At 46.2% G+C, this 72,089-nt stretch overlaps 3 protein-coding genes and 1 pseudogene across 4 annotated transcripts; 3 read left to right on the forward strand and 1 right to left on the reverse strand.

Annotated features, from left to right (window-relative positions):
- The first annotated feature begins 477 nt into the window (after nt 1-477).
- Nucleotides 478-2,280, forward strand: LOC123154102 (BTB/POZ and MATH domain-containing protein 2-like). The gene is made up of 2 exons (XM_044572893.1): nt 478-606; nt 707-2,280. Exon 2 carries the CDS (start codon nt 714-716, stop codon nt 1,890-1,892), a length of 1,179 nt encoding a protein of 392 aa, XP_044428828.1. The 5' UTR covers nt 478-606; nt 707-713; the 3' UTR covers nt 1,893-2,280.
- A 1,688-nt stretch (nt 2,281-3,968) lies between these two features.
- On the forward strand, nt 3,969-7,028 carry LOC123154104 (BTB/POZ and MATH domain-containing protein 2-like; annotated as a pseudogene).
- Nucleotides 7,029-27,812: 20,784 nt separating this feature from the next.
- LOC123154107 (uncharacterized) lies at nt 27,813-30,968 on the forward strand. Of its 2 annotated transcripts, none has more exons than XM_044572898.1 (6): nt 27,813-29,196; nt 29,642-29,744; nt 29,830-29,895; nt 29,979-30,098; nt 30,202-30,600; nt 30,680-30,968. In XM_044572898.1, exons 1-6 carry the CDS (start codon nt 28,993-28,995, stop codon nt 30,727-30,729), a joined length of 942 nt encoding a protein of 313 aa, XP_044428833.1. In that variant the 5' UTR covers nt 27,813-28,992; the 3' UTR covers nt 30,730-30,968. The 2 variants fall into 2 exon arrangements, with proteins under 2 accessions (XP_044428833.1, XP_044428832.1); XM_044572897.1 differs by having other exon boundaries at nt 29,633-29,744; nt 30,680-30,966.
- A 146-nt stretch (nt 30,969-31,114) lies between these two features.
- On the reverse strand, nt 31,115-32,589 carry LOC123154108 (putative nuclease HARBI1). Its single transcript, XM_044572899.1, has 2 exons — nt 31,835-32,589; nt 31,115-31,730 (listed from the first exon to the last, which is right to left on the reverse strand). The coding sequence occupies exons 1-2, from the start codon at nt 32,303-32,305 to the stop codon at nt 31,347-31,349; spliced, it is 855 nt and encodes a 284-aa protein (XP_044428834.1). The 5' UTR covers nt 32,306-32,589; the 3' UTR covers nt 31,115-31,346.
- Between the last annotated feature and the right edge of the window lie 39,500 nt (nt 32,590-72,089).

Below are 72,089 nucleotides of genomic sequence, written 5' to 3' on the forward strand. Positions count from 1 at the left end.
AATTTGGTTCCTTCCAATAGACGACAGAAATTTTAGCCAGCTTGGCGAAAATCTGTAACTGAACTTGTGGTGTTTATGGAACAACTTGCAGCTGAAGCAGGGCATCACAGGAGGTTCTCAGGCAGAATGCAGGAACCCTGGAGCCTTTTTGCAAGAGGAAGCCTTTGCCAGCTTGTTAAGCTTTCTATATTTGTCGATGGCATTTTTGTTAGTTAATAAAAATATTAACAGTATAGTTTAATTAGCAATTTGGCAGCTTGACGTACCCAGTTGGGCAAGTCTTTCCTAGTGTATGGTGTGAGTCCGATTAGGACTTTGTGTGTTGCTTGCCATACGAGCTGTACAAGCTGGTGTCACATATAGATTCGGAGTAGGAGTAGGTTCAAATTAGTTGGTGTCCGTCTACGTCTAGGACATGATTCGGCCATGTTTATATACATAGCCAGACCATAGGCCGTGACAAACAAACGTCAGATTTTTGATCGAGAAATCAACAACGACCAGCCGGCTGCTAGTAAACTCTCTTTGTTTCCGAGGGTTTTTATACGAGAAGCGATGTCGGCGCGCAGCGAGGGGAGCGACACGCGAGGCCGCCGGAGTGACCAGGTTTGTCCTCCACCTCATTGTTCCCGACTCTGAAATTAACTCAACTAAGAGTGTCAGTGGTGACCTAGTAGAGATGGATTCCTTATGGGCTAGCATGTAGGTTCGTCATGTCATCATTCTCCGGTGTATCTATCGTCGATGGCTACGACAGGTGCTACTGCAAGACATCGGCCGTCGAAGCCGGCACGGACAGCGGCTACCATCTCCTTATGGTAAATGGCTACTCGCGTACCAAAAAAGAGAAGCCCACCGGCATGAGCATCACCAGCTCTCGTGTTTTTGTGGTAGGAGGACATGCTTGGTTACTAGAGTACTACCCTAATGGCAAGAACCCGAACTGCGCCGACTTCATCTCTCTCTGTGTCCAAGGTGATGGCAAAGTGAATGCTAGGATCAGCTTTTCTCTCGTTGACCAGGTTGAGAAGCAGATGCCAATGTACATTCGTGCAACTAATAGAGCTTGCAGGTTCGTCGACAGTCATGGTAATGTTCTCTGGGGCATCAATAAGTTTCTCAAAAGAGATGCCCTTGAGCGATCGGCGAATCTGAAAGGTGATTCTTTCACCATCCGGTGTGACATAATGGTTTGCAAGGATCCTAGTACCGAGGATCCCGGTGGCCATGACACCAAGGTGCTCCTGTCTGACATGGACCGGCATTTTAACATTCTCCTTCAGACCAAGGTGGGTGCTGATGTGACATTCGAGGTTAGTGGCGAGACATTCAGTGCACATCGTTGTGTGCTTGCAGCCCGGTCCAAAGTCTTCATGACACAACTCTTTGGCCCCATGAAGGAGGGCACTACTACGTCTGGCGTCATACATATCAAAGATATGGGAGCAAACGTGTTCAGGGCGTTGCTTAGATTCATCTACACAGACTCATGCCCTGAAATAGAGAAGGACTTCACGGAGGAGGCGGAAGAAATGTCTCAAGTACTAGAAGAAGGACAAGAAGATGAAACAATAGAGGATGAGATGTGGCTGCAATGGCTTCAAGACTTGTTTGTGGCGGCGGACAGGTACGATCTCCAACGACTCAAGTGCATATGTGAAATGCAATTGTCTGATAACATAGGTGTGAGGTCGGTGATGTCCACTCTTGCTCTAGCCGAGCAACACGACTGCCAGGGATTGAAGGAGGCATGTTTAAAGTTTATCCAAGTCCAGTCTTCCTCGTGCTTGCAAACAGTAACGGCCACTGATGGTTGGGATCATGTAGTTTCGACCTATCCCTCAGTTTTGAAGGAGCTCGTCGTCAAGCTTGGTTCAAACCAACAAAAGTAACACTCTGATCCCCTTATGCAGATACGGGACACACTAGAGAGGTCGTAGTCAATGTGTCTCGCTTTTGATTTGCTCGTCATGTATATAGTTCGCCTATTTGTTGAATCGGAGAAATCAAACGTGCATGGATATGGTCAAGCGTCAAAATGATATGCATTGCAGCAACGTGCAAGTTTCACACCTAGGCTTTTTATCCTCGTATATATTTCTCTGTGCATTGTCTCGTATATTGTTGCTCTGTGCCTGCCGTGTTATGTAACCTTTTTCTAGTGGCTACCAATTAGGAAGCACGAATGAATGCTGATGTTTTTGGGAAGGCGTCTTATGAGAATACTCATTCAGCGAAAATCTAAAAAATTCCGGTGTTCGCCTTCGGATCGACGAGGAATGACACTATGGGAGGTGGGATCCTAAACCAGTCACTTAAACGTAATTTTACAGATAATCCCCCTCTGCTTTACCCACGATCTGAAAAGCCATTGGCGGTTCCGCTTCGATTTCTTCGTCTTTGATTTGCTAAGCGGCGGAGACATGTCCAGCGCTGATCATGACGTGCCTTAGCTGGGTGGGACCCCTTGCCTTCCTCCACCAACGACATGCCGCAACAACCGACGGTGGAGCCGCCATCCCCCATGGCCATGCACCTGCTGGAGCAGTGGATGCCACGACGGTAGCCTGCAACAGCAAGCACCGGGGAGGCGGCCACAACCGGCTGTCCTCGTAACGGCGATGACACAGGAGCACCACATCGAAGCTCCGCTTGGCGGGGAGGCGCACACCAACGACATTGGTCGTGAACGACAACATCTCGGTGGTCGTACCTGCCCGATGTGATGCCAAAGCTTCCTCCGAACCTGAATGTTGCGATGCTTTGTGAACACACACTTATATTGAATTGACTTTGTCGCAACCTGAAAGTTCCGATGTATGTGAACACACAGCTGAACTGAATATGCCGTTTTGTTATGCAGCTTTTTTGCACATAATCTAGTAAAATTGTTGAAATTTGTAAAATTTTCATGAACGCAAAGTTTTGATATGCAGCTTTGCATGCACTGTAATGTGTAGAAGGAAAAACGATGTGTGTAGAGGACAGGAAATCTAAATACAAAGCTTGTTTGAGTGTGTAAAGGGGAAAAAATCTGAATACAAAACTTACATTTGAATGCACTTATGAGCCCTTTTCTTCCGTTTTGAATAGAACGAATCTGAAGACAAAGCTTCGATATACAAAAATCTACTTAACAAAACTATGAAGAGAAAGAAGAAGCTAAATACTTTATCTTCTCTGAACACAAAACTTACTTGAATGCACTTATGAGCTCCTTTTCCTATGTTATAAATAGAAAGCAAAATTCCGCAAAAAAGTGCTACTTACAGTTCCGCAAAAAAAAAAAACAAATTCAAATATAGCACGAAATTTTAATCGATGGTATTTTTGTTAATAGAAATATTAACAGTATAGTTTAATTAGCAATTTGGCAGCTTGACGTACCCAGTTGGGCTAGTCTTTCCTACTGTATGGCCTGAGTCCGATTAGGACTTTGCGTGTTCCTTGCCATACGAGTTGTACAAGCTGGTGTTACATACTGTATAAGATTCGGAGTAGGAGTAGGTTCGAATAAGTTGGTGTCCGTCTAGGACATGATTCGGCCATGTTTATATACATAGCCAGACCATAGGCCGTGACAAACAAACGTCAGATTTTGATCGAGAAATCAACGACGACCACCGGTGGCTAGTAAAGGGTTCTTACACTAGAAGAAGCGACGTCGGCGCGCAGCGAGAGGAGCGACACGCGCGGCCGCCGGAGTGACCAGGTTTGTCCTCCACCTCATCGTCCCCGACTCTGAAATTAACTTAATTAAGAGCGTCAATGGTGACCTTTTTTTTTAGAAAAGGAGGATGACCCCCGGCCTCTGCATCTGGAAGATGCATACGGCCACTTTATTGATTATTCCCGAGGACCTTACAAAGTGTTACAACAATAAGCCTGAATCCACCAACTAGGCAACATATGCCGCTACTTCTATCCATATGATGAAGGGGTGCTAGCTGGGCCCCTATCCAGACCACTCACCTAAACCTAACATCGAAAGCCGGAATCCCTAGCCTAGCCACATACCGGGTCTGGGGCATAAACCGGTCTGACGCACTCACAGGTGTCGTCTCCACCATCTTCCACTGGTCCATCTCCAAGCAGATTGAGGCGCCATCCTTGGCAGGCCCTCCGCCATCAACGCCACCATGACGCCGAATGACGACCACCACCTACGGTAGAACATCACCAAGCAGATGGAGCGCTACCACAGGACGAAGATCAGCGGTAGAATAGATAAATCGCCGCACGTATTGCCGCCGCCAAACACCTCACACGCACCACGAAGCGCCCACCGTGCTTCCGGGGACCCCAGGCGACGCCTTCAAGAAGGAGCGCGACGAAGGGACGACGCCGTCGCCCGCAAGGGGAACTAGAGCTTTCGCCCAAATGAAGAGCACAGTGAGAGACGGGATAGGACCTCGACAAGGCCTCCAAAAAGGGAACCGACGCCCACAAGGCGCCGCCATTGTCGTGGCCTCCGCCGATGGTGACCTAGTAGATGGATTAATTCCTTGCGGGCTAGCAGGTAGCTTCGTCATGTCATCATTCACCGGCGTATCCGTCCTCGAAGACAACGTGGGGTCCTATTGCAGAACATCGGCCGTCAAGGCCGGCACGGACAGCGGCTACCATCTCCTTATGGTCAATGGCTACTCGCGTACCAAAGAAGAGAAGCCCACCGGCAAGAGCATCAGCTCTGGCGCTTTTGTGGTAGGAGGATATGCTTGGTTACTAGAGTACTACCTCAATGGCAAGCACCCGAGCTGCGCCGACTTCATCTCTCTCTACCTATCCCTTGTCCACGACGATGGCAAAGTGGATAGCAAAGTGGACGCCACCTTCAGTTTTTGTCTTGTCGACCAGGTTGAGAAGCAGATGCCAATGTACATCCGTGCAACTAATAAAGCGACCAGGTTCGAGAGCGCTGGTGATTATTCCTGGGGCATCAATGAGTTTCTCCGAAGAGATGCCCTTGAACGATCGGCGAATCTGAAGGGCGATTCTTTCACCATCCGGTGTGACATAATGGTTTGCGAGGATTCCAATACCGAGGATCCCGGTGGCCACGACGCCAAGGTGCTCCTGTCTGACATGGACCAGCATTTTAACATTCTCCTAATCTCCTTCAGACCAAGGTGGGTGCCGATGTGACATTCGAGGTTAGTGGCGAGACGTTCACCGCACATCGTTGTGTGCTTGCAGCCCGGTCTAAAGTCTTCATGGCACAACTCTTTGGCCCCGTGAAGGAGGGCACTGCTACGCCCGGTGTCATACATATCGAAGACATGGGAGCAAACGTGTTCAGGACGTTGCTTAGCTTCATCTACACAGACTCATGCGCTGAGATAGACAACGACTACATGGAGGAAGAGCAAGAAATGTCACAAGTTCTGGAAGAAGGACAAGAAGATGAAACAACTAAGGATGATATTTGGCTGCAACGGCTTCAAGACTTGTTTGTGGCGGCGGACAGGTACGATCTCCAACGTCTCAAGTGCATGTGTGAAATGCAATTGTCTGATAACATAGGTGTGAGCTCGGTGATGTCCACTCTTGCTCTAGCCGAGCAACACCACTGCCAGGGATTGAAGGAGACATTTTTTTTTAGAAAAGGAGGATGACCCCCGGCCTCTGCATCTGGGAGATGCATACGGCCACTTTATTGATTATTCTCGAGGACCTTACAAAGTATTACAACAATATGCCTGAATCCGCCATCTTGACAACATATGCCACTACTCCTATCCAAATGATGCAGGGGTGCTACCTGGGCCACATACCCAGACTACTCACCTAATCCTATCATCCAAAGCCAGAAGCCCTATCCGAGCCACATACTGGGTCTGGGGCATAAACTGGTCTGACGCACTCACATGTGTCGTCGCCGCCATCTTCCACATGTCCGTCTTCAGAGCAGATATTGAGGCTTCTACCTTGTGAGGTCACTCCGTCATCGACGCCACCTTGACGCCAGACAACTATCTCCACCTGCGCGAGTCCATCACCGCGCATCGGGCGCCGAGTCTCCACCGCACCACGCCGCCGAGATCCGCCGTCATCAATGTGAAGGATGAAGCACCGCTCCACCAAAAAGGCTCCCGCTGGTCCCTCGATCCCGTGTACGCCTCCAAGAATGACGCCCCCAAGGAGGAAACGACACCAACGCGCCGCCGTCATCCGATCAACTGATCTAGGGTTTCCCCCGGAGGTAGCGGATAGAGGTCTAGAGCTTCTCCACGGCGATGCCTTCAAGAAGGTAATGACACAACAGGTGTCACCAACGCCGGCCATGGCATGAAGCCGAGCACAAGGTTTTCACCCGGATCCGCTCGAAGAACCTCCATCACGTAATGTGTGCACGGGTCGCCGCCGATCTGAGCCGCCGCACAACGAGCAAGCCGCACCGGCCAGATCAGATCTGTCCGGAGGGCACAACCCGCATGGTGCCGACCCAACCACCAGGCCCTCCATGCCGCCACCGCCGATCCGAGGTCAGATGGTGTGTCGCCGCAGACCCGGCCGCCGCCGCCGAACGCCGCCACGCAGCCCGAGGCCGAACCGGCTGCCGCACCCCACCATCGCCGCCCCTGGCCAAGGCAGCCGCCGCGCCGCCGCCGGAAGGCAGGCCCGCCGCGCCGCCAGGCCAGATCGGCCCTTGGCCGAGGCAGCCGCAACGCCGCCAGGCCAGATCGGCCGCGCCACCCATGCCGCGGGGCGCCGCACCACCCCCACGGCGCAGGCAAGAGGGAGGACCCCCGCCACCGCCGTCAGCCCCGGGCCATCGCCGGCGGCGTCCTTCGGCGGCGGTGGAGGGAGGGGAGGAAGGGAGGGGAGGGGACCGGCGGCGGCTAGGGATCGAGATCCCGCCCGAGTCGCCCCGATTGAAGGAGACATGCTTGAAGTTTATCCAAATCTAGTCTTCCTCGTGCATGCAAACAGTAACAACAACTGATGGCTGGGATTATGTTGTTTTGACCTATCCCTCGGTTTTGAAGGAGCTCTTCGTCAAGCTTGCTTCAAACCAACAAAAGTAACACTCTCCTATATGATACACATGTTCCACAGCTATACCTGGAATGATCCCCCCTTATGCAGATACAGGATACTCTAGAGAGAGGTCGTGGTCCATGTGTCTCGCTTTCAATTTCCTCGTCATGATATAGCTCGCATATTTTTTGAACCATAGAAATCAAACGTGCATGGATATAGTTGCCAAAAAAACGTGCATGCATTTGGTCAAGCTTCAAAATGATCTTCATGGCAGCAACGTGCAAGTTTCACACCTAGGCTTTTTGTCCTCATATATTTATCCGTGCATTGTCTCGTACATTGTTGCTTTATGCCTAACACGTCATGAAACCCTTTTCTGGTGGCTACCAATCAAGAAGAACGAATGCATGCTGGTGTTTTTGGAAAGGCGTTTTATGAACCTGAATTTAGATTAAGGGAAAAGAATGTGACGGCAATAGTGTGAATTTAATTTGTAGTCTGCAAATTGCAACAATATATAAAAAAGAAGTATTCGGTGAAAACACTTATTCAGTGAAAATCTAAAAACTTCCGTTGTTGGCCATCTGATCTACGGGGAATGACACATATGGGAGGTGCAATCCTAAACCAGCCACTTAAATGCAATTTTACAGATAATCCCCCTCTTCTTTACCCACGAATCTGAAAAACCATTGGCGGTTCAGCTTCGGTTTCTTTGTTTTAAATTTGCTAAGCGACAGAGACATGTCCAGAGTTGATCACGACGTGCCCTGAGCCGGGTGGGAGCCCTTGCCTTCCTCCACCAACGACATGCTGCTAAGATCGACAGTGGAGACACCATCCCCCATGGCACTGCACTTGCTGGAGCGGTAGACGCCCACAACGGTAGCCTGCAACGGCAAGCACCGGGTTGACGACCATAACCGGTGGTCCTTGTAATGGTGATGACACAGGAGCACCACGTCGAAAAGGGCCTGGTGTGATGGAGCTGTGCGGGCTGTGGGTTCTCCTTTCTGAACGAATTCGTGCAAGGGATCAATCCCCTAGTACCAAACGCCACATGTGTGGGCAGTTTTAATATTCGCCCACAACGGGTCATGTGGGCAGTCTTCTTGGTACGACCACACGACTTGTGTGGTTGGGTATCCATTTGTGCCATATGTGGCAGTTATCGGCGGCTAAAATTTTTACCTTATTGATTAATTATTAAGCAGAAGAGAATTGTCTAGTTAATTGATAGAAAACCCAGGAAAAATTGATACAAACGAAACCCACCACATATGGACTGCTCACAGAGCGTGAAGGCTTTGACATATCAAGATGCCATAGATGCACTATATAATCTTTATTCTTATACAGTACATTAGCACATAACCTTTTTTTCTCAGCAAGGAGTGGTTGGTCATACGATTAGAAAACATAAGAATCTTTGAAGGTGATACTCCTATATTTTAGGGACTGTCTATTTAACATTTGACTGATTTCTAATTGGATTACATTCAAATCTCCTGACAAATAAGCAGATGACACATGTATGTCCAAACACAGCCGACCATTGTATGTGCCGACCATTGTATGTCTGTAACACCAACAAAACGGGTGGGGCTACAAATTATGACCCGGTTGCTTAAACTACTCAATATCTTTTACATGAACTCGTCTCCTTTTGCTCACGTCAGGAACTCTCCTACTCCTTTTGCTCATCCTTTTGGTGTACAGACAACTTTTACATGAACTTGTCTGCCGAAAACATCAAAGAATCAAGTGAAAAAAATGGAATCATTAGGTTCTAAGGGACTGAAAGCAACGCTGAAATTTATTTAGATCAGGGTAAAAACAGTGAACCGACAGGAAATACAGAGTTAAAAAAGCATTGTAAATAGTACACATGAACATAAGGGTGTACAGTAAGTACACATGAAAATATGTGCTGCATTACAGTGTAATGTAGCTGCAATTTACATTGTCAGAAAACCAGGAAAATGGTGATAAAGCATGGATTATGATAAATGTGGGATATTACATTGTAAGGCAAATGAGGATATACAGTGAAAAAATCAGACGAATTCCACTGTAAGTACCTACAGTATATACAATGTAATAGTGGGGTATTTACAGAGTGTAACTCCCTAAAAAATCTTAGGTATTCCACTGTAATACTTCCAAGCTTTACAGTGACTATGCAGTAAATTACACTGTAAAACTAGGGGATATTACAGTGAAATGAAACTGAAAAGGCACACTGTAGGAATGACAACAATGAAGTTGGCACAAAGACAGCATTTCAGACACATCAGAGAAAAAATACTGAATAAATCAGTGGAAATTGCAGTGCAAACACCAAGGAATGACAACAGTGAATAATCACAGGAAATTACAGTGCGAACACCAAGGATTTACGGCGACTAAAGCTCTGGAATTACACTATACAATCTAAGGAATTACTCTGAAAGTAAAGTACAGTGAAGGTACACATGAATTTCCTAAGATGAGCAGAGGAAAACACAGTGAAGGTACACAATGAAGGTACTCTGGAATTACACAGGGGAGGAAATACTCTGATAATTACAATTAAATTGCAGAGGAAACCCACTGAAATTCCATGAGACGAGCAAACAAACAATAAGATACAAAAGAAAAATATATTAATTATGAGCTAAATAGAGAACTACAACACTGGAAAACTGCAGTGCAACTTTAAAGAGAAGAACAGACTAAAGCCACGTGAGAGATTAGTATAACAAGGGGAACTGGCCGCATTCCCTCTTCCAGCACATTATAATTTCCTCTTCAATGATTTCATTTTATTAAAAAAAAAAAGACAAGGGTCAATCCAAAGAAAGATCGTCAAAAACATAATCACCTACTTCCAGAAAAAAAACACAAACATGATTCATATAAAACTTGAATAGAGCTTTGTCAAGGCCTCCATCATCACCGGAAAGTTCCTGAAAAAATAAGTCAACATACCCAAATAAAACAAACTGAAAGAGAGAAGAAAGAAGAAAATAAAAACTAGAGAAGAAGACAGAAATAACTACAAATGACATAGCATGAACCATCGTCCGCGAAGTCATTAGGCACAAATGGATCATTCAAAGAAACTGCACTCTCAATAGATGATGCTAATGGAACATCTTGGTGACAGACTTTTGTAGCCTACCCTTTAGACTAAAAAGCAAAACAAATCATAAAAAAAGTGAGAAACATATCCGAGAGCTAGCTCTAAACACATGAATACGACACAGGAATGCAGCACAAAAATTGCAGAGAATGAAATAAAATTATAAGTAATGTAGATGAAATTTACAGTCAAAATATAATTAAAAAACTGGGGAATTACAGTGTAAATCTCAATCAAATTACGGAGTGACTCTTAGGCAAATTCCAATGTAAATATCGGTTAAATTACAGTGTAATATCTGGGACATATTACAGTGCAAATCTGGGGAATTACAGTGTAAAACTCGGTCAAATTACATAGTAAATCTGAGACAAATTCCAGTGTAGATCTCGGTCAAATTATAGTATAATGTCTGGGACATATTACGGTGCAACATCTAGGGGATTACAGTGTAAATCTCGGTCAAATTACAGAGTAAAAGTAGCTCAAAAACACACACAAAATTTAGGCATATTACAGTATAAAATCTAGGGGATTACAATGTATATCTTGGTCAAATTACAGAGTAGAAGAAGCTAAAATATACATAGTAAATCTGGGGCATATTACAGTATAAATCTAGGGGATTAACAATGTGAATCTCGGGCAAATTACAGTGTAAAAGAACCTCGAATTTACAGAGAAACTCTGGGGCACATTACAGTGCATATCTGGGATATACTGGGCATATTACACTGCCTACCTGATATTTGCAGATTAAGAAGGCTACACTGGATATACTACAATACAAAATCTAACACTAAAAGTCAGAACAAATTACAGTGCTACTACACATGAAATTACAGAGTAAATAACCAGGAATTATATTGATAGTGCACAGAGAAATACATGGGATTACCCCTAGGACTACACTTCGCACTCTGCAAAAAAATCATATGGGAAATAAGCACTGAAAAAAGCCTAAAACAGGAAACAATTAATACTACCAATATACGAACAACTACAATGAAAATCAGGAGAGTTGGAGTAGAACTGCCATGAACCAACCAACAGAAGCAAATACAGAGCCTCCCTATTCAGCAGAAATGACCGAACCCTAACCACAAAAACAAACCTCTGATGACACCTACCACCGCATACATCAGATGAGATCAGAACATGGAGGTCTAAAACCTAGCAGTGGAACCACAACCCAGAACAACAGACCAATTCATACATCTACAAAAAGAGCAGATTGGGAATCAGCGGAATCTACACATATCAAGAAGCAGAACTAACATCTGTGTCCACGAGAGCTAACAAAATCCACAACAACACCGAGACACGTACACACACCATGAAACCAAGCAAAAACAGAGCTAGATCTTAAAGCTACAGGGGCGGAAACATACGAAATCACACAGAGAGGAGGGGGTAGACTAGAACAACCAACCGGGGCAACCAGGAATCAAAGAGAAAATCAAGCTCCAGCGGAGGGGGTTCTCCGGAATGACCTGAACACTACGAAATTGTCTCCTCTTCTCCGCCGCCCAAGCGCTCTCCCTCTCGCTCCCTCTCTATCTCTCTCTAGATTCCAATAGTACCGCTCAAATGAATTGGGGAAGGGAAAGACGCAGAGAAATTTCAAAAGGAAAAAAAAACAGAAAACCACACCCGGGCGGCGGAAAACGGGCTGGACCAAAACGAAACGTGCCCCCGATAAGAAAAACTGACCCAAAACGACAACTCCCATCACGAATCTTAATGTGTGATCGAATGGACACAAATTTGAATGAAAGCTAATTGCAAAACACTCGACTGAAAAATAGCAAAACCGTATTTTAAAGAGGTTTCATAGAAGAAATCACGAAAAATCTTTCTGATCACTGATCAGTGGCGCCACGCCCGCTTTTCCGGCGCGGCATCTCCGTGTCCGGCCGTGGCGGCGCAGGCCTAGGATTCTAGGGACGCGCATGGGAGTGGGAGCCTCGTCGTTGAAGAAGCTGAGTTTGCAGCGGTGGAGCTGCGGGTTGTAGTTGACCCAGCGCATGAAGTCGTGGACGCACCGCTGCCTGTCGCCGGCGTCGCCGGGGATGTCCTGGACGAGCGACTCCACGTCGGACCCCAGCGCCCGGAGGCAGTAGGCCCACGCCGCGGAGCCGTTGGGGTGGTTCGCCAGCACCGGCCGCACGCGGCGGTCCAGGTACCCTCGCGCCCACGCCGTGTCGCCGCGCCTGAGCGCGTCCGCGAAGCGCTGGAGCCTGACGACGAACAGCGCGGCGGAGGCCGCCGGCGTGCCAGCGTCTCCCAGGAACGCCGACACGTACACGTTTGCCCCCCGCCACCGGCCGTCCTCCAGCAGGCGCGACACGCGGCGGAGGTCGAACCTGAGGCGCGCCTCCTTCTCCAGCGCGTAGGCCGTCGCCTCCAGGCCCCGCGACTCGAGGAGCGCGCGCAGGCGGCGCAGGACGACCCACTCCGACTGCCGGTCGGTCGTCGCCGCGGGTTTGGTCACGATTCTTCTGAGGCTCCCCTCCTTCTCCAGCGCCCGCGCCGTCGCCGCAAGGCCTCGTGATTTGAGGTAAGTGCACGCGCGACGCAGGACGATGCGCTCGGACTGCCGGTCCATGATCGCCATTGCCCTCTAGCTTAGCTAGGTTGGTACTTTGCTACGTGTGTGCGCCTCTCCTCTTTCTCTCTCTCTCTCTCTCTCTCTCTCTCTCTCTCTCTCTCTCTTGCGGAGAGAAGAGAGTTCATCCATCTAGTCAACTCGCCTATTCCAGATTGGAGTCGGTGTTGATGTTCGACTTCCAGGCGGCGCCGGTTTCTAGCAGATTGGTCATTGCCGTTGTTGGGTGCGACGAGGAGATCATCGACGTTAACGACCTGAATCAAGGTCCTTCGTTCCGTGGCGCTCGCTTGTCGTCTGCGCGCGAGTGCACGAACTCAAGGGCATGATGCTTGGGTGAGCATCCTCATTAGCGGTGCATGCACGCGTTGATTCCGTTTAAGTGCACAAAATCAAGGGCATGATGCTTGGGTGAGCATCCTCATCCGCATGCCATTCGCACGTACTCCAGTACTACGAGTACTACCTACGTACGTTCAAAAACAAAACTTGCACGTCCGTACGGCGAGCGAGTCTCCTTCTTGCCGTACGTAGTACGAATCGGAAATCCGGCCGGTCGCACGGACACGCGTCTTGTGCACGTACACACTTCTAGTTTTTCTTTTTTCTTTTTGCGATTCAATCAACAATTCCATTGATTTTCTTTCAGGCTTGTCAATAATCAAAACGATTCAGCCTTACCGCTAGCACACATCGCTGGTGAGCTCGTGACTCCCTCCCGTCGCAGCTCCATGGCTCGGCGTCGATGACAAGGGGACACCAACATCACTACCAGAAAAACTGGGGTTGCCAACGGCCAAATCTATGCCGACGGCCCCCGTCGGCATCGCCGGACATATGCCGACGGCCAAGGATAGGCCGTAGGCATACATCCATCTATGCCGACGGGGCCGTCGGCATAGACAAGACCGTCGGGACCGCCCGAGATACGCCTACGGGGACCGTCGGCATAGGTCAGGCCGTCGGCATAGCACGGGCCCACCTGCCCGGTCAGCGCTGACCATTTGACGGCGTTGAACCTACGCCGACGGGTGGTAACGGCAGCCGTCGGCATATTTGTGGCAGAGGTATGCCTACGGCATAGCCGTCGGCATAGGCCCCTCTACCACGTCAATGATCCGTGTGCCACGCCACGTCATCGATCCGTGTGTGCGCAGGTATGCCTACGGCTTTGCCGTCGGCATATGTTTACTTTACTTAAATTTTAAATTTATCTATGGCAGAGGTATGCCTGCGGCACAGCCGTCGGCATAGGCCCCTTCGCCACGTCATCGACCGTTGTGCCACGCCACGTCACCGATCCATGGGACAATCTCCGTGTGTGCACATATATGCCGACGGCCTTGCCGTCGGCATACGTGGGCATTACTTTATTTTTTATTTTTACTTTGTTTTGTTATTTTTACTTTATTTTAGTTTTTGCTTTTGCATAAGATAATTATGCCTTATCTAAAAAAACAAACCCGATGGTATATCGATTGCCCCCGTTACGAACGTCGCTATCGCCGTGTCACGGAGGGGGGAGACGGTCGACACGGAAGGAATTCTGGTTGGTGGGGGGGGGGTCGGGGTGTAGCTATGTCACCGAAACATCGCGCGGGTCCCGATGCATATGTGAAAGTGTTCATGCATGCGTAGACGCCCGTCTTGGGGCTCCGGGGTGTGCCCCCCTCACGGACGGCGCCGCCGCCGGCACCTGGAGGGGGGAAACGGACGCGTGGGGTCTACACGGAGGGGATCTTGCTGTGGGTCTGGCCCGGATGTTGCTCCAAAGTGTTCCTATGGGCTGACCTAACACAACCGGGTGGGGAGGTCCACTGGTCAAAGCCCGTCCGTGCAAAGTCAAAGGGCTAGATCCCGTGGTCAAACGCTACAGGGTTAGGCGGGACGGGGGCACTGGGGGGTAGCAATGCCACCGGAGCGTCGCACCGGGCCCTCATACATGCGGGGTGGTGTGGTGGCATGTCCGAAGAGGCGGGACGCGTCTCCGGGGCGTGGCCTCCCCTCACGGACGGCGATGACACGGTAGTAGACGTTCTGCGGTAACGATGCGGCGTCAATATTACTAAATACTCGGAGCGCGATAAAATCATGAGTTTTTTTGCACGACGCGGGCACATGTGCTATAGGAACGATGGTATTTTTTCATAATTTTTGGTGATGGAGAAGTATCCGAAAAATTCCCTCTACGCGGATTGCCCTTCGCGCGTCTACGGCTGTGGCCGGCGGCCTCCGGGGGCTAGCATGCCGCCAAATCTTGCGTAGGCGGCCTCTCACAAGTCTGGAAGTGTTGTGGCGGTTGCAAACGCCCGGCACGCGTGTCCGGGGTGTGCCCCCCCTCACGGACGGCGCCGCCGCCGGCACCTGGAGGGGGGAAACGGACGCGTGGGGTCTACACGGAGGGGATCTTGCTGTGGGTCTGGCCCGGATGTTGCTCCAAAGTGTTCCTATGGGCTGACCTAACACAACCGGGTGGGGAGGTCCACTGGTCAAAGCCCGTCTGTGCAAAGTCAAAGGGCTAGATCCCGTGGTCAAACGCTACAGGGTTAGGCGGGACAGGGGCACTGGGGGGTAGCAATGCCACCGGAGCGTCGCACCGGGCCCTCATACATGCGGGGTGGTGTGGTGGCATGTCCGAAGAGGCGGGACGCGTCTCCGAGGCGTGGCCCCCCCTCACGGACGGCGATGACACGGTAGTAGACGTTCTGCGGTAACGATGCGGCGTCAATATTACTAAATACTCGGAGCGCGATAAAATCATGAGTTTTTTGCACGACGTGGGCACATGTGCTATAGGAACGATGGTATTTTTTCATAATTTTTGGTGATGGAGAAGTATCCGAAAAATTCCCTCTACGCGGATTGCCCTTCGCGCGTCTACGGCTGTGGCCGGCGGCCTCCGGGGGCTAGCATGCCGCCAAATCTTGCGTAGGCGGCCTCTCACAAGTCTGGAAGTGTTGTGGCGGTTGCAAACGCCCGGCACGCGTGTCCGGGGTGTGCCCCCCCTCACGGACGGCGCCGCCGCCGGCACCTGGAGGGGGGAAACGGACGCGTGGGGTCTACACGGAGGGGATCTTGCTGTGGGTCTGGCCCGGATGTTGCTCCAAAGTGTTCCTATGGGCTGACCTAACACAACCGGGTGGGGAGGTCCACTGGTCAAAGCCCGTCCGTGCAAAGTCAAAGGGCTAGATCCCGTGGTCAAACGCTACAGGGTTAGGCGGGACGGGGCACTAGGGGGGTAGCAATGCCACCGGAGCGTCGCACCGGGCCCTCATACATGCGGGGTGGTGTGGTGGCATGTCCGAAGAGGCGGGACGCGTCTCCGGGGCGTGGCCCCCCCTCACGGACGGCGATGACACGGTAGTAGACGTTCTGCGGTAACGATGCGGCGTCAATATTACTAAATACTCGGAGCGCGATAAAATCATGAGTTTTTTTGCATGACGTGGGCACATGTGCTATAGGAACGATGGTATTTTTTCATAATTTTTGGTGATGGAGAAGTATCCGAAAAATTCCCTCTACGCGGATTGCCCTTCGCGCATCTACGGCTGTGGCCGGCGGCCTCCGGGGGCTAGCATGCCGCCAAATCTTGCGTAGGCGGCCTCTCACAAGTCTGGAAGTGTTGTGGCGGTTGCAAACGCCCGGCACGCGTGTCCGGGGTGTGCCCCCCTCACGGACGGCGCGCCGCCGGCACCTGGAGGGGGGAAACGGACGCGTGGGGTCTACACGGAGGGGATCTTGCTGTGGGTCTGGCCCGGATGTTGCTCCAAAGTGTTCCTATGGGCTGACCTAACACAACCGGGTGGGGAGGTCCACTGGTCAAAGCCCGTCCGTGCAAAGTCAAAGGGCTAGATCCCGTGGTCAAACGCTACAGGGTTAGGCGGGACAGGGGCACTGGGGGGGGGTAGCAATGCCACCGGAGCGTCGCACCGGGCCCTCATACATGCGGGGTGGTGTGGTGGCATGTCCGAAGAGGCGGGACGCGTCTCCGGGGCGTGGCCCCCCCTCACGGACGGCGATGACACGGTAGTAGACGTTCTGCGGTAACGATGCGGCGTCAATATTACTAAATACTCGGAGCGCGATAAAATCATGAGTTTTTTTGCACGACGCGGGCACATGTGCTATAGGAACGATGGTATTTTTTCATAATTTTTGGTGATGGAGAAGTATCCGAAAAATTCCCTCTACGCGGATTGCCCTTCGCGCGTCTACGACTGTGGCCAGCGGCCTCCGCGGGCTAGCATGCCGCCAAATCTTGCGTAGGCGGCTTCTCACAAGTCTGGAAGTGTTGTGGCGGTTGCAAACGCCCGGTACGCGTGTCCGGGGTGTGCCCCTCCTCACGGACGGCGCTGCCCCAAGAACACCATGGACCAGCCGGACAGCAGCAACCCATTATTTATATCTGGGCGATCGGTCCTGACAATGGGCAAACACCATACATTTACACTATTCTCGTAGCTGTATATGGGTCCGTATAAGGTGAAAAAGCCTGACAGGAGTGAATCACGATGCATATTCCCACGAGGAGGATACCGAGCTGCCTGACGCTTGGCCTCTGTAACGCCACTCTCGAGTAAACCCAAGGTACTTGCACGGAAGGGAGACCAGCTGCACAGATAAAATATCACTCACATCGAGCCCATTGCAGCTAATAGGGTAAGCCACTGTTGGGTGTTATACTCTCCACTTTTTTTGGCAGGAGTTATATGAAGAGAATAGGTGTTGCGACGGTCAAACTAGTGTGCTTGGGAATATGAGAAGTCTAAAAATGCAACCCAGGCTTAAATGACAGCTGCCTTCATAACTTTTGGCCCGTGTGTGCCTTTCCAGTCCCTGGACGCTTTCTCTTCTCCATAAGTAAGACCACCGGACGAGCATTCCCTTGTACGTTCGTCTACAGCGCAGCAACCTCCAGCACCGCGGTGAGCTTCTTCTACCGGAGACGCGTGCCGCCTCTTCGGACATGCCACCACACCACCCCGCATGTATGAGGGCCCGGTGCGACGCTCCGGTGGCATTACTACTCCCCCACGGCCCCCGTCCTGCCGTGTAGACCTCACGGGCGTGGCTGCCGCCGTGTCCCGGAGGGGGGAAACGGCCACGTCGGGCCGACACGGAGGGTATCTTTGGGTGGTTTGGGCCGGAATGGTGTTGGGGGGTGCAGCACATGCCGTAACAAAAAAATAAAAAATAAAAAATGCCGTAACAAAAAAATAAAAAAAATGCAAAGTATATATGCCGACGGCTTAGCAGCGCACATGTCCACGGATCGATGACGTGGCAAAGGGGCGGGCCTATGCCGACGGCCAGGCCGTCGGCATAGGGCCGACCTTATCCCCTTGCGGTTCGCCCCCACCACCCATTTACCATCCATCTCCCCCTTCCTCCCCGACCCACACCCGCGCCGCCACCCACCACCTCCGCCGCCCGTCCTGAGCACGCCACCGCCGGCCACGAGCCCGCCGCCCCGCGCCGCCACCCGGCCGCCCGCCCCCCAAACCCGCCATCGCCCGCGCCTCTCCCGTCTCCCCCACCCACCCGCGCGGCCGGCCCTCCCTCCCCCGACCTCCGTCCCCGCCCCGACCTCCATCGACCCCGCCCCGGCGGCCACTTCGTCCGTGCCTGCCCCTCCGCCGCCTGCTCTGGCCCATCGTCCGTGCCTGCCCCTCCCCCCGAGCCGGCCCTCCCCCACGGTGAGCTCCCTCCCTCCCTCTTTGTAGATTGTTTTTGATAATTTTGTTGTTGTTCATAGTTATGTAACTAGATGGATGGATGCATAGTTAGTTGATAGATGATTTGATGATAGTTACAAATGTGAGAAATGCAAGAAAAGCAATTTTTTAACAAGGGGCATGACGTTAGATGATAGATTTTTTGATGATAGTTGCAAATGTATGATGATTGTTACATGATAGATGATGATGTTAATGATGATAGATGATGATGTTGATGATAGATAATGATTTTTTTGCGGAAGAGATGATATAGGATGCTGATTTTTATGATTCGATGATTGTTAGATGATGATGATGAATATATTGTGATGTACTTAATTATTGTCACGGTGCAGGTTCTGTGGTGTTCCATCTCGGTGGAGTGATCGTCGTAGGAGCTGTTGGTCCCCGGTTGTCCCTCCGGTGTTCGACTACTTCCTCTACAGCCGAGGGTGAGCTACGAATCATGTGACTAGATTTCATTCTCAAGTCAACTGACGTAACCTAGGCGTCTCCCGTCCGAAAGGGTTGCATCGATAAATATGCATTCAATTGCATATTTATCACCGCAGCTCTTTCGGATTGTCCAGCGTTTTCCATGGACAGCCCGAGGATGTGTAGATTGGGTATGTTCTCCATGTTCTACCCCGTTCCGAGACAGGATTTCGGCGGCGCCTCCCCATTGTTCTCCGGAGCACATTCTCTCGGCTATTTGCCGAGACGTGTATCTGGAGAACAGCGGGGAGGTGCTGCCGAAATTTTGTCTCGGAACGGGGTAGAATGGAGAACGTACTCAATCTACACATCCTCGGGTGGGATTAGGACCCATCTTTACCTATTAGAGATGTAGGTGGATTAAACGCGGTAGAAACTGAAAATTTGATGTGATTAATTTAAGTGAATCCTTAATTATGTTGTGTGGGTTGCAAAAAAGCAGAGGATGGCAGATAATCAGTGGATGTACAGTGGTTTTATCCGTCGGAATCGAGTAACATCAGAGTGGATCGCGAAAACCGATGTGTATTTGAAGGAGATATTCCGTCGTCCAATGAGAATTATCCCACCATGCCCCTGTGCGAGATGTGCCAGACGTCACCGTAGAAATCAGACGGACATGAGTGAGCACCTTCGCACGCACGGATATATGCCAAACTTTGACATGCCGCCGATAAACATAGCCGAGCAGGACCGTGGTAGAGAGGAGGTGATGCGACAACGCATCGATGGATATGAGGACGACGGGGTCAGGGACATGCTAGATGATGTCATTGTTGCAGAAACGGCAAATGCGACACCTTCAGAGAATGAACCGGAGGAGCCGGAGGCAACCGCAAAGGCCTTCTTGGAGGTCTTGGCCTCGTCGAAGAAACCTCTTTATGCGGGTGCGAAAATATCTCAGCTGGATGCCATCTCGCAACTGATTGCAGTCAAGGCTGAGTACGGCTGTAGCCAGAAATGCTTCGAAGCATTCCTGGGAGTATGGGCTAACAGCCTCCCTGAGGGTCATGAACTGCCGAAAAGCATGTACGATACAAAGAAAATCATGAAGGCACTCTCTATGGATTATGAGAAAATAGATGTTTGCCCGAAGAATTGCCTTTTGTTTAGGCACGAGTATGCGGATGACAAGTACTGTAGGAAGTGCGGTTCGTCTCGGTACATTGAGGTGGTCGGTGAGGATGGTGAGAAAAAGCAGCTAACCATCCCCGTTAAGGTTCTTCGGTATCTTGATTTTATAAAAAGACTGCAGCGCCTTTTCATCACGAAGGAGTCTGCCAAAATGATGAAGTGGCACAAGGAAGGTATAAGGTACAATCCAAAAAAAATCGTACATCCATCGGGAGGGGAAGCATGGAAGTCATTCGATGAAGAATACCCCGAGGAAGCAGCCGAGGCTGGGAATGTCAGAATAGCCATATCAGGTGATGGGTTGAATCCATATGGTATGTCGTCCAATCCATACAGCTGCTGGCCTGTGTTTGTAATTCCGCTCAATCTTCCTCCCGGTGCCCTAATGCAACGGAAGACCATGTTCTTGTCGCTCATCATTCCGGGGCCTGACTACCCGGGGAAGCAATTGGGTGTGTTTATGCAGCCGCTTGTGGATGCTTTGCACCATTCTTGGTACTTTCCGAGGTTGACATACGACCGGGATCTGCAGAGAAATTTCTTGATGAAAGTTTGGTTGCACTATTGCATGCATGACTTTCCCGGCTATGCTCTATTCTGCGGATGGTGTACAAGTGGTAAGATGCCATGCCCAGTGTGCATGCAGGCTCTGCGAATGATTTGGCTGAGTAAGGGTGGCAAGTATGTAGCCTTTGACCTGCATCGACAGTTCCTCCCTCCAGACCATCCAGACAGGGAAGACAAGAAGAACTTCACGAAAGGCCGGGTTGTTCATGAAGTAACCGAGATTCCAACATTTTCGGGGGCAGATGTTCTTGCTCAGCTAAAAGCTCTCAAGCCTAAAGTCAAAGGCAAAGGCAAAGCCAAAGCCAAAGGCTTCGAGGGATATGGTGAGACGCACAACTGGACGCACATTACCCCCTTCTCGCAGCTTCCCTATTTCAAGGACCTCAAACTTCCTTACAATATTGATGTGATGCACACCGAAAAGAATGTGGCAGAGTCCCTTTTCCACACGATCCTCAACATTCCTGATAAGACGAAGGATAACGTAAAAGCTAGAGCCGATCAACAGAGAATTTGTGATAGACCACGCCTGAACATGAAGCCTCCCACAGGCGGTCGAAAAAACTGGTTCAAGCCAGATGCTGACTTTGTCCTTAAACCGCCAGAAAAAAAGAAGTACTTATCTGGCTGAAACAAATTTTGAAGTTCACCGATGGTTATGCATCGAATATAAGTAAGGGAGTCAATCTTTCAACGGGCAAAGTGACCGGCCTGAAGAGTCATGACTACCATGTATGGATTGAGCGGATAATGCCGGTGATGGTTCGAGGCTATGTCCCCGAGCATGTCTGGCGAGTGCTTGCCGAGCTTAGCCATTTCTTCCGCACGCTCTGTGCTAAAGAAGTAAGTAAAGAGGTGATTGAAAAATTGCATAAGAAGGCACCGGAGTTGATAGTCAAGCTAGAGAAGATCTTTCCGCCAGGCTTCTTTACTCCGATGACACATCTCATTCTGCACCTCGCGAACGAGGTATTGTTGGGGGGCCCTGTGCAAAATCGCTGGCAGTACGGCCCTGAGAGGCAGAACAAGCATCTCCGACGGAAATGTGGAAACAAAGCTAAGATTGAAGCTTCCATAGCTGAGGCAGTTATCCTAGAGGAGGTGTCAGACCTCAGGACATCATACTATCCAGACCACGTTCCCCATCTGCATAACAAGGTGCCTCGATACAATATAGAAGAGCCCAAGTATCAACCCAGGCTCGATCTATTCAACGCGCAAGGTGGGAGGGCTGGGGCCTCGAAATCTTATAACATGCCACGACAAGAGTGGGAGGACCTCATGTTCTATATCTTGCACAACATCAAGGAAGTTGAGGAAGTGTGGATGAGGTAATACCACTACACCATTCCTTTATGTCTTCCACATCATCATGTTTCATGTTCACTTAGTCCCGGTCTAACACCGCTTATCTTTTTTTAGTGATTTCGTTCAAGAGGAATGGACGGGAGTGAATCCTCCTACTGAGGCGGAGGCACTTACTCTTCTCCGTCATGGAAACCCTGGACGTAAAAATTTTGTTGCTTGGTTCATGGAGAAAGTAATTTTCCACACTCCCCTATTAAATACCTACTTCAACATTTATTAGTTAACCGAACTAATGCACGCAACAATTTCCATTATACTTGTAGGGAAAAGATCCGAACATATCTATGGATGATGAATTGAGATGGGTTTCCATGGGTTTTGACCCTGCCGTCATGACATGTAAAAAGTATGATGTGAATGGGTATCGCTTCCATACAGAGGAGCACCAAAACAGCCGCCCCGATCCCAAAACTATAAATACTGGAGTGTACACCCCCGGTCAAAATTCAGTAGACTACTACGGAAGGGTACAAAATATATACGAGGTTAAATTCCGCCAGGGGCGTGAGACCCTAAGTCTGCCTGTGTTCAAATGCCGATGGTTCGATCCGCGGGAGGGGGTAAAACATACGCCTTCCATTGGTTTGGTCGAAGTTAAACCATCAACCGTCTATGCCGGAGCCGATCTCTTCATTGCGGCTACCCAAGCTACACAAGTATATTATCTGCCTTACCCATGCCAGAAAGTGTATCTAAAGGGTTGGGAAGTTGTGTTCAAGGTGTCGCCACATGGTAAGCTACCAGACCCGAATGAAGACGATTACTACAACATTAACCCCATGACATACGAGGGAGTGTTCTATCAAGAGCAACCTGATGATGATGATGATGATGTGGTTAGAAACGATGACGCTAGACCATTGGGTGATGATGATGTGGACCCAAACGTCGACGATGCACGGAATGATGGTGAGACCATTGTCAATGAAAATGACATACTTATGCTAGAAAAGTTAAACGAAGACGCTGACGACGAGGAAGAGCCTCCACCTCCGTCGGACAACGAAGATGATATGATTGATAGTGATGATGAGACGGACCGAGAAAGAGGTTACAACAGTGATGATTCATATGGGTTCTAGCAGATGTACGTTTCAAGTATTTTTTTCTATAGTTTAGGAATATGCCTTTTTATGCATTTTTATTAATGTGTTTATTATCATGCCTTTTCCTTCATTTCATTAATTTACTAATTGCTTTTTCTCTTTTCAATGCAGGTTCGTGGAACATGGGCAAGGGGAAGGCCGACGGCGTGGGTTTCCTACGCAAGGTCGTCGGCCTGCCTAGTCGGAGTGGTCGAGCACGTAATCCTCCCCCTCGGCTACTTGACGATGACTCCTCACAGGGAGGTCGAGGGAGAGGTGCCCCTAGAGGAGGAGGGGGCGGGGGGAGAGCCTCTAGAGGACGAGGTGCTGGGGGGAGAGCCACTACAGGGGGTCGCGGCCAGAAAGAGCGCACCCTCACCGACTTAGGGGTGTTGTCTTCGAGGCCCTCCTCTAGTGAGGTACCCTCCTCTAGTGAGGTACACTCTAAGGAGGAGGAGGAGGAGGAGGTGGTGGTGGAGGAGGAGGAGGTGGAGGAGGAGGCAGGCGAGGAGGAGGAGGAGGAGGAGGAGGTTGGGGAGGGGGAGGCAGGCGAGGAGGAGGGTGGTGGCGGGGATGATGGTGGTGACGGGAAGGGGGTTGACAAGAAGGGGTGGCTGCGTGGCAACGCAAAGCTACCAAAGCAGGTTCCTGCTACTGAGGAGCAGAAGTGGCTCATTGAGCCCACGGGAAAAGAGTAAGTGGTTCATTATTTTGCTTGTCACATGCTTATTCCGGTTGTTATTCATTTTGCTTGTCACATGCTAATAGTTCATTCTTTTGCAGCAACTGGATATATTCTAAAGGGGTCCGTATTCCCAACGGCCTCATCACCGTCTTGCTGAAGTTATATTGGCCGGGGTTGTACTGTCCTGATCCAGTCAGGCAGCCGGACCGTCGGGTTTTGGCTACGAGCTGGGACCACTGGGAAGCGGCCCGCCACGCGGACCATGAGACCCATGCCAAGGCCGTGATCACTACTTTCTGGGTGAGTTCTCTTCAGAAGCACAAGTCCATTCTAGTTTCATGAAATGATTTAACTCATGGCTTCTTCCATTCTTGTTTCATGCATGATTGTAGAAATTCTATCGAGTTCTTCCGGAGCACAGGGCTAGAGCGGACCAGATCGTGCTGCGCCAATGCAAGAAGAAGGCCCGCCAGATGCAGTACGAGGTGCGCTATGTGGCCATCTCCACATACTACCACGACTATCTTGGTGTGAAGATGACCAAGGAAGAAGCGCGGAGGATGGGCATTACCTTGGAGAGGCCCGAGTTCTTGGCGGTAAGTATAAAAGATTTTTCATTATGCTTTCATATATTATGCTTTTTCATTACCTTGTGGTACATTATGCTTTATGCTTTATGCTTCCATAACACCAATTTGGACACACCTACATGCCATTATGCTTTTATTATGTAGGTGTGTCCAAATTGGTGTTATGGAAAAGACGAGTCCTGGGCGGCATTGGTGGATCTTTGGTGTGATGAGGCTGGAGCCTGGGCGGCTATGAGAACCAAAAATAAGGCTAACCGAGGGACGGAGGGAGTACATGCTCAGGGAAACCGAAACCACTATCTCCACAAGGCAGTTAATGTATGACTAACCCCATTAAACATTCTTCTTCTTCTATTTACCATCACTTTCTTATGTATGACTAACCTCTGTTTGGTGGTGCAGGAGGAGAAACTGAAGCGGCCGCTCTCACACATGCAGGCGTGGGAGATCGCCCATACGCGGAAGGACCCCAAGCCTGGCGAGCCCAAGTACTACGGCAAGAAGACCGCAGGGAGGAAGAAGGCCTACTCCGAAGCGTATCTGAAGTTACATCCTGACACACCTGACCCCATTGCGGCGCCTCTGGACGACATGGCGGTGGTGAGGATGGGGCCCAAGGAGCACGGTCGGGAGGCGGTTCTCGATGCTGTGATCACTCCTAGTATCTCCTACACACAGCTTCGTCGGATCGACCCGAGCCTGAGCCAGCGCACGAGCCAGCCAGTGACCAGTACACAGTCCCTCTTTCAGGAGCAACAATCTGTAAGTATTTTCCCTCTTATCTTCATTGCTCACTTCATTTTCCGCATTTAGTAGTTTTATGAGTTCCATCATGTCATACCGTAGGCCTACATGGAGTACACACGCCAGGAGACCATGGCGTGGCATCAGAGGCTTTATGAACACCAAGTGCAGAGGGATAGCCAGATGCAGCAGGCTTTTCAGGATATGGCGGCCGGCAGGTGTCCTCAGTTCCCTCCAGCACAATGCCCTCCAGCACAACCAGTGCTGATGAGCTTTGAGGAGTTTGTGGCACAGAACGCTGGCCCCTCGCCGGTTAGTTCATCCCCAATCTATTCACCCAAAGCATGTCATGCCTTTCAACACAGTCATATATCCCGTGCATATGTCTTTTCAACATCCAGGGAACAGGTGGATCTACCGTTGGCGGTGGTCTTCGCAGCACTCCGGAGACACGGAGCCCGACCACTCCGATCCACGGAGGCGGAGGCGGAGGTGGAGGCGGAGGCGGTCTTGGCGGTAGTGCTGCCGCTAGTAGTGACGACCTGGGCTTCGGCCGTCTTGGCGGTGACGACCTCCGCGGTGCTCGATGATCCTTGTGTGGTGATGATGCTTGAGATGACTTGTGTGTGGTGATGATCATTTAGATGACTTGTGTGCTTCTCTATATGCTTATGCTTATGTTGGTTGTGATGATGTTCATTTAGAGACTTGTGTGTGATGATGCTTATGCATATATTGTTGTGATGGTGCCGGATGATATCCCGTTGTGTTTTATATGTCTATCCCATCATATATATCTGCTGATATGTGCTGTTATTTGAATTGAATTGATTTGAAAACAAACAGAAAAAAGAAAAAAAAAGCAAAAGCAAACTATGCCGACGGCTAGGCCGTCGGCATAGGGCTAGCGTGAGCTCCCAGTAGCTGACACGTGGCGCCTATGCCGACGGCCTAGCCGTCGGCTTAGTTTAAAACTGTGCCGACGGCTAGGCCGTCGGCATAGGCGCCCACGTGTCAGCTACTGGGAGCTCTGTATGAAGGACTATGCCGACGGCCTGGCCGTCGGCTTAGTTTCAAATTATGCCGACGGCCAGCCGTCGGCATAGCCCTGGTCCACGAGCAGCGGCTGGTCGCCACGTGGCACACCTATGCCGACGGTCGAGCCGTCGGCATAGTTTTTGACTAAGCCGACGGCTAGGCCGTCGGCATAGGGGTGCCACGTGGCGACCAGTTCGTTGGGCAGACTTGACGGCTGTCGCCGTTAGGCGTGATAGTTGCCGACGGCCAAGGCCGTCGGCATAGATGTACGGCCCCCGTCGGCGTATCATATATGCCGACGGCTTTTCTATGCCGACGACCTTCCTGGCTGTGCCGACGCATATGTTGCCGACGGCCCTATGCCGACGGGGCCGTCGGCATAGGCTATCCCGACGGGACTCAGGCCTATGCCGACGGCCCTTGCCGTCGGCATAGGGGGCGATTCCGGTAGTGCATCGACACATCATCGTCGTGAGTTGAAGCATGCCATTCGGTGCTGATGACCGCGGTGTCACAGTCACGGAGAAGCTACAATTCCCGCCTTCATAGAAGTTCCGTGAACAACGTCTGATTCCCAACCCACACACAATCAACCCCCCTCCCAGTTCTCGTTGTTCTCAGGCTGGTCACAATGGGCAAGAACATAGTCTAGTAACTTACACACTTCCCTAGACTATGTTACTACCTCCACAATGGGTAGGAACATCTATATAGTGTCATGCAATAGTGTATTTATTAGGTTATAGACTCATTGTTTCTTGGAGTGTGTGATGTTCCGGTAACTTAGCTAGTTACCACAAGCACCTCTCTCTTCATTAAATATGTGACACATAAGCAAAGTTGTATTGGAGTGTGTGATGTTACTCCTAAGTTCCTCCCTATTGTGACCAGCCTCATGCACCCCATTACCCGCCCCTCACCCTCTGCCTGCCTCTTCGATTTCCATCCGCACCTACACAAAACCGGACCATATGCCCGAGCTCCCATGCACCCCTTCACTCTCGCCCACGTAAACTCCTTCCTTTCCCAACGAGGACGACAACGAGCTCACGACTTTTTGCAGAACGACGGTGAGCCCTAGCTGTGAGCAACGGGTCCACCGCAACTGGTAGCGCGGATCAGCCGTATTTCCTAGCCGAAACAACTCGAATGGTGCCCAAAGTTTTGGGTATTTCCTAGCCAAACACAATATCCTCGCGTTCAGAAACTTTCAGGCCCAATGGAACAAAAGCTCGTTCCTCAACCCCCGCGCGCGTGCGCGTGCACACACACACATGCTATTTCACTAACCCTAATAAACCCCCTTCCGTCGCCCACACTATCTCCTCGATCTTCACCTACACCTAGTTGACGAGTCCCAACTCTCGAGCTCGTGTGCGCCCCTTCCCTCCACGACCGCACAACTCCTCGACGAAGACGGCAAACCTGCAGAAGTCACGATGAACCATTGTTACGAGCAATGGATACCGCACAACTGTTTTTCTCCATGTTGTATGGGTCAGCTGCATTTCCCATCCGAAACAACTCGGATGGCGTCCGAAATTTGGGTTCGCTCCCAAATATTTCAGCCAAAAAAGAAATGCCTGCCGGCGGAGTTCCAAATTTCAAAATGAAATTAAGAAAAAGGCAAACTTTCCGTGACCTAATCTAACCAGTCCCCACGAGGCCACGACCTCTCCCAATTCCGCGATCCATTCATTCCTCCCTCCCCCACCCACGGCCGTCGCACCCACCGGCGAGCGACGGCGATCCCTCGTCCACGGCCGGAAATCTCCGCCATCTCCCTCACCGCCCGCGCCCCCATCCTCTCCTCCTCCCCTCACCTTCTACCCCTAGGTGGCAGCCAGATCAGCCATGACCACGGCCATGGTGGGGCTTCTGGATCCGCGCCGTCGTCGAGCGGGGCCGCGACCGTCCGCTCCTTCTCCACAACCACCGCCGACGCAGGGAGAGGATGTTTGAGGGGGCGGCAACCACAGAGCTCCCCCCCCGTCTACTTCTTCTCAAGACGCCGCCATGGAGCTTGGACCCCACTGCCGCCGCCATGGATGCACCATATCAAGGTCTCCCCCTCCACCTCTAACGTTTAGAATCTGGTAGGCATATCAAGGTTTCCTAATCCGTACACACGTATGCACAAAGTTAGGTCTTGGGATCAACTGGTGCTAGCTTTGTTTGTTGCCAGGAACAATTAAGCTCAGGTCCATCGTTGCCTGATTCTTTTTTTTTTCTAGTTTGTAGGTTATGTGGTAGGCATGTCACCTACTCCCTCCGTTCCAAATTACTCGTCGTGGTTTTAGTTCAAATTAACCACGATGAGTAATTTACAGTCAAGTGTATCCATTCCATCAGTAATAGAATTGATGATATTCTGAGTCCGTCAGAATGTTTCCCACCAAGTTAAGAGATCAACCAACTTAGTCACTAGGGCGCTGCACCCCCTGCTGCAAGGCAGATCTATATTTGATGCTTGGGAAATCTATCCTTCTCTTCACCATTTACTTACTAGATTAAATTTGGGGTTCAAGTGCACAACTCCCTGTAGCTTCCAACAATTAAGGCCTCCTTTGGTTTACAGGATTTTTATAGGATTTTTGTAGGATAGGATATTTGTAGGAAATAATCCTTTGGAGGCCTTTGGTTCACAGGAATGTCATCCTATTCCTATACAGGATATCTTCCTTTCCTTCACGTTTCGCAGGAACAGAAAAAAGAGGCCCAACCTAATGGAAAACTTCCTGGCGCGAACGACGCGCGTGGCGGCAACTGTTCCCTCCCTTTTTTTCGCTCGGTCGCTTCGCTCACCCGCGCACAAATAGAGAGAGGGAGGGGAAAAGAAGCAAAATCGACATGTCCAGCCGCCCCTCCTCTCCTCACACAGAACGGCGCAGCTCCCACCTTGAAGACCGACCGGCAGGGAGGACGGCGGCAGACGGCCGCGCGACGCGACCCCATCCAGGCGGCGGGCAGGAACCACCGGCAAGCTGGAGCATCTACCGTCGACCAGCTAGCCACCAAGCTCAAGCGGCATCCATCTGCCGCAAGTCTCTTCAGGTACGAATCTTTCCTTCTCTACTGATTTTCACATCTGGTGCTAATTAATGGAGAAATAGTCCTGTCCATCTTGCCGGTGTGAGATGCCCCTAGAAATCCCCCGTATCATGAGTCTCTAGTCCAACCCAATCCCTAGATTTTTTAGGAAAGGGCCCAACAAAAATTAGACGCGCAGTCCTAATTTAATTGCTCAGTTTGCAAGCTTAGAGTCCTAATCTAATAGCACAGATGTATAGTTGGTGCCGTCCATCACGGGAGCAGTTCCTGCGTCCCTACTTGTACTCTTGTAACTCTGACCAGGCAATATAATTGACTGTGGCTTGACTCATCTCTTAGCTCTCACTAGTCCCATTATATGTCTTAAAACTTAATTTCTTTTATTACATAACAGTACATATTTTACAATCTCACTAGTCCCACTAATAATACAATTCAGTTTCTTCAGATGGATGATCAAGGCAGGATGATAGACTTTGGTATTCAAGGCCATGAGTTCAGTCAAAGGACTACAATACCTTGTCCAAATATTGGTCACCATCAGGACAATGGTACAATTTCTCTTATTCTTATTCAATTTAATATGGTGAAATTTAATCATGGAAACACAATTGCATAATGTTCAATATATTCAAGGACTTGATGACCTGGAGTTTACTCAAGGAGCTACAGGACATCAAACAAATATTGGTCAGGGCAATGGTATTGATTCTCTTATTCTTGGTTAAGTTAATTTGGTGAAATTAATACGGAAGCACAATTGCATAATATTTTGTGTATTCCAGGACTTGATGACTTGGAGTTCAGTCAGAGGATCATAGGACGTCGTCCTAATTTTGGTACGCTGCAGCGTTGTGATGACCTCGACTTTGACCAAAGGAGTGCAAGGCAGCATGAGGATAGTGGTACAAGATCTCTTAATCTCAGTCTTGTTAATGTGGTGAATTACTGAAATTTAATCATGGAAGCACAATTGCATATTATGTAATATAGCTCTTTGCTTTGCAGTTTCAAAGTCCAGAAAGAGTCTTCCTAGAGCCAAGTGGAGTCACCAAATGAAGCTATATCTTATTCAACAGCTGAAAGATTTTAACGTCCCAGGTTATAGAACTCAGAATGCATGGAGTAAAGAGGCATGGAATAAGATTGTGGATAACATAAACAAAAAGTTTGGCTTGTCACTAGATGTTACCAAAGTGAAACAAAAGGAACAGGATCTGAAGAAAGACTTCCGTGCTGTGAAAGATTTGGCAGCTGAGAGTGGCTTTGGTTGGGACCGCCTCGGAATGAAAGTTGTTGCCCCAGATGCCGTATGGGAATCATTTGCGGAGCGTCGTAACAAGGATGCACTCATATGGAGAGACAAACACTTTCCATATTATGATGATTTATTTGCATTGCATGAAGGTAAGTTATAATATTGTATGGAGAGACAAGCACTTTCTGTGTTGTAAACATGTTCTCACTAGTTTTTAATTATCTCCAGGACGGTATGCTGAAGGAAGGAATAGGCTGCTAGGTAGTATTTTGGCATAGCACTTAAGATGCGTGGAGTCTTTTGTTGGACGCAAACAAAGTGCGTGGCTAGCTAGGTTGTATTTTGGTAGAATTACTTGAAGTAGAAAGCTGAACTAGGGAGTAGAAGTACGTGGCTGGGTAATATTTTGGTAGAACTACTTGCTGCAGAAAATGAAAGAGCAAGCATGTAGTAGTTGCAGAAAATGAACATGGCATCTAGTACTTTGCTTTAATTACAATTTCGACATGCCATAATCTTGGTTTGCAGTACATTTTCTTGCCATACATTTGTTTGCACTACACGTTACAATGCATATATCAAGCTCTTCTTGCAATATAGTCCTCCCATAGTTTATCTGCTATATAATCCCGTAGGTGGTTTCCTGCTTCTCTTGTGTTATTGAATGCTCCAACATCACTAGTGTAGTTTTCATCTCCCATGGGCACGTCCACAATTAGATGTGGGTCAATATCTGGAGTGTCATTGTTGAGCCATGATACATCTCCATCATGAAGCCGAATGAAATTATGTAGGACACAACATGCCATTGATATGTCAACCTGTTTGCCGGGAGAATAGTGTGTAGCAACTTTCAGAACTGGAAATCTCTTTTTCACTATGCCAATAATTCTCTCTATATGATTCCGTAATTGTGTGTTCGAAGGTTGAATAGTTCTCTACGATTCCTCGGCCTTTGACGTACTTGTGCTTGTTCTTGCAAATGGTATCTAGTTCCACGGTATGGGGCAAGAAACTTTGGTGTGTTTGCATATCCTGCATCTACAAGATAATATTTACCATGAGGTACCTGAAATCCATGGTTAAGTGCATCTTGGAGAACCCTTGCATCCGAGGCTGATCCTTCCCAGCCAGGATGCACATGCACAAACCTCAAATCAAAGTCACATGCAACCATAACATTTTGTGTGATTGTTTGCTTTCTGTTTCGATATGGCTCTTGTTCATGTGGTGAGATAGTCATTGGAATATGTGTACCATCAATAGCACCAATGCAATCCTGTATTCATATTATATCATGAGATATTATTTTGAATAAAACTTCAAACAACCATATTACATTTACCAATACAAAGTCAGAAATATATGAAAATGTATGCTTACATTGAAGTAGGGATGGAAATGTGATCTCCTCAAGACTGGATGTGGTCGAAGAGAAGGTGGGCGTATATAGATGCTTGCAAGCTTTGTAATTGCCTCTAGTACATCTCCAAAGTGTCGACTGATGGTTTGCCCACTGTGCTGGAACATATCCTGCAAGGTTTCATTACTGGCATTTTTTGCAACTGCATATAAAAATATCGCAACCTTTTCTTCCAAGGAGACTATTGTTGAATCTTCAAGTATTTCATTCTCACGCAGCTTCTCAACCAGAGCATGAAAGATGTAAGCCTCCATTCTGAAATGCCTTTTGCATAAGCTTTCATGCCCATTTAAGATTTCCTGGACATAAGCAGCTCCTGTAAGACTAGATGTATGCATTGGTTTTTTCTCTCTTCCTTCTTCCATGGTAGGGAAGACAAATAACATGAATTCATCCTCCATCTGTGACCTCCTGTGATAGCTTGGATCCATTGAAATGTGTGTAAATCAGCAAGAAATGCTGAAAATATTTGTATGTTCTATCAGTGAGATGTGGATCAGCAAAGAAAATATGGAGCTAAATCATATTGTCAATGCATATGTACTAACCTGTTGTTTATGTTATCCTGGTTGTTGTTGATGACCGTGCTAGAAGCTGTTGGCGGGGTTTCTTCTTTGGTTAGCTAACCATAAACTGAAGATGAGATTTGTGTGTATTCTGAAGATGAGATGTGTGTGTTTTGACCTCCACAACAAGATGATATATAGGGAGAGAAGGCTTGTACAACCATGTAACGGCTAGTTGCTTGAGAGCAACTAACGGCTAGTTGCTTTAAATTAAAATATTATTTCTTTATATTTCCTATGTGTGTTCCTATCCTGTGAACCAAAGGGCATTTAATTTCCTATTTCTATGATCTGAGCAGCCACATGATTGGAAATGCATACACCTCATTTCCTATACTTATCCTATTTCTATAAAATTCCTATCCTTTGAACCAAAGGAGGCCTAAACAGATGGATTACTTTTGTGCAGCTCTCGACAAAGCCATGACATTTTTTTACCGCATTCCATGCTTTATCGATCAAATGATTATGTCGTGCTTCATTTCAGTCGTGATGTGTGGTTTTTAAGATTTGGTTCCCTGATGTGGTTTCTTCACTCACACAGATGCACGACACAGCAACCGTCTGGTGTATAGGCAATAAAAGTTCCTTTTTTTGTGTGACTGGAGGTCTTGGTCTTGGCCATATACGGTAGACTTAAATGCCTAGAGGAACAAATCCTAAATCTTCTATATCTGATTACACTGAAACAATTCAAATTTCTTATCCCATTAAATTCCAATCCAAGATTATGTATGTAGTATACAGCGTGTCCGCTCTTTGGGATTGATTAAAATGATACCTTATTTGGTCTCTAGCCTGTCGACTCATTGGAAATAGAGGCGTGCTAGATACTTAAAAGCATATAATCTGGCTTCTTTTTATTCAATTGTTGCTTATGGTTACGGCAAAGCATTGTCTTGTACTGCAGCTATAGATTCCTTGATTTGTTTAGTGTCAGGTTGCTAACATATTTATCCTTGATTAACCTTTCCTTTTTTTTCTCTAATGCTGGGGCGTATTTCTTTAGGTTGACCACCGCGTATTTGTCTCTCTTGGGTGCCTTGCCCCTCCTTATATATGTTGAAGGGGTGGCTTACATAACTAGTCCTATTAGGATTAGAATTACTCTATTACAAGTGGAGTCCTAGTCTTGCTTCCTTTGTAGGAGAGAATATTTCTTATGCCTTTCATTTTAAGCCGGCCCACCATAACACGAGCCGGTCTTCCATGAACCGCCTGTTGGGCCACCGGGTCTTGTCGCTCATCTGACCCGCCGGCCGGGTCACCAATGAGTCACCCCCTCGGCCGGGTCATCAGTGAGTGGAGAGATCCGGACGGGTCACTTAGTGAGTCGCCAAGTCAGGGCGGGTCACCAGTGAGTCCCCAAGTCTGGCCGAGTCATACATCCGGCCGGGTCATACCGCGGGGTATATCCCCGACATTAGCCCCCAATTTAGGTTGGATGTATCCATGGTAAACTTATCCTGCAAAACAAATACAAGAACAAATTTGACAGGTTGTGCTCCGGGTTAACAGTTCTTGTAAGCCGGTACCTGATCACCCTAAAATCCTTGTTATTTCCTCCTTCTGGAAAGTCCGGGTCAATAGACCAGCTTCATAATAAATTTGCTGACATTGGTTTCTCACAGAAATATTGTGAAGAATAATTTACTGATTCAACTCCCAATGCTTAAAAAATATTGGTCTTGAAATACTCATCTGATTTTCAGTTGGCTTGAAGATGTAGATCTTGCCAATTTATGATTACCAAAATTGCCGAATTATAAACAAATGATGCCGAGTCATAATTGTTACCGACGCCGGGTCATAATTGGTGCAGACACCGGGTCAATCTGGTTTGCTCAAAACTGAGAATTTAACAATTTTTCTCCCTTATATCCATATTACCTGTAACCCCCAAGTCTTGAGCAGAACAAAATGATGGCTTAAGATTTGCTTCAATATAAATATTGCCACTTTGAAGAAATCCAGGTTGTTCATCTCCGTCGCTAGTAAAAACTGAATGTTCCACATATGTAGCCCCCAAGTGCCGGGTTGCCATGCTTGCAGCAACCTGGGACTTGTAATTGCCTGATGCCCATAAAAACTTCAACCAGTGTAGCCCCCAAGGGCCGGGTCATTATGCGGTAATGAGCAGGGACTTTGTAGATATGATCATGTAGACTTGAGCAGCAACGTGTAGCGCCCAAGGGCCGGCTTAGTAAGATAATACCGAGTTGAGACTTTATATTATATATATATATATATATATATATATATATACTTCATTGAAAATAACTTCATATGACGTAACCCCCACCATGAGGCTCGAACCCACGACCACAAGGTTAAGAGCTTTGTACTCTACCAACTGAGCAATAAACCTTTCAATATAATTGATTAAAGCTTGTGTACCTTAAATTTTTTACAGGAGCAATTGGTAGCCCCCAAGGGCTGGCTCATTATGATGTGATGAGTCGGGTTTTCAATAAGGCCAGTAAAAATGACTTTGCATTAGCCCCCAAGTGTCATGGTGCATGCTTGCAGCGACATGAGACTTGCATATTTGATGTAATCTCAACTTGAATAAGGTAACCCTGCAGCGACTCGGGACTATTCCTTCCATTGTAGAATAAATTATATCCATTGATAAAATAATATCCATTGCACTGAAGCGACTTCAAAAACCATAATATTGGTTATTGATAACCATAATAAAAATCCAGCCACGTTGGCTATTGAAGATTTGAATAATATAACCCGGTTTAAAAACCGGTTCCTGTGGTGTATATTTAGACTGCCGGCTTATCAGCTCCACGCAGCTAGAGTTTTTAGAGAGATGACTCTAAAACATAAGATTATTATCCTCTGGGGACTTAGAGTCTGCCATCCTGGCGGGTTGTAGAAATCCAAAAGATGCTTCACATATGAGCCACAAGTAAGGAAGCTTTGTAACACCCACGATGCGGCTATATCTCTCACGTGTCGGAGCACGACTTAGAGGCATAACCGCATTGTAGGCATGTCACAAGAGGGGTAATCTTTAAACATCCCATGTACTGAATAAGAAAGAGGTACAGAGTTGGCTTACAATCGCCACTTCACACAATACATAAATATAGCATTACATCATCCAGAATACAATCAAGGTCCGACTACGGAACCAAAATAAAGACAACCCCAAATGCATAAGATCCCCGATCGCCCCAACTGGGCTCCACTACTGATCGTCTGGAAAAGAAACATAGTAACATCCCGAGTCCTCGTCGAACTCCCACTTGAGTTCGGTCGCATCCCCTGGAATGGCATCATCGACACCTGCATCTAGTTTTTGGAAGTAATCTATGAGTCACGGGGACTCGGCAATCTCACACCCTCGCGATCAAGACTATTTAAGCTTATGTGAAGGAAAAGGTAGTGAGGTGGAGCTGCAGCAAGCACTAGCATATATGGTGGCTAACATACACAAATGAGAACGAGAAGAGGAGCAAAGCACGGTCGATAAACTATGATCAAGAAATGATCCTAGAACTACTTACGTTCAAGCATAACACGAGACCGTGTTCTCTTCCCGGACTCCGCCAAAAAGAGACCATCACGGCTACACACGCTGTTGATTCATTTTAATTTAAGTTAAGTGTCAGGTTTTCTACAACCGGATATTAACAAATTCTCATCTGCCCATAACCCCGGGCACGGCTTTCAAAAGTTCAAATCCCTGCAGGGGTGTCCCAACTTAGCCCATCACAAGCTCTCATGGTCAATGAAGGATATTCCTTCTCCCAGGATGACCCGATCAGACTCGGAATCCCGGTTACAAGACATTTCGACAATGGTAAAACAAGACCAGCAAAGCCGCCCGATGTGCCGACAAATCCCAATAGGAGTCGCACGTATCTCGTTCTCAGGGCACACCGGATGAGACATCCTATGAGTAAAACCAACCCTCAAGTCGCCCCGAGGTGGCCCCGCAGTCTACTCGTTTCGGACCAACAGTCCGAGGAGCACTGCCCCCCCCCCCCCCCGGGGGGGGGGGGGGTTAAAATAAAGATGACCCTCAGGCTCACGAAAACCGAAGGGATGGTTATAGGTTGTTAGGCAAAAGTAAAACCAAGGTTGGGCCTTGCTGGAGGAGTTCTATTCAAGGCGAACTGTCAAGGGGTTCCCATTATAACCCAACCGCGTAAGGAACGCAAAATCAAGGAACATAACACCGGTATGACGGAAACTAGGGCGGCAAGAGTGGAACAAAACACCAGGCATAAGGCCGAGCCTTCCACCCTTTACCAAGTATATAGGTGCATTAAAGTAAACAAGATATAATAATGATATCCCAACAATAAACATGTTCCAACAAGGAACAAACTCCTTCACCTGCAACTAGCAACGCTATAAGAGGGGCTGAGCAAAGCGGTAACATAGCCAAACAACGGTTTGCTAGGGCAAGGTGGGTTAGAGGCTTGACATGGCAATATGGGAGGCATGATAAAGAATGTGGTAGGTATCACGGCATAGGCATAGCAATAGAGCGAGCATCTAGCAAGCAAAGATAGAAGTGATTTCGAGGGTATGGTCATCTTGCCTGCAAAGTTCTCCGGGTTGACGCAAGCTTGATCCTCGTAAGCGTACGCAATGGGTTCCTCGATCACGAACTCGTCTCCCGGCTCTACCCAAGCAAGAACACAAGCAAAGGAAACAACAATCAACCACGGTGCAATGCGCAAGCAACATGATGCAAAATATGGCATGATATGCGGGATGTGATATGCAATGCTTATGCATGCTCCGGAAGGAAAATATTGAACCATGCCTTAACTTGTCAAACCAAGTGCGCCGCTGGAAAGATGAGTTGATTTCGGTCGAAATTGATATAAAGATCACCGGAATCGGATGCACTGTTTGCAAATGGCAAGCAAAACAAGAATGGCACGATTATGTGATTAACAGTACGATGCCACCTAGAATGCAACAAGAAACTAAGCTACTGCACTCCAACATAACAACAAAGCACATGGCAGTGATCTATTCAAGATGCTTGACAAAAGATGAACACTGAGCTACGGCTAAATCACACAAGAACAGGTTCAAGCAAGCATGGCAAAAGTGCAAAGGATAACAGCATCACAGACTTAGTGAAAATAGCAACATGTCAGGATTCAACATCAGGAAGTAATGTTTAGAGCAAGATAACAACCTTCTACAGGATTCAATCATGGCAAAGCAAAGCATGGCATGAATCTACTCAAAGCATATAACAAAAGTCCCTTACTGACCATAAGCCAAAAAGGATAAGAAGATATGATGGCACCCATGTAAACATGGCAAGTTTCGTTAACAGATTCAGACTTAGCAGAAAACTGGACATGGCAAAAACAGAGTTACGTAGGCATGTTTGCGAGCTTGATGCACTCAACACAAGGCATTGCATGACAAGCTAAGCATACTACCAGCAAGAAGACATGATCATGAAGCGAACCAAAGCAAGAACAAGTTCATAGCATGCATGGATCAACTACAACAATCTTGGCAAAAATTGATTAACACGTAAACAATCTGCCAGGAACATTTTATAGCAAAAGTAGAGCAAGATTGAGTCATGCTAGGGTGCTCCATAATTGCAAACAAAGACATGGATGGATAGAACATAACAATATCTCAAAATCATCCTTACTGAACATGATCAAAAGAGGCATGGATCACTCCATAGCAACATGAATACACGGCATAAAAATAACATCAGGGAAATGACTTAGTGAAATTCTAAGTCCCTGAAATCAGCAACATCACGAGAGCTACTTTGCATGCTTGTGCTAGTCACCACATTGATGACACAAATACATGGCATACACCCCCTGTAAAGATGGCATGACATAGCCCAAAACACATGTAGGGCTCAAGTTCATATGCAGCACACAATAATCATGGCAAAAATGACAAATGCTCAAAAACTGATAAGAACCAGGAACTAACATTATGAAGCACTCTTCCAACATCATTTTAGGCATCAATATGGACTCAAACAAGCATGGTGTAATGGAACAAAATGAAGAGCACATCCTAACAAACAATTTGATATGCCACACGCACGGAACGGAGCTACGATGACAGAGTTATGATGCGATGAACAATGCTCCAGGATGTAAAAATAAAGGACTTAGTGGAAAAATAGAAGTCAACCCTAGGGTTGCACAGATCCAGATCCAGCGCGCGGGCTTCGAGGTTCGTCGGGGTGGTGCTCGCCGGAGTTGGAGGAGGTGAACGGAGTTGGAGGGAGACGGGGCGGCCTCGGATCCGGTCGGAGGCCGGCCAGCGACGAGGCGGCGAGCGGTGGTTCGGCGAGGAGGCCGGAGACGGCGGCCGGACGGGCTTCCGGCGGCATGGCAATGCCGGCGAGGTGGCGACAGCCGGCAAGGAGGGAGTGCGGCGGCGCGGGCGCTCGTGAGGACGTGGGCGGCGGCGCGGAGGCGATGGGCCTCGCGGGCCCGCTGCGGGCTCGCGGGCCCGCTGCGGGCTCGCGGGCCGGCTGCAGTGAGGCGACAGGTGGCGACAGCGGGTTGGTCCGGGCGGCGGTGCGGACACGTCCGGCCATCTCGGACGTGTCCGTCGGCGGCGAGGGAAGAAAACTAGGGTTTGGGACCCGAAAATGAAGGAGGGGGGCACATATTTATAGCTAGAGGGAGTTTGGAGAGTCCAAATGGAGTGCGGTTTTCGGCCACGCAATCGTGATAGAACAACCGAGAGGATGGAGGGGGTTTGGATGGGTTTTGGGCCACTTTGGAGGGGTGTTGGGCTGCAACACACACGAGGCCTTTACGGTTCCTCGGTTAACCGTTGGAGTATCAAACGGACTCCAAATGGCACGAAACTTGACATGTGGTCTACCGTTAGTGTACCAAGGCCGCTAGGCAAATCTCGGTCCAATCCGAGAACGTTTAACACCCGCACACGAAAATAGGCAAAAGGGGCGCCGGAGGGCATAGGAGTGCCGGATCGCAAAACGGATAACGGGGAAAATGCTCGGTTGCATGAGACGAACACGTATGCAAATGTGATGCACATGATGACATGATATGAGATGCATGACATGGACAAAATGCAAAACAAAGACAAAACCCAACCACTATGAGGCGTTACAACACTCCACCACTACAAAAGGATCTCGTCCCGAGATGTAGGACTGGAAAAACTCCGGATATTCGGGACGGAGGTGGTCCTCGTGTTCCCAGGTGTCTTCTCGGTCAAAATGATGTGATCACTTCACTTTCAGGAATTTGATAGACTTGTTGCGAGTCTTGCACTCAGTTTCTTCAAGAATAGCAACGGGATGCTCATGATAAGACAAGTCTTCTGGGAGATCAATCTCTTTGAAGTTGATGGTGCGGTCAGGAGTCTTGAAACACTTGCGAAGCTGAGACACATGAAACACGTCGTGCACGTTTGCAAAGTTGGATGGAAGCTCAAGTTGATAGGCGAGATCGCCTCTTTTGCCAATGATCTTGAAAGGACCCACGTATCTAGGGGCAAGCTTCCCCTTGATACTGAAGCGACGAGTACCTTTCATTGGAGAGACGCGGAGGTAGACATGGTCTACGATCTCGAAAGCCAAGTCACGATGCTTGCTATCATAGTAACTCTTCTGGCGCGATTGCGCGGCTTTGAGATTTTCACGAACGACTTTGCACATTTCTTCAGCCTCTGTGATCAAGTCATTTCCAAGAAGTTGGCGTTCACCAGTCTCTGACCAATTAAGAGGAGTACGACACTTTCTGCCATAGAGAATCTCGAATGGGGCCTTGCCCGAACTCGCTTGGAAGCTGTTGTTGTAGGAGAACTCAGCATATGGAAGACAATCTTCCCACTTCATACCGAAGGAAATGACACAGGCCCTGAGCATATCTTCAAGAATTTGATTTACTCGCTCGACTTGTCCACTAGTTTGAGGATGAAAGGCTGTGCTGAACCGAATGTTGGTGCCCATGGCCTTCTGGAAGGAATCCCAAAACTTAGAGGTAAAGATGCTTCCACGATCTGAAGATATCAACTGCGGAATACTGTGAAAAGAGACAATCCTGGAGGTATATAGCTTTGCCAACTAAGCTGTTGTGATAGATTCTTTGATAGGAAGAAAATGAGCCACTTTAGTGAGCTTGTCGATGACAACGAAGATAGCATCATTGCCACGCTTGGACTTGGGAAATCCAGTCACGAAGTCCATCTCAATATGGTCAAACTTCCATTCTGGAATGGAAAGAGGTTGGAGGAGACCAGCTGGCCATTGGTGTTCTGCTTTCACTCTTCTGCAGACATCACATTCATTCACGAACTAAGCAATCTCGCGCTTCATTCGAGTCCACCAATACGGCTGCTTGAGGTCATGGTACATCTTTGTACTTCCAGGATGAATAGATAGGAGTGAATTGTGAGCCTCGTTCATAATGACTTTACGAAGGTCACCCTTAGGAACAACAATGCGATCCTTGAAGAATAGAGTATCTTTGTCATCAAGGAGATAACACTTATACTTGGGTTGGCTCTTGGAAATCCCAATCTTCACCTTCTTCACCATGGCATCAAGAAGTTGAGCCTCACGAATCTGATCTTCCAAAGTAGGAGAGACTTGGAGGTTGGCAAGGAATCCTTGAGGAACAATTTGGAGATTAAGTTTGCAGAAAGCTTCACAAAGATCCGGTTGGTAGGGCTTGAGAATCAAACTGTTGTAGTAAGCCTTCCTGCTCAAAGCATCAACAATGACATTGGCCTTGCCTGGAGTATATTCAATATTGGATTATACTCTTGAATCATTTCGACCCAACGAGTCTGCCTGAGGTTGAGGTTGGGCTGAGTGAAGATGTACTTGAGGCTCTTATGATCAGTGAAGATGTCCACTTTACTTCCCAATAAGAGATGTCTCCATGTTAAAAGAGCATGGACAACTGCCGCCAACTCGAGGTCATGAGTGGGGTAGTTCTTTTCGTTGGGCTTCAACTGGCTAGAGGTATATAGGCCAAAACTTTCTTCTCTTGCATTAAGAACAGCACCGAGACCTTGCAGGTATGCATCACAGAAAACTTCGAATGGTTTGGATTCATCAGGAGGAGTCAGAACTGGAGCTGTGACTAACTTCTCTTTGAGGGTGTTGAAAGCGATGTCACATTCAGGCGTCCAGACATACTTCACATTGCTACGTCTTGAGCTTGCGTTGGTTTTCCCCGAAGAGGAGGGATGATGCAGCAGAGTAGCGTAAGTATTTCCCTCAGTTTTTGAGAACCAAGGTATCAATCCAGTAGGAGGCCATGCTCAAGTCCCTCGTACCTGCACAAAACGATAACTACTCGCAACCAACACGATTAGGGGTTGTCAAGCCCTTCACGGTCACTTACGAGAGTGAGATCTGATAGATAGAATATTTTTTCTATAAAGATGCAAAGTAAAAGGTAAAGGCAAAGTAAATAGCAAAACAATATAAAAGTGATGGAGATTGATATGATGAGAATAGACCCGGGGGCCATAGGTTTCACTAGTGGCTTCTCTCAAGAGCATAAGTATTCTACGATGGGTGAACAAATTACTATTGAGCAATGATAGAATTGTGCATAATTATGAGAATATCTAGGCATGATCATGTATATAGGCATCACGTCCGTGACAAGTAGATCGAAACGATTCTGCATCTACTACTATTACTCCACTCATCGACCGCTATCCAGCATGCATCTAGAGTATTAAGTTAAAAACAGAGTAACGCCTTAAGCAAGATGACATGATGTAGAGAGATAAATTCATGCAATATGAAATAAATCCCATCTTGTTATCCTCGATGGCAATGATACAATACGTGCCTTGCTGCCCCTTCTGTCACTGGGTAAGGACACCGCAAGATCGAACCCAAAGCTAAGCACTTCTCCCATGGCAAGAACTACCAATCTAGTTGGCCAAACCAAACGGATAATTCGAAGAGACTTGCAAAGATAACCAATCATACATAAAAGAATTCAGAGAAGATTCAAATATTATTCATAGATAGACTTGATCGTAAACCCACAATTCATCGGTCTCAACAAACACACCGCAAAAAGAAGATTACATCGAATAGATCTCCACGAGAGAGGGGGAGAACTTTGTATTGAGATTCAAAGAGAGAGAAGAAGCCATCTAGCTACTAACTATGGACCCGAAGGTCTGAGGTAAACTACTCACACTTCAGCGAAGAGGCTATGATGATGTAGAAGCCCTCTGTGATGACGGTCCTCTTCCGGCGGAGCTCCGGAACAGGCCCTAAGATGGGATCTCGTGGATACAGAAAGTTGCGGCAGTGGAATTAGGTTTTTGGCTCCTGTTCTGATCGTTTGGGGGCACGTGTGTATATATAGGAGGAAGAAGTACGCCGGAGGAGCAACGAGGGGCCCATGAGGCAGGGGGCGTGCCCTAGGGGGGGCGCCCCCACCCTCGTGACCGCCTCTTTTGTTCCTTGGAGCAGGGTCCAAGTCTCCTGGATCACGTTCGGTGAGAAAATCACGTTTCCGAAGATTTTATTCCGTTTGGACTCCACTTGATATTCCGTTTCTTCGAAACACTAAAATAGGCAAAAAAACAGCAATTCTGGGCTGGGCCTCCGGTTAATAGGTTAGTCCCAAAAATAATATAAAAGTCGAAAATAAAGCCCAATATAGTCCAAAACAGTAGATAATATAGCATGGAGCAATGAAAAATTATAGATATGTTGGAGACGTATCAGATATCCCCAAGCTTAATTCCTGCTCGTCCTTGAGTAGGTAAATGATAAAAAGAGAATTTTTGATGCGGAGTGCTACTTGGCATAATTTCAATGCAAATCTTCTTAATTGTGGTATGAATATTCAGATTAGAAAGATTCAAGACAAAGGTTTATATTGACATTGAAAATAATAATACTTCAAGCATACTAACAAAGCAATTATGTCTTCTCAAAATAACATGGCTAAAGAAAGTTATCCCTACAAAATCATACAGTCTAGCTATGCTCCATCTTCCCCACACAAAGTATTTAAATCATGCACAACCCCGATGACAAGCCAAGCAATTGTTTCATACTCTAACTTTTTCAAAACTTTTTCAATCTTCACGCAATACATGAGCGTGAGCCATGGATATAGCACTATAGGTGGAATAGAATGGTGGTTGTGGAGAAGACAAAAAGGGAGAAGATAGTCTCACATCAACTAGGCGTATCAACGGGCTATGGAGATGTCCATTAATAGATATCAATGTGAGTGAGTAGGGATTGCCATGCAACGGATGCACTAGAGCTATAAATATATGAAAGCTCAACAAAAGAAACTTAGTGGGTGTGCATCCAACTTGCTTGCTCATGAAGACCTAGGGCAATTTGAGGAAGCCCATCATTGGAATATACAAGCCAAGTTCTATAATGAAAGATTCCCACTAGTATATGAAAGTGATAACATGAGAGACTCTCTACTATGAAGATCATGGTGCTACTTTGAAGCACAAGTGTGGTAAAAGAATAGTAACATTGTCCCTTCACTCTTTTTCTCTCATTATATATATATAATTTTATATGGCCTTTCTCTTTTTTTATTTGGGCTTCTTTGGCCTCTTTTTATTTTCGTCCGGAGTCTCATCCCGACTTGTGGGGGAATCATAGTCTCCATCATTCTTTCCTCACTAGGATAATGCTCTAATAATGATGATCATCACACTTTTATTTTTCTTACAACTCAACAATTACAACTCGATACTAAAACAAGGTATGACTCTATATGAATGCCTCCGGCGGTGTACCGGGATATGCAATATGACAATGATGGATGTGTCATGATGAACTAGATGGTGGAAAGTTGCATGGCAATATATCTCGGAATGGCTATGGAAATGCCATAATAGGTAGGTATGGTGGCTGTTTTGAGGAAGGTATATGGTAGGTGTATGATACCGGCGAAAGTTGCGCGGTATTAGAGAGGCTAGCAAGGGTGGAAGGGTGAGAGTGCGTATAATCCATGGACTCAACATTAGTCATAAAGAACTCATATACTTATTGCAAAAATTTAAAAGCTATCAAAGAAAAGTACTATGCGCATGCTCCTAGGGGGATAGATTGGTAGGAAAAGACCATCGCTCATCCTCGACCGCCACTCATAAGGAAGACAATCAATAAATAAATCATGCTCCGACTTCGTCACATAACGGTTCACCATATGTGCATGCTACGGGAATCACAAACTTCAACACAAATATTCTTTAAATTCACAACTACTCAACTAGCATGACTTTAATATTATCACCTCCATATCTCAAAACAATTATCATGCTTCAATCTTTTCTTAGTATTCAACACACCCAAAAGAAAGTTTCACAAATCTTGAATACCAAGCATATTATTATTAGGCAAATTACCATGCTATTAAGAGACTCTCAAATTAATTTAAGTGAAGCATGAGAGATCAATAGTTTCTTTAAAACGAATCCACCACCGTGCTCTAAAAGATCTAAGTGAAGCACATAGAGCAAAATTATCTAGCTCGAAGGATATAAGTGAAGCACATAGAGCAAAATTATCTAGCTCAAAAGATATAAGTGAAGCACATAGAGTATTCTATCAAATTTTAATTCATGTATGGCTCTCTCAAAAGGTGTGTACATCAAGGATGATTGTGGTATACTAACATACAAAGACACAAATAATACAAGACGGTCCAAGCAAAACACATATCATGTTGGTGAATAAAAATATAGCTCCAAGTAAATTACCGATGGAAGTGGACGAAAAGAGGGGATGCCTTCCGGGGCATCCCCAAGCTTTGACTTTTTGGTGTCCTTGGATTATCTTGGGGGTGCCATGGGCATCCCCAAGCTTACGCTCTTGCCACTCCTTGTTCCATGATCCATCAAAAGAATTCACCCAAAACTTGAAAACTTCACAACACAAAACTCAAAATAGAAAACTCGTGAGTTAGCGAAAGAAAACAAAAGACCACTTCAAGGTACTGTAATGAACTCATTCTTTATTTATATTGGTGTTAAACCTACTGTATTCCAACTTCTCTATGGATTATAAACTATTTTACTAGCCATAGATGTTGGGGAACGTTGCAGAAAACAAAAATTTTCCTATGGTTTCACCAAGATCCATCTAGGAGTTCATCTAGCAACGAGTGATTAGATGCATCTACGTACCTTGTAGATCGCGAGCGGAAGCGTTCAAAGAACGGGGATGAGGGAGTCGTACTCGACGTGATTCGAATCTCCGAAGATCCTAGCACCGAACGGACGGCACCTCCGCGTTCAACACATGTACGGAACAGCCACGTCTCCTCCTTCTTGATCCAGCAAGGGGGGAAGGAGAGGTTGAGGGAGATGGCTCCAGCAGCAGCACGACAGCGTGGTGATGATGGAGCTGCAGTACTCCAGCAGGGCTTCGCTAAGCACTATGGAGGAGGAGGATGTGTTGGAGAGGGAGAGGGAGGCACCAAAGATCAAGGTAAGAAGTCCTCCATCTCCCCCACTATATATAGGAGGGCCAAGGGGGGGGGGGGCGCCGGCCCTAGGAGATCTAATCTCCTAGGGGGTGCGGCCAAGGGGAGGAATCCCTCCTCCCCAAGGCACCTAGGGGTGCCTTCCCCCTTTGGGACTCTTCCCTCCTTGAAACCCTAGGCGCATGGGCCTCTTGGGGCTGGTGCCCTTGGCCCATGTAGGCCAAGGCTCACCCCCTACAGCCCATGTGGCCCCCCGGGACAGGTGGCCCCACCCGGTGGACCCCCGGGACCCTTCCGGTGGTCCCGGTACAATACCGGTGACCCCGAAACTTGTCCCGATGCCCGAAATAGCACTTCCTATATATAATTCTTTACCTCCGGACCATTCCGGAACTCCTCGTGACGTCCGGGATCTCATCCGGGACTCCGAACAACATTCGGGTTACTGCATATACATATCCCTACAACCCTAGCGTCACCGAACCTTAAGTGCGTAGACCCTACGGGTTCGGGAGACATGTAGACATGACCGAGATCGCTCTCCGGTCAATAACCAACAGCGGGGTCTGGATACCCATGTTGGCTCCCACATGCTCCTCGATGATCTCATCGGATGAACCACGATGTCGAGGATTCAAGCAACCCCGTATACAATTCCCTTTGTCAATCGGTATGTTACTTGCCCGAGATCCGATCGTCGGTATCCCAATACCTCGTTCAATCTCGTTACCGGCAAGTCACTTTACTCGTACCGTAATGCATGATCCCGTGACCAAACACTTGGTCACTTTGAGCTCATTATGATGATGCATTACCGAGTGGGCCCAGTGATACCTCTCCGTCATACGGAGTGACAAATCCCAGTCTTGATCCGTGTCAACCCAACAGACACTTTCGGAGATACCCGTAGTATACCTTTATAGTCACCCAGTTACGTTGTGACGTTTGGTACACCCAAAGCACTCCTACGGTATCCGGGAGTTACACGATCTCATGGTCTAAGGAAAGGATACTTGACATTGGAAAACTCTAGCAAACGAACGATACGATCTTGTGCTATGTTTAGGATTGGGTCTTGTCCATCACATCATTCTCCTAATGATGTGATCTCGTTATCAATGACATCCAATGTCCATAGTCAGGAAACCATGACTATCTGTTGATCAACGAGCTAGTCAACTAGAGGCTTACTAGGGACATGTTGGTGTCTATTATTCACACATGTATTACGATTTCCGGATAATACAATTATAGCATGAATAAAGACAATTATCATGAACAAGGAAATATAATAATAATGCTTTTATTATTGCCTCTAGGGCATATTTCCAACAGTCTCCCACTTGCACTAGAGTCAATAATCTAGTTACATTGTGATGAATCGAACACCCATGGAATTCTGGTGTTGATCATGTTTTGCTCTAGGGAGAGGTTTAGTCAACGGATCTGCGACATTCAGGTCCATATGTACTTTACAAATATCTACGTCTCCATCTTGAACATTTTCACGAATGGAGTTGAAGCGACGCTTGATGTGCCTTGTCTTCTTGTGAAACCTGGGCTCCTTGGCAAGTGCAATAGCTCCAGTGTTGTCACAGAAGAGTTTGATTGGCCCCGACGCATTGGGTGTGACTCCTAGGTCGGTGATGAACTCCTTCACCCAAATTGCTTCATGCGATGCCTCCGAGGCTGCCATGTACTCCGCTTCACATGTAGATCCCGCCACGGCGCTTTGCTTGCAACTGCACCAGCTTACTGCCCCACCATTCAAAATATACACGTATCCGGTTTGTGACTTTGAGTCATCCAGATCTGTGTCGAAGCTAGCGTCGACGTAACCCTTTACGACGAGCTCTTCGTCACCTCCATAAACGAGAAACATTTCCTTAGTCCTTTTCAGGTACTTCAGGATATTCTTGACCGCTGTCCAGTGTTCCTTGCCGGGATTACTTTGGTACCTTCCTACCAAACTTACGGCAAGGTTTACATCAGGTCTGGTACACAGCATGGCATACATAATAGAACCTATGGCTGAGGCATAGTGGATGACACTCATCTCTTCTATATCTTCTGCCGTGGTCGGACATTGAGCAGAGCTCAATTTCACACCTTGTAACACATATAAGAACCCCTTCTTAGATTGATCCATATTGAACTTCTTCAATATCTTATCAAGGTATGTGCTTTGTGAAAGACCTATGAGGCGTCTCGATCTATCTCTATAGATTTTGATGCCTAATATATAAGCAGCTTCTCCAAGGTCCTTCATTGAAAAACTCTTATTCAAGTAGGCCTTAATGCTGTCCAAGAGTTCTATATCATTTCCCATCAAAAGTATGTCATCTACATATAATATGAGAAATGCTACAGTGCTCCCACTCACTTTCTTGTAAACCCAGGCTTCTCCATAAGTCTGTCTAAACCCAAACGCTTTGATCATCTCATCAAAGCGAATGTTCCAACTCCGAGATGCTTGCACCAGCCCGTAAATCGAGCGTTGGAGCTTGCACACCTTGTCAGCATTCTTAGGATCGACAAAACCTTCTGGCTGCATCATATATAATTCTTCCTTAAGGAAACCATTAAGGAATGCCATTTTGACGTCCATTTGCCATATCTCATAATCGTAGAATGCGGCAATTGCTAACATGATTCGGACGGACTTTAGCTTCGCTACCGGTGAGAAAGTCTCATCGTAGTCAACCCCTTGAACTTGTCGATAACCCTTAGCGACAAGCCGAGCTTTATAGATGGTCACATTACCATCCGCGTCTGTCTTCTTCTTAAAGATCCATTTATTTTCTATGGCTCGCCGCTCAACGGGCAAGTCAGTCAAAGTCCATACTTCGTTTTCATACATGGATCCTATCTCGGATTTCATGGCTTCTAGCCATTTGTCGGAATCCGGGCCCGCCATCGCTTCTTCATAGCTCGAAGGTTCACCGCTGTCTAACAACATGATTTCCAAGACAGGGTTGCCGTACCACTCTGGTGCGGAACGTGTCCTTGTGGACCTACGAATTTCAGTAGGAGCTTGATCAGAAGTATCTTGATCATTATCATTAACTTCCTCTCTAGTCGGTCCAGGCACCTCAGGAACATTTTCTTGAGTTGCGCCATATCCCGGTTCAAGAGGTAATACTTCATCAAGTTCTACTTTCCTCCCACTTACTTCTTTCGAGAGAAACTCTTTCTCTAGAAAGGATCCATTCTTGGCAACAAAGATCTTGCCTTCGGATCTGAGGTAGAAGGTATACCCAATAGTTTCTGTAGGGTATCCTATGAAGACGCATTTTTCCGATTTGGGTTCGAGCTTTTCAAGTTGAAGTTTCTTGACATAAGCATCGCATCCCCAAACTTTTCGAAACGACAGCTTAGGTTTCTTCCCAAACCATAATTCAAACGGTGTCGTCTCAATGGATTTCGACGCTGCCCTATTTAAAGTGAATGCGGCAGTCTCTAAAGCATAGCCCCAAAAAGATAGCGGTAAATCGGCAAGAGTATCATAGATCGCACCATATCTAATAGAGTGCGATTACGACGTTCGGACACACCATTGTGCTGAGGTGTTCCAGGCGGCGTGAGTTGTGAAACTATTCCACATTTTCTTAAGTGTGTGCCAAACTCGTGACTCAAGTATTCTCCTCCACGATCTGATCGTAGGAACTTGATTTTCCTATCACATTGATTCTCAACCTCACTCTGAAATTCCTTGAACTTTTCAAAGGTCTCAGACTTGTGTTTCATTAAGTAGACATACCCATATCTACTCATGTCATCAGTGAGGGTGAGAACATAACAATAGCCACCGCGAGCCTCAACACTCATTGGACCGCATACATCAGTATGTATGATTGCCAATAAGTTGGTTGCTCGCTCCATTGTTCCTGAGAACGGAGTCTTGGTCATTTTACCCATGAGGCATGGTTCGCATGTGTCAAATGATTCATAATCAAGAGACTCTAAAAGTCCATCAGCATGGAGCTTCTTCATGCGTTTGACACCTATGTGACCAAGGCGGCAGTGCCACAAGTATGTGGGACTATCATTATCAATCTTACATCTTTTGGTACTCACACTATGAATATGTGTAGCATTACACTCGAGATTCATTAAGAATAAACCATTCACCATCGGAGCATGACCATAAAACATATCTCTCATATAAATAGAACAACCATTATTCTCGGATTTAAATGAGTAGCAATCTCGAATTAAACGAGATCCTGATACAATGTTCATGCTCAAACTTGGCACTAAATAACAATTATTGAGGTTTAAAACTAATCCTGTAGGTAAATGAAGAGGCAGCGTGCCGACGGCGATCACATCGACCTTGGAACCATTCCCGACGCGCATTGTCACCTCGTCCTTCGCCAGTCTCCACTTATTCTGCAGCTCCTGCTTTGAGTTACAAATGTGAGCAACTCCACCGGTATCAAATACCCAGGAGCTACTACGAGTACTGGTAAGGTACACATCAATTACATGTATATCACATATACCTTTCGTTTTGCCGGCCTTCTTGTCCGCTAAGTATTTGGGGCAGTTCCGCTTCCAGTGACCACTTTCCTTGCAATAAAAGCACTCAGTCTCGGGCTTGGGTCTATTCTTTGGCTTCTTCCCGGCAGCTTGCTTGCCGGGCGCGGCAACTCCCTTGCCGTCCTTCTTGAAGTTCTTCTTACCCTTGCCCTTTTTGAACTTAGTGGTTTTATTCACCATCAACACTTGATGTTCCTTTTTGACTTCTACCTCTGCTGATTTCAGCATTGCAAATACTTCAGGAATGGTCTTTTCCATCCCCTGCATATTGAAGTTCATCATAAAGCTCTTGTAGCTCGGTGGAAGCGACTGAAGGATTCTGTCAATGACCGTGTCATCCGGGAGATTAACTCCCAGCTGAGTCAAGCGGTTATGTAACCCAGACATTGTGAGTATGTGCACACTGACAGAACTATTTTCCTCCATCTTACAACTGAAGAATTTGTCGGAGACTTCATATCTCTTGACCCGGGAATGAGCGTGGAAAACCATTTTCAGCTCTTCGAACATCTCATATGCTCCGTGTCTCTCAAAACGCTTTTGGAGCCCCGGCTCTAAGCTGTAAAGCATGCCGCACTGAACAAGGGAGTAGTCATCGGTACGTGCCTGCCAAGCGTTCATAACGTCTTGTTCTGCAGGGAGAACAGGTGCGTCACCTAGCGGTGCTTGTAGGACATAATCTTTCTTGGCAGCTATGAGGATGATCCTCAGGTTCCGGACCCAGTCCGTGTAGTTGCTGCCATCGTCTTTCAGCTTGGTTTTCTCTAGGAACGCGTTGAAGTTGAGGACTACGTTGTCCATTTGATCTACAAGACATATTGTAAATATTTTAGACTAAGTTCATGATAATTAAGTTCATCTAATCAAATTATTCAATGAACTCCCACTTAGATAGACATCCCTCCTGTCATCTAAGTATAACATGATCCGAGTTAACTAGGCCGTGTCCGATCATCACGTGAGACGGACTAGTCAACGTCGGTGAACATCTTCATGTTGATCGTATCTTCTATACGACTCATGCTCGGCCTTTCGGTCTTCTGTGTTCCGAGGCCATGTCTGTACACATGCTAGGCTCGTCAAGTCAACCTAAGTGTTTGCATGTGTAAATCTGTCTTACACCCGTTGTATGTGAACATTAGAATCTATCACACCTGATCATCACGTGGTGCTTCAAAACAACAAACTGTCGCAACGGTGCACAGTTAGGGGGAACACTTTCTTGAAATTATTATGAGGGATCATCTTATTTACTACCGTCATTCTAAGCAAACAAGATGAATAACATGATAAACATCACATGCAATCAAATAATAATAGTGACATGATATGGCCAATATCACATAGCTCCTTTGATCTCCATCTTGGGGCTCCATGATCATCTTGTCACCGGCATGACACCATGATCTCCATCATCATGTCTCCATGAAGTTGCTCGCCAACTATTACTTCTACTACTACGGCTAACGCGTTTAGCAATAAAGTAAAGTAATTTACATGGCGTTTTTCAATGACACGCAGGTCATACAAAAAATAAAGACAACTCCTATGGCTCCTGCCGGTTGTCATACTCATCGACATGCAAGTCGTGATTCCTATTACAATAGCATGAACATCTCATACATCACATATATATCATTCATCATTCATCACAACTTTGGCCATATCATATCACAAAGCACTTCCTGCAAAAACAAGTTAGACGTCCTCTAATTGTTGTTGCAAGTTTTACGTGGCTGAAACAGGGTTCTAGCAAGAACGTTTTCTTACCTACGTGAAAGCCACAACGTGATTTGTCAACTTCTATTTACCCTTCATAAGGACCCTTTTCATCGAATCCGCTCCAACTAAAGTGGGAGAGACAGACACCCGCCAGCCACCTTATGCAACTTGTGCATGTTAGTCGGTGGAACCGGTCTCACGTAAGCGTACGTGTAAGGTTGGTCTGGGCCGCTTCATCCCACAATACCATTGAAGCAAGATAAGACTAGTAGCGGCAAGAAAGTTGACAACATCAACACCCACAACAAATTGTGTTCTACTCGTGCAAGAGAACTACGCAAATACCTAGCTCATGATGCCACTGTTGGGGAACGTTGCAGAAAACAAAAATTTTCCTACGGTTTCACCAAGATCCATCTAGGAGTTCATCTAGCAACGAGTGATTAGATGCATCTACGTACCTTGTAGATCGCGAGCGGAAGCATTCAAAGAACGGGGATGAGGGAGTCGTACTCGACGTGATTCGAATCTCCGAAGATCCTAGCACCGAACGGACGGCACCTCCGCGTTCAACACACGTACGGAACAGCCACGTCTCCTCCTTCTTGATCCACCAAGGGGGGAAGGAGAGGTTGAGGGAGATGGCTCCAGCAGCAGCACGACGGCGTGGTGATGATGGAGCTGCAGTACTCCGGCAGGGCTTCGCTAAGCACTATGGAGGAGGAGGATGTGTTGGAGAGGGAGAGGGAGGCACCAAAGATCAAGGTAAGAAGTCCTCCATCTCCCCCACTATATATAGGAGGGCCAAGGGGGGGGGGCGTCGGCCCTAGGAGATCTAATCTCCTAGGGGGGTGCGGCCAAGGGGAGGAATCCCTCCTCCCCAAGGCACCTAGGGGTGCCTTCCCCCTTTGGGACTCTTCCCTCCTTGAAACCCTAGGCGCATGGGCCTCTTGGGGCTGGTGCCCTTGGCCCATGTAGGCCAAGGCACACCCCCTACAGCCCATGTGGCCCCACGGGACAGGTGGCCCCACCCGGTGGACCCTCGGGACCCTTCCGGTGGTCCCGGTACAATACCGGTGACCCCGAAACTTGTCCCGATGCCCGAAATAGCACTTCCTATATATAATTCTTTACCTCCGGACCATTCCGGAACTCCTCATGACGTCCGGGATCTCATCCGGGACTCCGAACAACATTCGGGTTACTGCATATACATATCCCTACAACCCTAGCGTCACCGAACCTTAAGTGTGTAGACCCTACGGGTTCGGGAGACATGTAGACATGACCGAGATTGCTCTCCGGTCAATAACCAACAGCGGGATCTGGATACCCATGTTGGCTCCCACATGCTCCTCGATGATCTCATCGGATGAACCACGATGTCGAGGATTCAAGCAACCCCGTATACAATTCCCTTTGTCAATCGGTATGTTACTTGCCCGAGATCCGATTGTCGGTATCCCAATACCTCGTTCAATCTCGTTACCGGCAAGTCACTTTACTCGTACCGTAATGCATGATCCCGTGACCAGACACTTGGTCACTTTGAGCTCATTATGATGATGCATTACCGAGTGGGCCTAGTGATACCTCTCCGTTATACGGAGTGACAAATCCCAGTCTTGATCCGTGTCAACCCAACAGACACTTTCGGAGATACCCGTAGTATACCTTTATAGTCACCCAGTTACGTTGTGACGTTTGGTACACCCAAAGCACTCGTACGGTATCCGGGAGTTACACGATCTCATGGTCTAAGGGAAGGATACTTGACATTGGAAAACTCTAGCAAATGAACGATACGATCTTGTGCTATGTTTAGGATTGGGTCTTGTCCATCACATCATTCTCCTAATGATGTGATCTCGTTATCAATGACATCCAATGTCCATAGTCAGGAAACCATGACTATCTGTTGATCAACGAGCTAGTCAACTAGAGGCTTACTAGGGACATGTTGGTGTCTATTATTCACACATGTATTATGATTTCCGGATAATACAATTATAGCATGAATAAAGACAATTATCATGAACAAGGAAATGTAATAATAATGCTTTTATTATTGCCTCTAGGGCATATTTCCAACAATAGATTCATCAAAATAAGCAAACAACACACGAAAAACAGAATCTGTCAAAAACAGAACAGTCTGTAGTAATCTGTAGCTAGCGCAAGATCTGGAACCGCAAAAATTCTAAAATAAATTTCTGGACATGAGGAATTTATCTATTAATCATCTGCAAAAAGAATTAACTAAATAACACTCTTAAAATAAAAATGACAGCAGTTCTCGTGAGCGCTAAAGTTTCTGTTTTTTACAGCAAGTTCAACAAGACTTTCCCCAAGTCTTTCCAATAGTTCTACTTGGCACAAACACTAATTAAACACAAAAAACACAACCTAAACAGAGGCTAAATAATTTATTTATTACTAAACAGGAGCAAATAGCAAGGAATAAAAATAAAATTAGGTTCCCTCCCAAGAAGCGCTATCGTTTAACACCCCTAGCTAGGCATAACAAGCAAGAATAGATATAGGTATTGCCATAGTAATAAGATAGATTGGTGAAAATCATTTCATATTCTGTACGATCGGCAGCAAGTTTTCTTTGAGGCAAGAAAAAGTAATCAAAAGGACTAAATTTAACGGGAGAAAAGTCCCCCAGATCAACCTTGGGAGGTATAAGTTCCTCCTTTGGTCCTTCATAATGCACAACCAATTCATCATTATAAGCATTCTTTTGATAGAACTTTGTGAGCCTATATTCAAGAGAATATCCTAGTTCATTATTTCGAATAGCCAAATCAACATTAAGTTCAGAAATTTTATCAACTAAAACATTGGTAGGAACCCTTCTTCTAAGATTTTCATTAAAAGCAACATAATCTAGAGATTGAAAACACATTATTTATTCTTGATCAAAGAGGATAGCCTCTATGGGAGGACGGCAAGCGTCCACCCTACAATGCGCAAAGATTTCTTAGGCTTCTCTTATTATGAATCTAAACTCATGAGCCAAAAAGATAGTAGCGGCACGCTTAACAGATGAATGTTCAATATTAGAAAATTCCAGAAAAATCCATTGTATGGAAGGATGCATGTGCATGAATTGTCTTTCAAGTTCAACTACAAGCATGGCAATACCGTCCGCAAGACTACTAGTTCTGTGAAGGATATTACTACCCATAGAAGGTAAAGCACCGGCACAAGTAAAGAAATCCTGAATAACTCCTTTTCCAATAATATTACCACTACCAACACGGAATTTTTTGTGTGAAAGATGGTAGGTTCTTTAGTAGGAGCATCAGAATTTTCCATGATATTGTTATCGCCCATATTGGCGATAACTTCCCCCAATTTCAGACATAACGACAAGCAAGCAAACTAGCACACGAGCAAACAAAGAGGCAAACAGAGAGGGAGGATAGAGAGAGAGGGCGAATAAAACGGCAAGGGTGAATTGGGGGGAGAGGAAAACGAGAGGCAAATGGCAAATAATGTAATGTGAGAGATAGGGATTGTGATGGGTACTTGGTATATTGAATTTTTGCGTAGACTCCCCGGCAACGGCGCCAGAAATCCTTCTTGCTACGTCTTGAGCTTGCGTTGGTTTTCCCCGAAGAGGAAGGGATGATGCAGCAGAGTAGCGTAAGTATTTCCCTCAGTTTTTGAGAACCAAGGTATCAATCCAGTAGGAGGCCACGCTCAAGTCTCTCGTACCTACACAAAACAATAGCTACTCGCAACCAACGCGATTAGGGGTTGTCAAGCCCTTCACGGTCACTTACGAGAGTGAGATTTGATAGATCGAATATTTTTGGTATTTTTGGTATAAAGATGCAAAGTAAAAAGTAAAGGCAAAGTAAATAGCAAAACAATATAAAAGTGATGGAGATTGATATGATGAGAATAGACCCGGGGGCCATAGGTTTCACTAGTGGCTTCTCTCAAGAGCATAAGTATTCTACGGTGGGTGAACAAATTACTGTTGAGCAATTGATAGAATTGTGCATAATTATGAGAATATCTAGGCATGGTCATGTATATAGGCATAACGTCCGTGACAAGTAGATCGAAATGATTCTGCATCTACTAATATTACTCCACTCATCGACCGCTACCCAGCATGCATCTAGAGTATTAAGTTTAAAACAGAGTAACACCTTAAGCAAGATGACATGATGTAGAGAGATAAATTCATGCAATATGAAATAAACCCCATCTTGTTATCCTCGATGGCAACGATACAATACGTGCCTTGCTGCCCCTTCTGTCACTGGGTAAGGACACCGCAAGATCGAACCCAAAGCTAAGCACTTCTCCCATGGCAAGAACTACCAATCTAGTTAGCCAAACCAAACGGATAATTCGAAGAGACTTGCAAAGATAACCAATCATACATAAAAGAATTCAGAGAAGATTCAAATATTATTCATAGATAGACTTGATCATAAACCCACATTTCATCGATCTCAACAAACACACCGCAAAAAGAAGATTACATCGAATAGATCTCCACGAGAGAGGGGGAGAACTTTGTATTGAGATTCAAAGAGAGAGAAGATGCAATCTAGCTACTAACTATGGACCCGAAGGTCTGAGGTAAACTACTCACACTTCATCGGAGGGGCTATGATGATGTAGAAGCCCTCCGTGATGACGGCCCTCTTCCGGCGGAGCTCCGGAACAGGCCCTAAGATGGGATCTCGTGGATACAGAAAGTTGCGGCGGTGGAATTAGGTTTTTGGCTCCTGTTCTGATCGTTTGGGGGTACATGTGTATATATAGGAGGAAGAAGTATGCCAGATGAGCAACGAGGGGCCCACGAGGCAGGGGCGCGCCCTATGGGGGGGGCGCCCCCACCCTCGTGACTGCCTCTTTTGTTCCTTGGAGCAGGGTCCAAGTCTCCTCGATCACGTTCAATGAGAAAATCATGTTCCCGAAGATTTTAATCCGTTTGGACTCCGTTTGATATTCCGTTTCTTTGAAACACTGAAATAGGCAAAAAACAGCAATTCTGGGCTGGGCCTCCGGTTAATAGGTTAGTCCCAAAAATAATATAAAAGTGGAAAATAAAGCCCAATATAGTCCAAAACAGTAGATAATATAGCATGGAGCAATCAAAAATTATAGATACATTGGAGACGTATCACACATGCTTCTGGAGAAGGTTGGAAAGAGGCTTCGCGATCTTAGAGAAATTCTCAATGAATCTTCGACAATAGCTTGCGAGCCCAAGGAAACTGCGGAGTTGCTTCACATTCTGAGGCAGTTCCCAATTCACAATTGCAGACACCTTCTAAGGATTAACAGCTATGCCCTTGGCGGAGATGATATGCCCAAGGTAGAGAACCTCATCGAGCCAAAACTCGCCCTTTGAAAACTTCGCATAGAACTGATGTTCTCTGAGTTTGTCCAGCACCAATCTCAAGTGCTTGGCATGATCCTCCTTGTTCTTGGAAAAGACCAAAATGTCATCGAGATAGACCAAGACAAAGTCATTTGTGTAAGGGTTGAAAATGAAGTTCATCATGCGAGAGAATGTTGGAGGAGCGTTGACAAGGCCGAAAGACATGACAGTGTATTCATAGGACCATAGCTTGTCCTGAATGTCGTCTTGGGGATATCTTGTTCACGAATGCGAATCTGATGATAGCCCATTTGGAGGTCAAGCTTGGAGAATACTTGAGCACCGTTGAGTTGTTCGAAAAGCTCGTTGATGTTGGGAAGTGGGTACTTGTTCTTTATGGTCTTCTTGTTCAATGGACGGTAGTCGACACAAAGTCGGTCCGTGCCATCCTTCTTCTTGACAAAAAGAACACCACAACCCCAAGGATAAGAACTTGGTCGGATCAGACCCGTACGCTCTTGTATATCGAGTTGTTTCTTCAGCTCCTTCAACTCTTCTGGTCCAAGCTTGTAAGGACGTTTGCAAATAGGTTTCGTGCCAGGCTCAAGATCAATGACGAATTCAACTGACCAGTGAGGAGGCATTCCTGGAAGCTCTTCTGGAAAGACGTCTTAATATTCACAAACGACTGGAATCTGAGAGATGGCATTCAGCTCGCCCTTCTCATTGCGAGAAAACAGTCGAATGGTATCATCACGAGCGGCAAAGACGATCACATCCTCAGACGAGTGTGTCAATTAAATCTGCCTGGCAGCACAATCAAGTTGAGCCTTGTGCTTAGAAAGCCAGTCCATGCCGATAATTAGATCAATATCCGAGTTACCAAGAACCATTGGAGAGGACAGAAATTTATAGTCTCCAAACTGGACAGAGACATCGGGAGCAACCAAACTAGAAGTCATAAACTTTCTGGGAGAAACAACTTGCATGACTTTGGACAAAACCTCTGTGTCAACATTGTGCTTCGATGCAAAAGGGAATGACGTGAAAGAATGCGATGCACCAGTATCAAAAAGAACTCTTGCAGGAATATCATTAACATGAAGGTTACCCACGATCACTTCTGACGAGTCCTCTGCCTGAGCTGCGTTCATCATGTTGACCTTGGCATGCTTGGGATTATGCTTGACCACTGCATTGCTAGCAGATCTCACAGGAGGAGGAGGTGGAAGACGCCTCTGGTTGAAACATTTGTTTGCATAGTGACCCTTCTACTGACACTTGTTGCACATAACCTCTGAGAGCGGTTGGTGATACGGAGCACTTGATCTTGGAGCATGAGACGAAGCTTCGTTCTGAAAGGCTGGGTTGGGTGGGTGGGAAGATCCATTGCCACCTTTGCTCTTCTGCTGATAAGGCTGACGGAACGGAGGAGGAGGAGGCAACTAGTACTTTTGCTGTTTAGATGCCACTTGAGTTGAAGAAGAAGAAGGAGTTGCATCCCTGACTCTCTTCTTGGAAGCATCACACTTGAGCTGAGCAGCCTCTTGCATTAGTGCCATATTGTAGAACTCATCATACTTTTTCGGCTTAAAAAGCACGAGAGCTAGTTGCGGATCTTCTTTGAGGCCACCTTTGAACTGATAAATCATGCTCTTCTCGTCGGGGACGTCTTGCTTGGCGAAGCGATCGAGCCTCTGGAACAGGATGTTGTATTGGTAAACAGACAAGCTACCTTGCTTCAGGTTGCGGAACTCCTCACGCTTACTCTCAACAACACTCTGAGGAATGTGGTGAGCTTTGAAGTCTTGGCGGAAATCATCCCAGGTAATCACACGACCTCCTCTGGAATCTTTGTATTGTTGATACCACTCAGCAGCTTGGCCTTTGAGTTGGAACGAAGCAAACTTGACAAAGTCCTCAGGCCTGACGTTGCTACACTCAAAATATTTGCAGATATCCACGAGCCAATCGTCAGCGTCTGTGGCCTCGACACAATTGCTGAAAGACTTCGGTTGGTTTGCGAAGACAAAATGGCAAGAGTTGGAATACAAATATGGCAAGTTACATACGGGGCGTTACAACACTCCACCACTAGGAAAGGATCTCGTCCCGAGATCTAGGACTGGAAAAACTCTGGATATTCAGAACGGAGGTGGTCCTCGCGTTCCGAGGTGTCTTCTCGGTCGAAATGATGTGACCACTTCACTTTCAGGAATTTGATAGAATTGTTGCGAGTCTTGCGCTCAGTTTCTTCAAGAATAGCAACGGGATGCTCATGATAAGACAAGTCTTCTTGGAGATCAATCTCTTCGAAGTTGATGGTGCGGTCAGGAGTCTTGAAACACTTGCGAAGCTGAGACACGTGAAACACGTCGTGCACGTTTGCAAAGTTGGATGGAAGCTCAAGTTGATAGGCGAGATCGCCTCTTTTGCCAATAATCTTGAAAGGACCCACGTATCTAGGGGCAAGCTTCCCTTTGATACTGAAGCGATGAGTACCGTTCATTGGAGAGATGCGGAGGTAGACATGGTCTCCGATCTCGAAAGCCAAGTCATGATGCTTGCTATCATAGTAACTCTTCTGGCGCGATTGCACGGCTTTGTGATTTTCACGAATGACTTTGCACATTTCTTCAGCCTTTGTGATCAAGTCATTTCCAAGAAGTTGGCGTTCACCAGTCTCTGACCTATTAAGAGGAGTACATCACTTTCTGCCATAGAGAATCTCGAATGGGGCCTTGCCCGAACACGCTTGGAAGCTGTTGTTGTAGGAGAACTCGGCATATGGAAGACAATCTTCCCACTTCATACCGAAGGAAATGACACAGGCCCTGAGCATATCTTCAAGAATTTGATTTACTCGCTCGACTTGTCCACTAGTTTGAGGATGAAAGGCTGTGCTGAACCGAATGTTGGTGCCCATGGCCTTCTGGAAGGAATCCCAAAACTTAGAGGTAAAGATGCTTCCACGATCTGAAGATATCGACTTCGGAATGCCGTGCAAAGAGACAATCCTGGAGGTATATAGCTCTGGCAACTGAGCTATTGTGATAGATTCTTTGATAGGAAGAAAATGAGCCACTTTAGTGAGCTTGTCGATGACAACGAAGATAGCATCATTGCCACGCTTGGACTTGGGAAATCCAGTCACGAAGTCCATCTCAATATGGTCAAACTTCCATTCTGGAATGGCAAGAGGTTGGAGGAGACCAGCTGGCCATTGGTGTTCTGCTTTCACTCTTCTGCAGACATCACATTCATTCACGAACTGAGCAATCTCGCGCTTCATTCGAGTCCACCAATACGGCTGCTTGAGGTCATGGTACATCTTTGTACTTCCAGGATGAATAGATAGGAGTGAATTGTGAGCCTCGTTCATAATGACTTTACGAAGGTCACCCTTAGGAACAACAATGCGATCCTTGAAGAATAGAGTATCTTTGTCATCAAGGCGATAGCACTTATACTTGGGTTGGCTCTTGAAAATCCCAATCTTCACCTTCTTCACCATGGCATCAAGAAGTTGAGCCTCACGAATCTGATCTTCCAAAGTAGGAGAGACTTGGAGGTTGGCAAGGAATCCTTGAGGAACAATTTGGAGATTAAGTTTGCGGAAAGCTTCACAAAGATCCGGTTGGTAGGGCTTGAGAATCAAACTGTTGTAGTAAGCCATCCTGCTCAAAGCGTCAGCAATGACATTGGCCTTGCCCGGAGTATATTCAATACTCGGATTATACTCTTGAATCATTTCGACCCAACGAGTCTGCCTGAGGTTGAGGTTGGGCTGAGTGAAGATGTACTTGAGGCTCTTATGATCAGTGAAGATGTCCACTTTCCTTCCCAACAAGAGATGTCTCCATGTTAAAAGAGCATGGACAACTGCCGCCAACTCGAGGTCATGAGTGGGGTAGTTCTTTTCGTTGGGCTTCAACTGGCTAGAGGTATATAGGCCAAAACTTTCTTCTCTTGCATTAACACAGCACCGAGACCTTGCAGGTAGGCATCACAGAAAACTTCGAATGGTTTGGATTCATCAGGAGGAGTCAGAACTGGAGCTGTGACTAACTTCTCTTTGAGGGTGTTGAAAGCGATGTCACATTCACGCGTCCAGACATACTTCACATTGCTACGTCTTGAGCTTGCGTTGGTTTTCCCCGAAGAGGAAGGGATGATACAGCAGAGTAGCGTAGGTCGTCTGGTCGTCTATGGCCGCGGTACTATTATGACCTACCAATACTGTGTTTTTTACTCCGCACTACTACTAATTAGCAATAGTGCGTTCCCAATAACCCCCGCCACTACTAAGTGGTTACCTTACCTATAGGGGGGTTTTCCTAGTAGTGTGTTTCTTACCTCGATGGTCCCTGGGGACTAATCTGGTCGCCAATGAGATATGCTTTCCTAGTTACCATTCTCTCTTCCTAGCGGCAGAGAGAGGGTACTGCTCGTAGGTTTTTTCTATTCCCCCAAAAATGGGTCCCCAACATTGCCTTATATCACCGGCGAAGCTTAGGTTACAAAGTCTAGGTTCTTGGCTCCCTGGGGTATATCACGGGATTCCAATGATGTGGCTATAGGTTCCCGAAGGAGGTTGGGTGCCTCCTTTAGATCCCGTTCAGTGGATCCATCGTCAATGATGAACATTTAAATAAAAAATTTCCTTTAAAATGCGTGTAACTTTTTTAAAAATTCCATGAACTTTTCTATATACACGTTGTGCAAAGTACATGATGAGCAGTTAAATTCACTTCAAATTTCTCGAAATGCACAATGAATGTCCTTTAGAAAACATGATGAACATTTTTTAATACACGATGAACATTTTTTAATACACGATGAACATTTATGTTAAATGATTTTTTAGATACACATTGATTTTTTTAAATACACGGATTTATTGCTTTTTGTATGGGTGAACACTTCAAACTTTAATGAACTTTTTCAAAAAGCATGAAAACTCTTTAAAATAACACAAGTAATTTTTATTTACCTGAGAAAAAATTCAATTATTATTTTTAACCTATTTAAATAAAATTAGCATATATATATTATGGCTTGATTTATAATCAACATAAAAATATAAATATTTTTTAGTGTAACGTAAAATTAGGAAGTACAACTACTTCATACAAGTTTTTTTAGACAACTACTTCGTACAAGTAGCATTATATTTTGAGGATTTGTACAAGTACCAATTTTTTTGGGTAAAGTCAACTTTTGTTGTACTAGAATCGAGTACAAATAACGACTTTTTTGGGAGTACAAATAACAACTGCTCGACATTAAAAATTAATGAATGGCGGCGCACAGTGGGCCCTTGCGTTCTAAGGCCCAGCTAAGCAGAGTTGGTTAATTGCTCACAATGGAAACATACACAGAGGTAAAAATCTAAAGCCAAATCACATTGTCAACTTATCCCGGTTGGTTGGCTTCTTCTTTGCAGACTCTGAGGTTAGAGGTTCGAGCTCTTGTTTGGACATTTTTTATTTCTTGTGTGCACGTATGGATGATGTCAGATGTTTAGAAAAATAAAAACATATTAGATATAATTGTTTTCTTATATATTTAGTACAACACATAGCCCACTAGAAAACTGTTCGGGCTTCATATAATAATGGATGTCACGTGTGTAAATGGCAACACATAGAGTGCATCAGATGGCATCCGTTGTTCTTCATATCATCAACAACACATAGACGTCCCAACGCATATATGTGTAGTAATGATAGCTTCTTTGCAACACATCACTAGAACGTTGCAAAGCATATGTTGCTAAAGGCGGGTTCTTGTTGTAGTGGCTTCAGGTTGTGGAACTCCTCATGCTTACTCTCAACAACACTCTGAGGAATGTGGTGAGCTTTGAAGTCTTGGCGGAAATCATCCCAGGTAATCACACGACCTCCTCTGAAATCTTTGTATTGTTGATACCACTCAGCAGCTTGGTCTTTGAGTTGGAACGAAGCAAACTTGACAAAGTCCTCAGGCCTGACGTTGCTACACTCAAAATGTTTGCAGATATCCATGAGCCAATCGTCAGCGTCTGTGGCCTCGACACAGTTGCTGAAAGATTTCGGTTGGTTTGCGAGGAACTGGTTGAGGGTAGCAAACTGAGTTTGGTTGTTGCCATGGTCTTGATTTCCTTGGTTGCGCTCTTGCAAGAGTTGCATAAGCATCTGCGTGTTGGCATTGGTAGCGGCCATCATAGCTTGCCATGTCTCCGGACGTGGAGGTGGTGGCGGTGGTTCCGAATTCTGACGCGTTGGAGGAGCCATCCTGAAGAGGGTGACATCTATTAGCATTTTGAAAAACATATATTCAAGCTGAATCAAATGGATCGAAATTGCAACATATAGCCTTAACATTCGAACAAGAGAATGAATTCTAAATTAAATGATAACACTTCCATAAATTGAGAAGCCACTTAGATAAAGATAGATGAATAAAACAACAAGGTAGGACATGAACAAATAATTGGTAAGGATTACCCAATCACAAACCAAATATCTGCGGGAAGAAATACTAGAGCTACATGAATTCCCACCGATGAAACTCCCAAAATTTTCTGGTTATGCAATCAGGTGTTGGGAATACAGGGGAAGCATAATATCTCACCCAAAACTAACAAATCCTACTCCAGCTGTATCCATCCTTCAACACATAACCAAGAAACCTTCGGAAATCATTTACCTCAACCTTCGAAAGGCATCCGTTATACGAGTAATGGCAATACTCCCGAACTCCCGCCCCACTACTGGGTGGCGTCCAGGTTATCTCACCAACAACTGCATAAAAGAGATTTTCGATGTCGGCAAACTCAGGTATTCCAGAACTGCAACGATAAAATTGTGACGACAACACCTCGGAGCTCAACTCCCGGGGACACTGCACAACCCCTAAATGTCAGGAGGCACAAAGAACAATGTTCTCGTCACAAAACCATCGGAACGATTTCAAGATACCCGCGTGATTCTAAATTTTTTTAGTGAAATTTGAGAAGAGAAGAGTCAAAACTCTATGTCAGGATGCCTCACCAGAGCGACGAAGGGACTCAGGAGTAAAAAGAATCCTACTCTCCGATATATATAATCCTATAAGACTCAAAACATTTTTCTAGACTCAACAACGCCAGCAATTCGATCAAGCAGGGGGCTCCTAAGTCGGGGAAGGCACTGCTTACCAACTTGTAACACCCAGGATGCGGCTATATCTCCCACGTGTTGGAGCACGACTTAGAGGCATAACCGCATGGTAGGCATGTCGCAAGAGGGGTAATCTTTACACATCCCATGTACTGAATAAGAAAGATGTACAAAGTTGGCTTACAATCGCCACTTCACACAATACATAAATATATCATTACATCATCCAGAATACAATCAAGGTCCGACTACAGAACCAAAATAAAGACAACCCCAAATGCATAAGATACCCGATCGCCCCAACTAGGCTCCACTACTGATCGTCTGGAAAAGAAACGTAGTAACATCCTGAGTCCTCGTCGAACTCCCACTTGAGTTCGGTCGCATCCCCTGGAATTGTTGGATTTCGTAGTAATTTCAAAAAATTTCCTACGCACACGCAAGATCATGTGATGCATAGCAACGAGAGGGGGAGCATGATCTACATACCTAGTAGATCGACCACGGAAGCGTTTGGTTGATGTAGTCGTACGTCTTCACGATCCGACCGATCAAGCACCGAAACTATGGCACCTCCGAGTTCTAGCACACGTTCAGCTTGATGACGATCCCCGGACTCCGATCCAGCAAAGTGTCGGGGATGAGTTCCGACAGCACGACGGCGTGGTGACAATCTTGATGTACTACTGCAGCAGGGCTTCGCCTAAACTCCGCTACAATATTATCGAGGACTATGGTGGCTGGGGGCGCCGCACACGGCTAAGGAATAGATCACGTGGATCAACTTGTGTTCATGGGGTGCCCCTTGCCTTAGTATATAAAGGATGGAGGAGGAGGAGGCCGGCCAAGGCTAGGTGCGGCCAGGATGTGGAGTCCTACTAGGACTCCAAGTCCTAGTAGGAGTCCACCAAGAGGGGAGGAAGGGAGAAGGAAGTGGAGGAGAAGGAGAGGTGGCCGACCCCCTTTTCCCTAGTCCAATTCGGACTAGAGGGGAGGGGGGGCGCAGCAGCCCCTTGGCCCTTTCTCCTCTTCCCACTAAGGCCCATCAAGGCCCATTGCTTCTCCCGTAACTACCCGGTACTTCGAAAAATACCCGAATCACTCGGAACCTTTCCGATGTCCGAATATAGTCGTCCAATATATCAATCTTTACGTCTTGACCATTTCGAGACTCCTCGTCATGTCCCCGATCTCATCCGGGACTCCGAACTCCTTCGGTACATCAAAACTCATAAACTCATAATATAACTGTCATCGAAACCTTAAGCGTGCGGACCCTACGGGTTCGAGAACAATGTAGACATGACCGAGACACGTCTCCGGTCAATAACCAATAGCGGGACCTGGATGCCCATATTGGCTCCTACATATTCTACGAAGATCTTTATCAGTCAGACCGCATAACAACATACGTTGTTCCCTTTGTCATCGGTATGTTACTTGCCCGAGATTCGATCGTCGGTATCTTAATACCTAGTTCAATCTCATTACCGGCAAGTCTCTTTACTCGTTCCATAATACATCATCTCACAACTAACTCATTAGTTGCAATGCTTGCAAGGCTTATGTGATGTGCATTACCGAGAGGGCCCAGAGATACCTCTCCGACAATCGGAGTGACAAATCCTAATCTCGAAATACGCCAGCCCAACATGTACCTTTGGAGACACCTATAGTACTCCTTTATAATCACCCAGTTACGTTGTGACGTTTGGTAGCACCCAAAGTGTTCCTCCGGTAAACGGGAGTTGCATAATCTCATAGTCATAGGAACATGTATAAGTCATGAAGAAAGCAATAGCAACATACTAAACGATCGGGTGCTAAGCTAATGGAATGGGTCATGTCAATCACATCATTCTCCTAATGATGTGATCCCGTTAACCAAATAACAACTCTTTTGTTTATGGTTAGGAAACATAACCATCTTCGATTAACGAGCTAGTCAAGTAGAGGCATACTAGTGACACTTTGTTTGTCTATGTATTCACACAAGTATTATGTTTCCGGTTAATACAATTCTAGCATGAATAATAAACATTTATCATGATATAAGGAAATAAATAATAACTTTATTATTGCCTCTAGGGCATATTTCCTTCAGTGTCCCACTTGCACTAGAGTCAATAATCTAGTTCACATCGCCATGTGATTTAACAGCAATAGTTCACATCACCATGTGATTAACACCCATAGTTCACATCGATATGTGATCAACACCCAAAGGGTTTACTAGAGTCAGTAATCTAGTTCACATCGCTATGTGATTAACACCCAAAGAGTACTAAGGTGTGATCATGTTTTGCTTGTGAGATAATTTTAGTCAACGGGTCTGTCACATTCAGATCCGTAAGTATTTTGCGAATTTCTATGTCAACAATGCTCTGCACGGAGCTACTCTAGCTTATTGCTCCCACTTTCAATATGTATCTAGATCGAGACTTAGAGTCATCCAGATCTCTGTCAAAACTTGCATCGACGTAACTTTTTACGACGAACCTTTTTTTCACCTCCATAATTGAGAAATATTTCCTTATTCCACTAAGGATAATTTTGACCGCCGTCCAGTGATCTACTCTTAGATCAATATTGTACTCCCTTGCTTAACACAGTGTAGAGTATACAATAGATCTGGTACACAGCATGGCATATTTTATAGAACCTATGGTTGAGGCATAGGGAATGACTTTCATTTTATTTCTATCTTCTGCCGTGGTCGGGCTTTGAGTCTTACTCAACTTCACACCTTGTAACACAGGCAAGAATTCTTTCTTTGACTGTTCCATTTTGTACTACTTCAAAATCTTGTCAAGGTATGTACTCATTGAAAAAACTTATCAAGTGTCTTGATCTATCTCTATAGATCTGGACGCTCAATATGTAAGCAGCTTCACTGAGGTTTTCTTTGAAAAAATCCTTTCAAACACTCCTTTATGCTTTGCAGAATAATTCTACATTATTTCCGATCAACAATATGTCATACACATATACTTATCAGAAATGCCGTAGTGCTCCCACTCACTTTCTTGCAAATACAGGCTTCACCGCAAGTCTGTATAAAACTATATGCTTTGATCAACTCATCAAAGCGTATATTCCAATTCCGAGATGCTTGCACCAGTTCACAGATGGATCGCTGGAGCTTGCACATTTTGTTAGTACCTTTCGGATTGACAAAACCTTCTAGTTGCATCGTATACAACTCTTCTTCAATAAATCCATTAAGGAATTCAGTTTTGTTTATCCATTTGCCAGATTTCACAAAATGCGGCAATTGCTAACATGATTCGGACAGATTTAAGCATAGATACGAGTGAGAAACTCTCATCGTAGTCAACACCTTGAACTTGTCGAAAACCTTTTGCGACAATTCTAGCTTTGTAGATAGTAACACTACTATCAGCGTCCGTCTTCCTCTTGAAGATCCATTTATTTTCTATGGCTTGCCGATCATCGGGCAAGTCAACCAAAGTCCATACTTTGTTCTCATACATGGATCCCATCTCAGATTTCATGGCCTCAAGCCATTTTGTGGAATCTGGGCTCATCATCGCTTCCTCATAGTTCGTAGGTTCGTTATGGTCTAGTAACATAACTTCCAGAACAAGATTACCGTACCACTCTGATGTGGATCTCACTCTGGTTTACCTACGAGATTCGGTAGTAACTTGATCTGAAGTTACATGATCATCATCATTATCTTCCTCACTAATTGGTGTAGTAGTCACAGGAACAGATTTCTGTGATGAACTACTTTCCAATAAGGGAGCAGGTACAGTTACCTCATCAAGTTCTACTTTCCTCCCACTCACTTCTTTCGAGAGAAACTCCTTCTCTAGAAAGTTTCCGAATTTAGCAACAAAAGTCTTGCCTTCGGATCTGTGATAGAAGGTGTATCCAATAGTTTCCTTTGGGTATCCTATGAAGACACATTTCTCCGATTTGGGTTTGAGCTTATCAGGCTGAAACTTTTTCACATAAGCATTGCAACCTCAAACTTTAAGAAACAACAGCTTAGGTTTCTTGCCAAACCATAGTTCATACGGTGTCATCTCAACGGATTTAGATGGTGCCCTATTAAACATGAATGCAGCTGTCTCTAATGCATAACCCCAAAACGATAGTGGTAGATCGGTAAGAGACATCATAGATCGCACCATATCTAATAAAGTACGGTTATGATGTTCGGACACACCATTATGCTGTGGTGTTCCAGGTGGCATGAGTAGTGAAACTGTTTCACATTGTTTTAACTGAAGACCAAACTCGTAACTCAAATATTTTACTTCTGCGATCATATCGTAGAAACTTTCATTTTTGTTACGATGATTCTCCACTTCACTCTGAAATTCTTTGAACTTTTCAAATGTTTCAGACCTTTGTTTCATCAAGTAGATATACTCATATCTGCTCAAATCATCTGTGAAGATCAGAAAATAATGATACCTATCGCGAGCCTCAGTATTCATCGGACCACATACATCAGTATGTATGATTTCCAACAAATTTGTTGCTCGCTCCATTGTTCCGAAGAACAGAGTTTTAGTCATCTTGCCCATGAGGCATGGTTCGCAAGCATCAACTGATTCATAATCAAGTGATTCCAAAAGCCCATCAGCATGGAGTTTCTTCATGCGCTTTACACCAATATGACCTAAACGGTAGTGCTACAAATAAGTTGCACTATCATTATTAACTTTGCATCTTTTGGTTTCAATATTATGATTATGTGTATCACTACGATCGAGATCCAACGAACTATTTTCATTGGGTGTGTAACCATATAAGGTTTTATTCATGTAAACAGAACAACAATTTATTCTCTTACTTAAATGAGTAACTGTATTACAATAAACATGATCAAATCATATTCATGCTCAACGCAAACAACAAATAACACTTATTCAGGTTCAACACTAATCCCGAAAGTATAGGGAGTGTGTGATGATGATCATATCAATCTTGGAACCACTTCCAACACACATCGTCACTTCACCCTTAACTAGTCTCTGTTTATTCTGCAGCTCCCGTTTCGAGTTACTAATCTTAGCAACTGAACTAGTATCAAATACTGAGGGGTTGCTATAAACACTAGTAAAGTACACATCAGTAACATGTATATCAAATATACTTATGTTCACTTTGCCATCCTTCTTATCTGCCAATCACTTGGGGTAGTTCCGCTTCCAGTGACCAGTCCCTTTGCAGTACAAACACTTAGTCTCAGGCTTAGGACCAGACTTGGGCTTCTTCACTTGAGCAGCAACTTGCTTGCTGTTCTTCTTGAAGTTCCCCTTCTTCCCTTTGCCCTTTTCTTGAAACTAGTGGTCTTGTCTACCATCAACACTTGATGTTTTTCTCGATTTCTACCTTCGTCAATTTCCGCATTACGAAGAGCTTGGGAATCGTTTCCGTTATCCCTTGCATATCATAGTTCATCACGAAGTTCCACTAACTTGTTGATGGTGACTAGAGAATTCTGTCAATCACTATCTTATCTGGAAGATTAACTCCCACTTGATTCAAGCGATTGTTGTACTCAGACAATCTGGGCACATGCTCACTAGTTGAGCGATTCTCCTCCATCTTTTAGCTATAGAACTTGTTGGAGACTTTCATATCTCTCAACTCGGGTATTTGATTGAAATATTAACTTCAATTCCTGGAACATCTCATATGCTCCATGACGTTCAAAACGTCTTTGAAGTCCCGATTCTAAGCCATTAAGGGTGCACTAAACTATCAAGTAGTCATCATATTGAGCTAGCCAAACGTTCATAACGTCTGCATCTGCTCCTGCAATAGGTCCGTCACCTAGCGGTGCATCAAGGACATAATTCTTCTGTGCAGCAATGAGGATAAACCTCAGATCACGGGTCCAATCCGCATCATTGCTACTAACATCTTTCAACATAATTTTCTCTAGGAACATATCAAAATAAACACAGGGAAGCAACAACGCGAGCTATTGATCTATAACATAATTTGCAGAATACTACCAGGACTAAGTTCATGATAAATTTAAGTTCAATTTAATCATATTACTTAAGAACTCCCACTTAGATAGACATCCCTCTAATCCTCTAAGTGATTACATGATCCAAATCAACTAAACCATAACCGATCATCATGTGAGATGGAGTAGTTTCATTGGTGAACATCACTATGTTGATCATATCTACTATATGATTCACGCTCGACCTTTCGGTCTCCGTGTTCCGAGGAAATATCTGTATATGCTTTGGCTCGTCAAGTATAACCTGAGTATTCCGCGTGTGCAACTGTTTTGCACCCGTTGTATTTGAAGTAGAACCTATCACACCCGATCATCACGTGGTGTCTCAGCACGAAGAACTTTCGCAACGGTGCATACTCAGGGAGAACACTTCTTGATAATTTAGTGAGAGATCATCTTATAATGCTACCATCAATCAAAGCAAGATAAGATGCATAAAAGGATAAACATCACATGCAATCAATATAAGTGATATGATATGGCCATCATCATCTTGTGCTTGTGATCTCCATCTCCGAAGCACCGTCGTGATCACCATTGTCACCGGCGTGACACCTTGATCTCCATCGTAGCATCGTTGTCGTCTCGCCAAGCTTGTGCTTCTACGACTATCGCTACCGCTTAGTGATAAAGTAAAGCATTACATCGCGATTGCATTGCATACAATAAAACGACAACCATAAGGCTCTTGCCAGTTGCTGATAACTCGGTTACAAAACATGATCATCTCATACAATAAAATTTATCATCATGCCTTGACCATATCACATCACAACATGCCCTGCAAAAACAAGTTAGACGTCCTCTACTTTGTTGTTGCAAGTTTTACGTGGCTGCTACGGGCTTAAGCAAGAACCAATCTTACCTACGCATCAAAACCACAACGATAGTTTGTCAAGTTGGTGCTGTTTTAACCTTCGCAAGGACCAGGCGTAGCCACACTCGGTTCAACTAAAGTTGGAGAAACTGTCACCCGCAAGCCACCTATGTGCAAAGCACGTCGGGAGAACCGGTCTCGCATAAGCGTACGCGTAATGTCGGTCTGGGCCGCTTCATCCAACAATACCGCCGAACCAAGGTATGACATGCTGGTAAGCAGTATGACTTATATCGCCCACAACTCACTTGTGTTCTACTCGTGCATATAACATCAACATATAAAATCTAGGCTCGGATGCCACTGTTGGGGAACGTAGTAATTTCAAATTTTTCCTACGCACACGCAAGATCATGGTGATGCATAGCAACAAGAGGGGAGAGTGTGATCTACTTACCCTTGTAGATCGACAACGGAAGCGTTTGGTTGATGTAGTCGTATGTCTCCACGGCCCAACCGATCAAGCACCGAAACTACGGCACCTCCGAGTTCTAGCACACGTTCAGCTCGATGATGATCCCCGGACTCCGATCCAGCAAA

This window comes from Triticum aestivum, chromosome 7A (genome assembly GCF_018294505.1).
Source record: "Triticum aestivum cultivar Chinese Spring chromosome 7A, IWGSC CS RefSeq v2.1, whole genome shotgun sequence".
Taxonomy (NCBI): Eukaryota; Viridiplantae; Streptophyta; class Magnoliopsida; order Poales; family Poaceae; genus Triticum; species Triticum aestivum.

What these genes read in the sequence shown, in the direction of transcription:
- LOC123154102 (XM_044572893.1), top strand. Translation starts at nt 714, where the DNA reads ATGTCATCATTCTCCGGTGTATCTATCGTCGATGGCTACGACAGGTGC.
- LOC123154107 (XM_044572897.1), top strand. Translation starts at nt 28,993, where the DNA reads ATGTCCAGCCGCCCCTCCTCTCCTCACACAGAACGGCGCAGCTCCCAC. An exon ending in TCTGCCGCAAGTCTCTTCAG is followed by an intron (nt 29,197 to 29,632) that starts GTACGAATCTTT and finishes AATACAATTCAG; the next exon opens with TTTCTTCAGATGGATGATCA. An exon ending in TTTATTTGCATTGCATGAAG is followed by an intron (nt 30,601 to 30,679) that starts GTAAGTTATAAT and finishes AATTATCTCCAG; the next exon opens with GACGGTATGCTGAAGGAAGG.
- LOC123154108 (XM_044572899.1), bottom strand. Translation starts at nt 32,305, where the DNA reads ATGGATCCAAGCTATCACAGGAGGTCACAGATGGAGGATGAATTCATG. An exon ending in ATTTCCATCCCTACTTCAAT is followed by an intron (nt 31,731 to 31,834) that starts GTAAGCATACAT and finishes ATATGAATACAG; the next exon opens with GATTGCATTGGTGCTATTGA.